General features: G+C 50.7%; 1 protein-coding gene across 2 annotated transcripts; it reads right to left on the minus strand.

Annotated features, from left to right (window-relative positions):
* Positions 1-14,240: 14,240 nt before the first annotated feature.
* TCN2 (transcobalamin 2) lies at positions 14,241-47,197 on the minus strand. 2 transcript variants are annotated; one of them, XM_043529585.1, is made up of 10 exons: positions 47,098-47,197; positions 44,793-44,861; positions 29,436-29,625; positions 28,741-28,898; positions 28,130-28,282; positions 27,705-27,880; positions 25,073-25,250; positions 24,593-24,788; positions 21,315-21,436; positions 14,241-15,069 (listed from the first exon to the last, which is right to left on the minus strand). In XM_043529585.1, exons 2-10 carry the CDS (start codon positions 44,857-44,859, stop codon positions 15,008-15,010), a joined length of 1,302 nt encoding a protein of 433 aa, XP_043385520.1. In that variant the 5' UTR covers positions 44,860-44,861; positions 47,098-47,197; the 3' UTR covers positions 14,241-15,007. The 2 variants fall into 2 exon arrangements, with proteins under 2 accessions (XP_043385520.1, XP_037734868.1); XM_037878940.2 differs by lacking the exons at positions 21,315-21,436; positions 47,098-47,197 and having other exon boundaries at positions 44,793-44,991.
* Positions 47,198-71,072: the final 23,875 nt, after the last annotated feature.

Here is a 71,072-nt window from a genome sequence, read left to right on the forward strand (position 1 = left end):
GCTCCCAATCTCAACAGACAATGGACCCAGGAGGTGGGGGCAGAGCTGGGAATAGAATGCAGGTCTCCTGGCTCCCAGTCCAGTGCACTATCCACTAGGTTTCATTGCTTCATGGAACACAGGAAGTGCCAGACTGGATCAGAGCTAGCACCAGCATCCTGTTGACAGTGGCCAGCATCATGTGCTGCAGAGGAAGGTGTCTGAGCCCCACCGTAGCAGATGGGGGATAATCTGCCAGACTGCCCCCACATTAGGTCTCACCTTGGCACATGCCCTGAAGCAGAAGATTTACTACCCCGCCCACAATGTAGCTCAGCAATAATGATGGTAACTCTGGATATTCTTGTGATCCCTATAAATCAGGGATGGGAAACGCAGGGCCACATCCAGCTTGCCAGAACATGTGATTTGATTGGCCTGCCAGAGGAGACAATGCCAGAATGAGGAAGGGGGTGAGCTGAGCAGCTCTTCCAGTTCGGAGCAGAGGATAGCGAAATGGGGTGAGAGGCGGCTCTTCCCACTGCCTGGTGGAGGAGAGGATGTTGCACCCTGGAACCTGCTGGAGCATGGGCAGGAGATGGCAGCTCCCTGGTTTCAGCAGGCCCACTCCAGGATGACCTTGGTGGGTTAACAAAGAGGGAAGCAGGTACTGGGGCAGGGGTGGTGTCTGGGGGCGTAGGCTCATCTCCATTCTGGGAGATTATGGAGCTGAATGTGGGCAGGCACGGGTGTGAGCCACAGCATGGAACGGAGGTTTCAGGGAAGAACTCGCTGTCCTGGCACATGTTCTTGCAGCACCCCAGGACAGCAAGGGCCGCTTCTTCCTTCACCAAAACAGCCTGCCAGAGGGGTTAGTGGATTTTGTGGCTCTCTACTACCCTAAAGTTGCCCATCCCTGATAGAAATGCCCAATCCTTTTTCAAAACTTGCTAAATTTGTGACCTCACTGATACCATGTGGCAGGGAATTCCACAATTTAACCACCCATTGTGTGAAAAAAGCATTCCCTTTGAATTTCCTACCTGTGACAGGGTCTTACCTCATCCACTGTTGGACTGACTGCCTCAGTTTCCCCACTCGGGCCAGCTCACTGTCTCACAGTTTGGTGGCCCCCTGGCTCCTGGCCCTTCCATCTCTCTAACTGGAGGTACTGATTCAAGTGCTTCTCAGTGATTTATCCCTCCACCCAAACCACAGAGTCTCAGGTAAACAAAAAGACCAACAAAACAGACATTCAGCAATTGTGTTGGCTCTTCCCTGTTATTGTTATTATGTATTTGTATTGCGGTGGTACCCAGGAGCCCTGCTCACAGACCAGGACCCCCTTGTGCTGGGTGCTGTACAGACACAGAGCGAAACGAAGGGCTACGCCCCAAGGAGCTCACAATCACAGTCAATCAGGGCCACCCCATATCCTCCCCCTCCCTGGGCGATAGCTCCTCTTCGAGCCCCCTCCTGGGCACAGTGGCCCATTTGCCCTCATGGCACAAGACAATACAAAGGGGATTTCCTCCCACCCTGGATACAAGTCCCAAGCTTGACCCTTAAGCAAGTGTGCCAGCTCCTGTCCACACCTACTTGCACTGCCCTGTGCAGACTACTTCCTTCTAGCGATACCCTTCCCTAGGGCCTCCAGATCCCCTCAGACACTGTTATGGGTCCTGCCTACCCCACTCGTCCCCCAGCTCTTTCCCTCTGAGACGGGGAACTGAGCAGGGGAGCTCCATCAGTCCCACCCCATGCCTCTTTGGAGAGATCTTCTCCAGGTCCTGGTCTTCCTCGTCCTCACCCCTTCCCTTCCCACTGAGCAGGCTCATTCTTCTAGGAAGCACCTGACCCAACCACTGGCCCAAGCCCAACACCAGGGATGCAGATAACTAGGCTCCCCTTAAAGGGTCAGACCACCCCCTAACACCTCACTGCAGTGTCATTGTTCTGCATGATGAAACAGGAAGAGAAGATCCTGCTCTCCCTGCTCTTTCCCATTTATTACTGGGGGGACTTACATTCTTCTGGAGGCTTTCACTTGCTTCATAAGAACATAAGAACAGCCATCTAGCCCAGTATCCTGTCTTCCCACAGTGGCCAATGCCAGGTGCCCCAGAGGGAACGAACAGAACATTCTATCTATCCCTTTCTTAATGATTCCCAACATTCTGTTTGATTTTTTGACTGCCAGGCCTGATGCTCTTGGTTTGAAATCAGAGTTCCCTCCTCCCAGGTGGGCGACCTGCCCCGGCCGATGAGCTCCACCTGCCCAAGAGAGGTACAGTGAATTACCCTGAGCGCTCTGCAGGACAGTAACAGAATGCAGGTCTCCTGAGTCCCACCCCAGGCCTCGCCACTATGCCACGCCACCTCCCCTCCAATGGAGTCATTTCCAGGGCCAAACTAAAGCAGGATTTGGCTTACAGGGCATTTCAGCATCTGCGGGAGGAAAACGCCTAGAGGAGACCAGCTGGGGGGTTGCATTTGTCCCACTCATGGCTCCTTGAGGTACAAAGAAGCCGTCACAAATCCAAAGCCTGAGGGTCCAGTTTGTGCCCAGCCCTGCAATGGTGCTCTGCTGAGTACTTACAATACAGGCCCAGGCAGAACAGGAATCCCAGGCTTTGTCTCTAGCCCATTGCTGACAAACCCACAGACGAAGGGAGCTTTTCATTGGATTTGGAGCAACAAAACCTTCTCCCTCAGAGACAAGACCCCAGCGTGTCCTGCCAGACACCATGCGTTGCCATCTCACACAAGGGGAGCAGTGACCCATTCGCTACAGCCCACCCCATGCAGTCTGTGACCAGAGCCCTGGAAGAGAAGCAGCTGAGTGCTTTGATGGTGCCTCATGTCCAGGGATTAGGGTACCCCAGCAATTCATATGTAAGGCGCAGGGCCAGCAGGACACACTGAACCCAGACCCTGGTGCTCCCACTGGCACCTGACAGAAGGGTCACATAAAAGCGAGGCCTGGACCCAGTTGGTGGTAAAAGGTGGGACCAGCGCCCCAGGCATCAAACCCAGCATTATGATGTCCAAAGTGCTGACCCCCGGCTCCCTGCCAAGGACTCAGTACTGACCGAGGTACTGTGCTGCACTCAGGTTTGCTGCCACCGCACCTGGTAGGGCCAAGGTCTGGAAATGTGACAACTGCATGCAAATGAGTCAATGCCCTGGTCTGCATATTGCAGAATATGCATTCTCTTGTTGGCACCCAGCTGCATATCTGTGATACAAAGGCACGATCCTACCTGTCAGTGCCATGGAGCAGGTGAGAGGGGGCCGCACCAAGAGAAATGGGGCTAGCTCTGTGCGCTAACCGAACAATGCACATGGAGCACGGAGGTCTGGGGAAGAAGACACAGGCAATTTCAAACAACATACCAGGCTGTCGGGAGCATGTGCAGTGGGGATAGGCATTGGCCCCAGAGCCTGCAGGGATCGGCTTTGCCCTCAGCCCTGGTAACCGCATTCCCCAGGCAAGCGCCCAGGGCCAGAGAGCCTCGTGGGGACACCGACCACTGCAGCATTCTGTGTCTGTACCCAAGGAGTGCCTGACCATCCTCATCTGTTCTCACTGTTCCCCGGCTGTGAACTGCATCCACCAATTCACTAAGCCAGCTGGCCCTCAGCATGGGGCTCCTGGCCCACTAGCGCTGCTCTGCTGGGTGGCACATGCTGTTCCTCAGTGCCAGGGCTGCCTGGCAAGTGGCGCTTTCCCTAGCCTGCTTTTCCTTGCTGCTTTTTCTTGTGACCAGCTTTCCCTGCAGTGCCAGGCCCCTGCCTCATCTCCGCCGGGGCTCACGACCCTCATGCTGTTGTGTTCATTTCCCTCTGGGCAGAAGATACGGCCCTGGGCATGCACCAGCCTTGGAGGGCGACTGTCCACTGGCACACTTCTGCGGCCAGCGCAGGGGCCTGTGCGTGGAGTTGTTCAAGGTAACAAAAGTCCAGCTCAGCCTGTCAGATAAAATTACTTAGGGAAGCCAGTACAAGCTGAAGACAAAGAGACTGAGACAAACTGGATTTGTTTAGGTTTAAGAGCTGTGATAAGGGGCTTCAAGGCTGCTGGAAAGGGCATGGGTTGGCATGGCAACAGGCTGAAAGCGCATAGAAACAGGTTACAGTTGAAATCAGGGAAATGTGTTCTGATTGGTTGTTAATGGAGTGAGGCTGCCCCGCCCCTTGGACACTGTTTGATTGGCATGAGGCTGCCCCGCCCCTTGGACACTGTTTATTTCGGGGGTCAGAGGGATCCCCAAGGGGGACATGAGGACTGAAAGGAGCGAGTTTCACCATCATGGCTGCCTCCCCACCATCCAGGTAGCCATCATGACTCTGTTAGGCCTTTGTCATCCTGATCCTGAGACACATCCAGGCCAGACTGGGCCAGAGAGAGCGAACCAACAGCATCGCGCTTTCTGCCGCCCAGACGGCACCTGAACTTTGAGACGCGGGTTCCCGCGCTCCCCTGCTTCCCTGGGTGTCCTTTTCCTTCCCCACCTCCATGCTTCCCTCTTTTGCCTCTGCCTGATTAGAATCAGGCATAGCCAGCCGAGACAGCGTCTTGTGCAACGCTGCTGTGAGCCCAGGCCAGGGAGGCAGCTACAGGCAGGTCTCTGAACAGCGAGATGCCAGTTCCAATTGCGGGGTCTCAGTGCCGCTGATCAGACCCCACGCTGGGCACGTGTGTCTCCAGCAGTGAGAGTCAGCACCAGTGACAGATGCTGCATTTCCTGTCTTCACTGTTCTTTTCTGTCCCCTTTTGCACTTGTGTCATTTCGTCTTCAAGGCAACAGGCTCAGATGCCAATAACAACAGCTCCAGTCCATCTTAACTAACTTTCTCTTCTGCCCCAAAGGATAGTTAACACCATCTAGACTGCAAAAACTCACAACAGCTAAAGGGAAAGAGAGTAACAGCTTTGGTTACAATAAAGGCCTTAATACTTTTCATTTCAAATGCTTGAATCAATTTTCCTTCTTTTTCCTGTCTATCTTCCCTTTTATAGAGCTCTTTCATGGTGGCTTTTACAATGGGAATTGCCAGTGATAACTTGTTACCAAACCGTGGACCACAATGAACTCTTTCATGCCGTAACAATGAACAAGAGTTTTTCTAACATCTTGTCCCTTGCTGGGCCTGAGACCTCCTGTTCTCAGCAAAGAGTGGACTGATAGAGGCTAGAAGAGGGATGGCTAGCACAGCGCATAGCCTCCCTCCAGGGGGAACATGGAAGTCTCCTTGGCCAAGGTGAAACACTGTCTGCTGGGACCCATCCCTATGCTAGTCCCACTGAGTAACCCTGGGCGCGGGGGCACGGCTGGCTTATACTGCAGTCAGCGCCTCCACCCCCAGGGTTACTCAGTGGGACCAATGTCTATTTAACAGCCACCCTCCCTTCATTTAGGGTACGTTCCCATGGCAGAAGAACAACTAATAGCGATTAACATCATCAAACCATTGACCGTAAGGTGGTGTGATGGGGTGTGCTCCCCACACTCACCCTGAAACGTAGGCCAGACTGGCCAATTAACCTATTAGGCTGCAAGCTGGCGGATATTTCGGGGGAGAGCAGAGTCCTAATTCAGAGAAGCTTACCTGTGAATGAACAGGCATGGCTTCTATAAAACTGGGGAGCTGGTAGCAGAAGGAGGGCTGCTGGGAAGAAAGCTGCAGTTACTCCTTTGGGACAAGGGAAAGAAAGAGCTTGAGACCCAAGAGGAAGGATTTGCCTAGCAAACCCAAAGGAAAGGGGTTTGGCTAGAGGGGTGGAGGGTGCGAGCCTGGGATAGGCAAGGTGGGAAGTAGTCCAGGGGAGTGGCAGGAAGGTTTGGAGTTGCTCAGCCCTTCGCTGTTGGAGATAGGGCCCTGACTTTGAAGACTGTCCAGAACCATTCATCCCAGTCACCGAGGCAGTGACTCAGCCAGGGCAGAGGACTAGGGTGACCAGATGTCCCATTTTTAAAGGGACAGTCCCATTTTTGGAGACTTTTTCTTATATAGGCGCCTATTACCCCTCACCCCCTGTCCCGTTTTTTCACAGTTGCTACCTGGTAACCCTACAGAGGACTTAAGGACTGCCTGGGATGCTGTGGAGACTTTGCTAGAACCTTAGAAGGCATGGACAATTGTGACTTAGGCAGAGGACTAAGCCATGAAGACAAGGTGCTGCAGCTCCTGAGGAGCAAGAGACAGGCTGCAGAGTGACGAAGCGAGACCACAGGCCAAGGAGCCGCAAGAAGAGGGTGTCAGGCTGAAAGATCTAATCCCCAGATTGGCTTTGAGGACGCAGGCGCCAACATTCCAAAGTGCCGGAGAGTGCTCGACCCCCGGCTCTGCCGCAGGCCCCGCCCTCACACCACCCCATTCCCCAAGGCCCCACTCCTGCCCCACCTCTTCCTGACCCTGCTCCACCCCTCCCCCACCTCTTTCCCCCCAGTTCCACCTCCTCCCCCGAGCGTGCCGTGTCCTCACTCCTCCGCCCTCCCTCCCAGCCTCCTGCACGCTGCAAAACAGCTGATTGTGGCAGGGAGGGAGGAGGAAGCGCTGATCTGCAGGGCCTGTGAGCAGGCAGGAGGCACTGGGGGGAGCTGATAAGGGGGCTGCCAGTGGGTGCTCAGCCCCCACCATTTTTTCCCCGTGGGTTCTCCAGCCTCAGAGCACCCACGGAGTCAGTGCCTATGCTTGAGGAGGCGCAATGAGCCCTGTGCCCGGTGGACCAGAACAGCTCTGTCCATTGCTCAGCAGGATCCAGGGGTGCAGCTTGTTGAATGGGAGAGGTATCATTTTCACATGTCTGTTCCTTTACTGGGTACCCGACTGACTGGAGACAAGGGTCACGTCTCGCACTGGGGAAGGGGAGAAAACAGGATAAAACCAGAGTAGAATCCCATGTCCCCAATCCCTTCGACTTGCTCCTCAAACCCTCCCCTTCCTGCCTCCACTTCTCCCTCTGCACAGGATCTCACCAATGTCTCCTAAGAGCAAACGGACAAAATACACTGTGACCTGCTCCCTGCTCTCCTACAATGCTAGTCTCCTTCTCCCCTCTCATGGACTCAGGAGTTCTTTGTCTGCTCTCCTCATCTAACCCCTCCACTTGCCCCATGACCCCATCGCATCCTCTCCCCTGATCTCCCACATGCCCGCTCTCATCCTCTGCTTTACTCGTCTCCGTAACCTCTCGCTCTCCTCCCTCATGATACAAACATGCTTTAGTCTCTCATCTTAAAAACCCATCTTGGCCTGGCTTCTCCAGCTACTGCCCCATCTCCTTTCATCTCTACACTCATTGAACAGGGTCTGCAATCCCTGCCTGGAGTTCCTCTCCTCCAATCTCATCCTAGACCCTCCCCCATCTGGCTTCTGCCCCTTGCACTCCACTGAAACTACTCTCACCAAAGTTTCTAATGACCTTCCTAGCCAAAGCTCAGACTCAGTCCTCCAGCCTCACCCTTCCTGATCTGTCAGCCAGCTTTGACACAGTCAGCCATGCTTTTCCTCTTGAAATAGTGTCCTCCCTTGGCTTCTGTGACTCTGTCCTCCCTGGTTCTCCTCCTGCCTCTCTAATCACTCCTGGAGGATCCTCCTCATCTCCTCTCCAGCTTTCTGTGCGGGTTCTACAGACTCTGTGTCACGGAGTCCCAGGGCGATGCTCTGGAACTGCTCCCTACGAAGCCAGTCAGGACTCTGGGGAAGTCTCCTTTCTGTGAGCAGACTGTCTGCAGGACACACAGCTCACCTGGCTTCCACCTTCCTGGGTCTGACCTCGGAGCATTCAGCATCCGCTGACCCTCTGTGCGTTTCCCACAGCGAGCCCGCCCAGGCGGACTCCTGGGGAAGCCAGAGGGTCCTGCACCCCAACTTCACAGTCAGACGCGATTCTCAGCCAGCCAGTAAAACATAAGTTTTATTAGACGACAGGAACATGGTCTAAAACAGAGCTTGTAGGTGCAGAGAACAGGACCCCTCAGCTGGGTCCATTTTGGGGGTGCAGTGAGCCAGACAACCACGTCTGCACTTCACTCCATGTCCTCAGCCAGCCCCAAACTGAAACTCTCTCCAGCCCCTCCTCCTCTGGGCTTTGTCCCTTTCCCGGGCCAGGAGGTCACCTGATTCCTTTGTTCTCCAACCCCTTTAGCTCTCACCTTGCAGTGGGGAAGGGCCAGGCCATCAGTTGCCAGGAAACAGGGTGTTGGCCATTCTCTGTGTCCAGACCCCTGCACACACCTGCCCTCTAGGGCTCTGCAACGATCATACACCCTTATCCCACCACCTAGATACTTAAGAACTGCATAGGGGAAACTGAGGCACCCCCACAATATTCAGACGAAACATTAAGAACAGTACTGCTTCGTCACACTCTGTCCTTGGCCCCCTTCTCCTCCCCCTCTGCACCGTACCTCTGGGTAATCTCATCACAAACACAAATTCAACAACCGTCCCTATGCTGACCACTCGCAGATCTACCTCTGCTCCAGGCTTGTCTCCTTCTGGCCAAACTAATCTCTCAGCCTCTCTGTGACATCTCATCAATATTTAGCTGTCAACTCAAGCTCAACATGGCTAAAACAGAGCTCTGAATCTCCCCCAAACCCCCTTGCCACCTTCTCTCTCCACCACTGGGAACACCACCATCATCCTACCTGTCACTCAGGCCCTGGGCCTCATCAACTCCAACCTCTCTCGAGGGCCTCAGATCCCGGGTAAGTCTAAATCTTCCTGATTTTTTCTGCAGAGCATCTGAGTTACGGCCTGTCAAGGTTCCCTCCTGTCATAACCATACAGCTAAGGGTAGCCTAGAATTCCTCCTTACCTGTAAGGGGTTAAAAAACTCAAATAACCTGGTTGACACCTGACCAAAAGGACCAATGGGGAAAGAATATATTTTCAAATCTTGGGTGGAGGGGAAGGCTTTGTTTGTGTGTGTTCTCTTGGGAAGCAGAGAAGCATCAGGTCAGAAAACTCCTTCTCCTATAACCCATCCTAAAAGTCTCTCCTATTACAAAAATTGTAAGGAAAAGCCAGGTAAGGCATGTTAGATTATCTTTTGTTTTGCTTGTGAATTTTTCCTTTGCTGGAGGGAGGCTTATTCTTGTTTTTTGTAACTTTGAAACTAAGCCTAGAGGAAGTTCTGCTGTGTTTTTGAATCTTTTGTTACCCTGTAAAGTTATTTTCCATCCTGATTTTACAGAGGTGATTTTTACCTTTTTTTAAAATAAAATCCTTCTGACTGATTTCTCTATTGTCCTAAGACCCACGGGGTTGGGTCTGTGATCACTTGTAACCAATTGGTTAGGATATTATTCTCAAGCCTCCGAAGGAAAGGGGGTGTAAGGGCTTGGGGGGATATTTTGGGGGAATAGGAACTCCAAGTGGTCCTTTCCCTGATTCTTTGTTAAATCACTTGGTGGTGACAGCGTACCCTCCAAGGGCAAAGAATTTGTGCCTTGGGGAAGTTTTAACCTAAGCTGGTAGAAATAAGTTTAGGGGGTCTTTCATGCGGGTCCCCACATGTGTACCCTAGAGTTCAGAGTGGGGGAGGGAACCCTGACACCTCCCCACTCTGAACTCTAGGGTACACATGTGGGGACCCGCATGAAAGACCCCCTAAGCTTATTTCTACCAGCTTAGGTTAAAAACTTCCCCAAGGTACAAATCCTTCCTTGTCCTTGGATGGGTACTGCTGTCACCACCAAGTGAGTTAGACAAAGTTTCAGGAAAAGGACCACTTGGAATTCCTGTTTCCCTAAAATATCCCCCCAAGCACCTTCACCCCCTTTCCTGGGGAGGCTTGAGAATAATCTACCCAACCAAATAGGTAAACCAGGTGAGCACAGACCAGACCCTTGGTTTTTAGGACACTAAAAAACAATCAGATTCTTAAAAAACAGAACTTTATTATAAAGAAAAAAAATGTCGAAGAAACATCTCTGTAAAATCAGGATGGAAAGTAATTTTACAGGGTAATAAGATTCAAAACACAGAGGATTCCCCTCTAGGCAAAACTTTAAAGTTACAAAAAACAGAGATAAACCTCCCTCTTAGCACAGGGAAAATTCACAAGCTAAAACAAAAGATACTCTAATGCATTTCCTTGCTATTACTTACTATTTCTGTAAGTTAGATGTATCATTCAGTAGGAGCTAGATTACTTGCTTGGTCTCTCTCTTTGTCTCAGAAAGCACACACACACAGAGACAAAGCAGAAACCTTTCCCCTCCACAGATTTGAAAGTATCTTCTCCCCTTATTGGTCCTTTTGGTCAGGTGCCAACCAGGTTATCTGAGCTTCTTAACCCTTTAGAGGTCAAAGTAAAAACCTTCCCCTTTATATTTATGACATGGCCTTTCTTCTGTAGTGCCTCAGCTAAAAGTCTGATCAAGGGCCTCATCATCCCGTGCCTCAATAACTGTAACATCCTCCTCTCTGGCACTGCCAAATGCAATCTTGCCCCGCTTATATCCGTTCAGAATGCAGCTGCAAAGATCATTCTTCTACCTTATTGCTTTGATCATGTCATTCCTTTCTTTGCATCCCTCCATTAGCTCCCCCTTCTCAAATGCATCAAACACAAGCAGCTTGTCTTCTCTTTCAGCGTCCACCCCACCTGTCAATTCTCATTTGCTATGAAACTGTCAATGCTCCTCTCCAGTCGGTCCGTGATACCAGCCTCCTTTGCCCACATTAAGTTTCTGAACAAGCATCTACAGACTTTCTCTCAGGCCACTGTTCATGCGTGGGAAGAGGTCCCCATAAACATCCACAAAACTACTCATTGTCTATCCCTTTCTGGGGTGCAATCCAGACCAGCAAGGGGCTGTGTCATCAGCTGCCCTGCAGCCGTGGGTGCCTCACAGTGCTTTGCTGCTGTAGATCCCAACCTGGGCCGTTCCCAACCAGCCTACCAGAAAGCAGGCCACACCCTGCGTGTCTGTGCGCTAGACAATCCTGATTCATCAGCTCTGAGCCCCGCAGTCTTTCTACAGCCCCACTCTGGCTTTCACTAGCCTGGCTAGTACTTGCAGGGTGACCCCAACACCCTCCCAGTCCCAATTTTCCCCAAATCATGTGCTCTGAAATGTCCAGCCCTCCCCTGGACAGTTAAGAGAAATAATATGGTTTATGTGTTCCTTTAAAGACACAAAACTCATTGCACCTGATTAACTTAATGGGGTAAATACACCCTTCCCTCTAAACACTGCACTGAGTTGGTTTATAGTAAAATAAATCTGTTGACAACAGGACATAGGGTAAGCGATGCCAAGTAACAGGAATAAAGTTAGGCAGGTTATAAGCAAATACAAGTGAAAACATGCATCTAAAATACTAAAACTTACTCTAGCAAGATACAGACATTGCTCAAGACTGTTTTTCTCACCCATCATTCTTCTTCCCAGCCATGGCTGACATTCTCTCAGTCAGGCCCTTCCACAAATGCACATGGTGCTGGCTTCCCTTGTCTTCCTAGGTGAAAGATCTTTTCCTGAGCAGGTTTCTCACCTATAGTCAGTTCCAGAGACTTCAGCCCCCACCTCTTGGTTGAAGGACCCATCTTCCCCAGCTTGCAAGCGCTCTGCTCCCTCGGCTCTGGTGATACCAAAGGTGGCTTCTTTCCTTGCCTAGATCTTCCAAAGCTCAATGACCTTGGTTCAAGAGGCAGGATGACCTCCCGCTGTTCTTCCCTTCCTGTGGGCTTCCCATCTCCCAGTGTGATTTCTAGGTAAATGGGGCTTCCATTGTTTTGATTCTATCAGGCTTAATTTATATAGGTGACAGATAAATAGCTCGCCCACGTCCTGTCTGGGAGGGAACTGTGCCTTCCTTTGTTTGCCCTCACACTTTAAAACAAATAAATGAATATCCATAATTCCTCCTAGTGTTAATACAGACCGTTCACAGTTATATTAATCACCATTATCTCAGAGGCTTTCAGCAAAGACCCCACTCTGTACACTTGTATAATACTGAAGCGAATACTCACCAACAACCACATACCACACAACAGAACCACTAACCCAGGAACCTATCCTTGCAACAAAGCCCGTTGCCAACTGTGCCCACATATCTATTCAGGGGACACCATCACAGGGCCTAACAACATCAGCCACACTATCAGAGGCTCGTTCACCTGCACATCCACCAATGTGATATATGCCATCATGTGCGAGCAATGCCCCTCTGCCATGTACATTGGTCAAACTGGACAGTCTCTACGTAAAAGAATAAATGGACACAAATCAGATGTTAAGAATTATAACATTCATAAACCAGTCGGAGAACACTTCAATCTCTCTGGTCACGCAATCACAGACATGAGGGTCGCTATCTTAAAGCAAAAAAACTTCAAATCCAGACTCCAGCGAGAAACTGCTGAATTGGAATTCATTTGCAAATTGGATACTATTAATTTGGGCTTGAATAGAGACTGGGAGTGGCTAAGTCATTATGCAAGGTAGCCTATCTCCCCTTGTTTTTTTCTTACAACCCCCCCCCCCCACAAGACGTTCTGGTTAAACTTGGATTTATGCTGGAAATGGCCCACCTTGATTGCTGTGCACATTGTAAGATGAGCTATTGCCAGCAGGAGAGTGAGTTTGTGTGTGTGGTTTTTGGAGGGGGGCGTGGGGGGGGGTGAGAAAACCTGGATTAGTGCTGGAAATGACCCACCTTGATTATCATGCGCATTATAAAGAGAGGTTTCAAAGAGGGATGGGCTATTACCAGCAGGAGAGTGAGTTTGTATGTGTGTGTGGGGGGGGGTGGGGAAGGGTGAGAAAACCTGGATTTGTGCTGGAAATGGCCCTACTTGATGATCACTTTAGATAAGCTGTTACCAGCAGGAGAGTGGGGTGGGAGGAAGTTTTGTTTCATGGTCTCTGTGTGTATATAATGTCTTCTGCAGTTTCCACGATATGCTATGCATCCGATGAAGTGAGCTGTAGCTCACGAAAGCTCATGCTCAAATAAACTGGTTAGTCTCTAAGGTGCCACAAGTACTCCTTTTCTTTTTACGAATACAGACTAACACGGCCTTTACTCTGAATACAGTCATATTGTGTCCAATCAGCTGGTTCAGTTGCTTATCACTTGAGGCTCAGCCTCTCTGTATAGCCCAGTGAACCTTTGCAGTGGATTCTTCTGAAAAGTAAATCCCAGACCAAGCTTCTCTCTTGCCAGATGTAGTGGGCATGCTGTCTTCCTCCTCCCCCCTCAGCTTGTTAGTGTGACTTTGCTTCACCCCTTGTTAGCTTGATGAGTCTGTTTACTACTTATATGTAAATTGAGGTAAACATATTTCTTTCTTTAGGCTAAACCTGCTTAACAACTCGCCCTGACCCATCTAGTTCACACACACTTTAGTTATAACTCCAGCATATATTCGTGTCTTAATACCCATCGTGTACATACACCATGCAAGAATATTAATGATCAGTGAATTATTAGTTTTCAAATGATAACTCACAAGGCATATTTTGTACAAGATTACTAGCATAGTAGTGCGAGCTGTGAAGACGTGTGCTTAGTGTCACACTGTCCTCCCTCCAGTCCTGCCTCAAAACTCTCCTTTAATGTGATGCCTATACAAATCTTGACACTAGTTAGGCTGCTGGTGTGCAGAGACCACTGCCCATCACCACCAGTATTGTCTTTGTTTCTTTGTACTCCCCTGTCCCTCTCCATCTGGTATCTCTTGTCTTATTCCTAGATTTTAAGCTCTCTGAGGCGGGACAGAGACGGTGTATTTTTGTTCTGTGTCCATATCGCACCTAGCACAATGAACATAAGAACGGCCATACTGGCTCAGACCAAAGGTCCATCCAGCCCAGTATCCTGTCTTCTGACAGTGGCCAATGCCAGGTGCTCCAGAAGGAATGAACAGAACAGGTAATCAAGTGATCCATCCACTGTCACCCATTCCCAGCTTCTGGCAAACAGAATAGGGTCCTGGTCCATGACTGGGGGACATAGGTACTACAACCATACAAATAATAGGTAAAAATCAAACTCGTGATTAGTCACCCAGGAGAACAGAATTGTCCATTGTTTGTTGGAAATGATGCAAACCCATAGGACAATGCCCAGACCCTGAAGGCAGCTCCGTGCTGAGGGCCCAGGCCTGGCTCAGAGACCCGGGTGCTCTGGGTAAGGGCCAAATAACAAACTGGAAGGCTAGGTTTGCAATCAAAGCTTTAATCATTTCAGATCCAAATGTCAGACTGAGGTAGAGTGGCTGCTTGGGGGCACCATCTCCCCTTAGCACAGGGCCTGGGTTCCCACCCACTGCTCTCCAGAAAGCAAAGATATCAGCCACATCCTCTCCTCATAGCAGCAGTTCTGTCGCTTCAGGAATTGGGGCGGGAGCAGGGAGGGGAGCCCTGGCCTGCGAGCGGGGCAGTGACTGCTATACAGAGGGATGCAGTCTAGAGAATCTCCAGGACCCCAGTCATACCAGGGCACTGGTACAGTGTGTGTGTGTGTGTGTGTGTGTGGGGTGGGGGGTAGGGGGGGCAAAGTGTGTCCAGCAGGAGGATGCAGACACCTCCTCCCACGTACTCATTGGGTGGCAGTTTAGACAGCCACAGCATAGCAAGGGTTAAAGCTGCATTAGAAAATCAAAATTATGATGCGCTGAGTTGTCATATTGGAGGTTTTTCATTCAAACCAAATCTGCTGCTCCCCACCCCCTGGCATGGTCAGTTTCCATCGAGTGGATGGTTGTGGGTGATCCACAGCAGAACAAGTTACCGGGGCAGGTGGGAATTTGCCCCTTTTGACAGACAGACACGCGCACACACACACACATCCTGCCAGAAGGGCCAGGGACTTGCATTATGGACTTCAGTCTGTGGGGGGGAAGATACCGCTCTGTGGGCACAGGGCTCACAGGTTGACAGATGCATGCTGTCCTTGCCAACTGAGACATCCTGCTTCTGGGGCAGAGAGAGATGCACACAGAGAGTTCACCGTGGATCGAGGTGGGGCAGGGAGCTGGAAGCAGACAGCAGGCGATCTACCACGGGCTAAACTTCAGGATGATGGACTCTCCATCCTGAGGCTGGTAATCAGAGATACCTACAAAAAAAGATAGCAGAGCACAAGTCAGAAGGAGCAGCCTGGGCACAGATTAAGGAACTCATGCAGCACAGCTGAATTAGGAGCAAGAGGCACTACCCCAGAGACAGTCGGCTTCCTCGGGGTTTGGTACCACTCCTCAGGCAGGAGGCACTGAGAATGATTTCCTGGGTGTTGGCTCATGTACTTGGAGGATCTGCCTAAGGTGCTTATCCACCCCATCACTGTAGTGTCTGAAATGTCACAATCTCTAAAGTATTTATGCTCACATCACCCTGCAAGGCAGAGCTGTGCTATTATCCCCATTGTACAGGTGAGGAACTGAGGCACAGAGCAAGTGAGTGACCAGCCCAAGAGAACTGAACCCTGGTCTCCTGAGTCCTAGCCTAGTGCTCTAACCATTGAACCATCCTTCTTGATGAGATGGAGCACAGAGTAGTAGCTGAGCCCCAGAGGGGCGACATCATGGAGTCACCATGGAAAAGAGGAGGGCCACCTCTGGGGGCATTGCCTCTACCATGGGAAGCAAGAGCTTGGCTGGCCAGCAGGGGTAAGATGGAAAGAGCCCGTGCAGGGGAAACCCGAATAGTTTGGCAGACAGTAGCCCAGGCGCGTCAGTCCGCACAACTTCTGCCACCCAGGAGAGGAAGCTCCAGGAGTTCCACAGGTTGACTGTGCATTGTGTGAAGAAATGCTGCCTTTTGTTTGTTTTAAACCTGCTGCCTATTGATTTCATTGGGTGACCCCTGGTCCTTGAGTTATGAGAAGGAGTAAATAACACTTCCTTATTTACTTTCTCCACACCAATCATGAATTTATAGACCTCTATCATATCGCCCCCTTAGTCATCTCTTTTCCAAGCTGAAAAATCCCTGTTTTATTGATCTCTCCTCATATAGCAGCCATTCCATACCCTTAATCATTTTTGTTCCCTTTTCTGAACATTTTAAAATATATCTTTTTTGAGATGGGGCAACCACATCTGCACACAGTATTCAAGATGTGGGCATACCATGGATTTATATAGAGGCAATATGATATTTTCTGTCTTATTATCTATCCCTTTCTTAATGATTCCCAACATTCTGTTGGCTTTTTTGACTGCTGCTGCACATTGAGTGAATGTTTTCAGAGAACTATCCACAATGACTCCCAGATCTCTTTCTTGAGTGGTAACAGCTAATTTAGACCCCATCATTTTATAGGTATAGTTGGGATTATGTTTTCCAATGTGCATTACTTTGCATTTATCAGCATTGAATTTCATCACCTCTCGCATACAGTGATCTTCTCCTGCTGTCACTCCTGCTTATCCCTGGGGTGAGAGGGCACCAGGCCCAGTTTCTTTACTTCTTTTTCTGCACTCTGTTGTTGGTCTCATTTAGGCCATGGGCTCAGACATATTAATCAGTCATTTAGTCCTTGATCAGTGGAAGCTTTGGGCTGGTCTTGGCCCTCTTGGCTCCCCAGAGGGGCTGCTATCCATGCCAAAGCGAGAGAAGGGCCCCAGCACCAGGAACCAGAAACAAATGTGTCTGCTAATTGGGAATAGAGAAGCCTGCAGCAAGAACAGGCCCAATTCCCCAGGGTCTTTTGGGACAGCACATAGGATCAGTCAATGAGCATCTCCCCAATGCAGCAGAGGTCACCATTTTTTGTTTAAAAAAATATTTCAAAGGAAAAATGGCCTTTTTTCAAAACAAACTTTTTTGTTTATTTTGTTTTTTGGCAAAATGCCCACCCTGAAACCCAGAAACTTGGGAGGGTTGCTTTTTTATTGGAAAAACTGGAAAATTTCCATGGATTTTTTTTTAACGTTAAAGGTGAGTAATTGCTTATGCACACCCTTGACCCCACCCTGACTTCTGCAATCAAACAGAGACACTGCAGGTGCCAGCACATGCTTGTCACTGTGTGTGAAGTTCTGAGTTCTAGTGGCACCGAGGCCATTACACTGTGAATGCAAAACAGCCCCAACTCCAGCAGCTGGCAGCATCAGATCGTGGCAACCTTACAGCTAGTCATTACCCCCGACCTTATCATGGCAGTCTGGGAACCTTAAAGGTATAAAACAGCGGTTCTCAACGTGTGAGTCACAACCCCAAAGTGGGTTGCGACCCCATTTTAATGGGGTTGCCATGGCAGGTGTTAGACTTGCTTGGCCCAAGCTCAAGCTCAACTGCCCGGGACCAAAGCCTAAGCCTGAGGGCTTCAGCCCTTGGTGGTGGGGCTCAGGGTTATAGGCCCCACCCCCTGCCTGAGGCTGAAGCCCTTGGGCTATGGCTTTGGCCCTCCAGCCAGGGGTGATGGGGCTTGGGGTTTGACTGTGCCCACCTCCCACCCTCCCTGCCCAAGGCGGGGTCAGGCTTGAGTCCCCTCTCTTGGGGTTATGTAGTAATTTTTGTTGTCCGAAAGGGGTCGCGATGCAATAATTTTGAGAACCGCTGGTGTGAAACATTTAAACATTTCACTGTGCTAATGACACATCCCAAACCAGCCGAAGCTGACAGAACCCTTCGGGATGCTGGGTTTATTTTCATAGAAAAGCTGTTGTGCAACCTCTTATATCACGTAGAACACCAGGAAGTGCGAGTGAAGCCACACAAATTCTCTGGGCTGCGACACAACCTGAACAGCACACTTCTGTGGGTCCCAGCTCGCCAGGCCCCTGGCTCTGTGTATTCGGAGGGGTGTGACCACACTTAGCCTTACACTTCACACACTCACATTCCCTGTACAGTACCCTCCAGCCTGCTCATATTGCTCCTACCCGGTTCTATTCCCCTTCCAATCGCAACCTGCCCCCCGATCTCTCCCATCACACTACGGATGTGCTGAGCATGGGGGGCGGCGTCCTGGCTAAATTCATTCTGCTTGTTTCCTGAATGGGAAATGTGGACACTGGCTGTTTCCCTTGGGATTTCCACAAAGGACCATGCCCCTGGGCTTAGCCGAATGTGCAGCGCTACTGCTCCAGCAAAGACACGGCGAGTGCATTTCCCAGAGTGCCTTAGGGAAGGCCTCTCTTTGGACTGAGGTCTCAGTCAGCAGGCAGGCTTCTCTGGAGCACTGGGCTTCATCTGGGCAGGAGGCAGTGAGCTACTGCTGAGTCCACAGCCACGCTGAAGCTAACGGCTAGCCAGTCTTGGCAATAGGGTGACTAGACGTCCCGATTTTATCGGGACAGTCCTGATTTTAGGGGACTTGTCCAGCGTCCTGACCTTACATCGATATTGGGATAGCTCCCGGCGCTCGCCCGCCGGCAGGAGCACCACGTGTGCATGGGCAGGGCTTGCAGGCGCTGGGAGTGGGCAGAGAGCCCTCCGTCCCCACACCCGACCCGACCCGACCTGGCCCGCGACCTTAGGAGCCAGAGGGACCTGCCTGCCGGATGCTTCGCGGGATGGGAGCCACCCCAGTTAAGCACCGCCGGGACTCCCCACCTCGCCTCCTGGCAGGTCCCTCTGGCTCTTAGGATGGGGGGGCTCTGTGGGCTGCTCCCGCCTGCAAGCCCCGCTCCGCGGCTCTGGCAGCTCCCACTGGCACTTTTCCCGGGCAATGGGAGCCACGGAGCTCGCGCTTGTGGCGGGCGCAGCACATGGTGAGTCTGGAGACCCCCCCCTCTCTGATCTCACCCTAGGAGCCAGAGACCGCCCAGCAGGGCTGGTGAGTGCAGCCAGGGAAGGGGGCAGGGTGTGATGGTGAGTGTCTGGGAGGTGTGTGTGGGGGAGATGCTGGGCTGTGAGGGTGTGGAGGGCGCTGGGCAGTGGGGGAGGTTTATGTGTTTTGGGGTGCTAGACAGTGGGGGCCTATTGGTGGGTGCTGGGAAGTGGGGGAGATCTGTGTGTGTCAGGGCACTGGGCAGTGGGGGTCTGTGTGGGGCATTGTGAATTTGTGGTGGTGGGGCTGTGGGGAAGGGCACTGGGAGGGAGGAAGGGATGGAGGGGAAATCTGTGTGCATTGGGAAACTAGCGAGTGGGCGGTTCTGTGTGGGGTGCTGGGCAGCAGTGGTGGGGCTGTGGGCGGGGGGGCACTGGGTGGGGCGTGTGTGTGCACAGCACTGTGCATTTGTGGTGGAAGGCTTGTAGGGGGGCCCTGGGCATAGTGGATCCAGGGGCGCTGGGCAGGGGAGCTGTGTGGCGCATCGTGGGCCCACCCCCAACAGGAAGGGACACGCTGGTAGCACAGGGCCAGGCGGACCAGTGTGCCCTGGCTCCGGTCGGGGCTGTGCACCTGTCTCTGTCTCTTCCCCCCCACACCCTCACTCATCCAATGTGTCCTGATATTTCTCTCTTGCGATCTGGTTACCCTACTCGGCAATGAGGCTAGCTGGGCTCTAGGATTGGCAAGTGGGGCCCATGCCGATTAGGACCTTAGTCCCCCAGTTACAGGGACTGCGGGCAGCAGCTGCCTCCCTCTTCCCACTGTAGGGCAGAGGCCTTATACGATGCTTGCTGGGTGGGAGGTCTGCGGGGCTCGACCCTGTGTCTGCGGGATGGCCGATATCTCCGTGCCACTACCCAGCAGCTATGATAGAGCCCTCACAGCAGGCCAGACTGCCAGCTTCTTTTCTGGCCTTTGATTGGTCCGGGTCCCCCCGATAAGCCCAGGAGGAGTTCCAGGAAGTGTCATGCAACAAGGTGGGCTCCCCTGCCAGCGGTAGTGACAGACCTGCCCCTTGGCTCTGACTCCTGCTCTGGTTTCTAACATCAGCTCTGACCTTTGGTGCTGTTCCTGGATGCTGACCACCCTGCTCCAACCACTAGGCCTGACTGCCCGAGCCCTAGTCATGACACCAGGGCCCTCAAGGGCACCCATGTGCTCCTTTATCTTCTCCCAGGCCCTTCCTGTGCCACTGGCCTAGAGGGATCTGGCCCACCTTGCTGAGATGCAGTCAGCCTATTTAGGTTCCCTTAAGAAGTATTATTGCGTCTCAAGCCACCTGCATAGCTACCTGTCCCTACACGCCCAGTCTGCTTCATGTCTGCCCCTGGGCTATAAGTCACTGGTGATGTCAGGCACTATATACGGGATGGGTGGGCTTAAGGAGCCCCCTGAAAAGAGCCAATGGTGTGCTCTGTAACTGTCTTCAGTGGTGCAGCCCAGGGATCGCTGCGAGTGGGATTTGTGGATGATGCATGAGCTAGAATGGAATCCACCTCCCTCCCCAGTGCCGGGTGCTGCAGTGCTAACGGCAGTCACAAAGCAGCCTCATGCATCTCTAAGTGGGCTGGTCTGGCTGGGACACAGGGCAGGTCTAGCTTGCAATCCAAGGTGTGACAGCAGCTCAGGCAGACCTGTCCGTGCTAGTTTTACCTGCACTACCATTGCTACAAACAGGCAGTGTAGATGCGGCGGCATGGGCTTCAGCACAGACTCTCTAAGCCAGCCTGGGTCCCTGGGCACCTACTCACAGTGCTGCTGCCCAGGGCACTGCATCGACACGGCTCTGTGCAGCGATGCTGCCACGGCTACGCCTACCTGAGCTGCAGACAGCACAGACCTACCCACACACCGGCTAGGTTCCCCATGGCCTGGCACCTCATGTAGCCCTACAACAGCTGTGCACAAAGCCACCAAACCAGATGGCTCAACTTGCCTCCAGCAGCAGCTGTGCAGAGGGGTAGGTGGCAGCACAAGGTGCTGGACAGTGGGACATCAGACCCACAGGTAGCAGCTCTGCCAAGCAAGAGGGTACCACTTTAAAGCCACATTTTAGGCTAGAACTGCACTTTATCACTGCGATCCCTTTGGCAGCTGCACATAATGCCTCCACAGGCTTTATTCACCATCTGGAGATATGGGACCAAACCCAGCCCTGGGGGATGCAGCTCTCACTGAAGTAATGGGAATTGCACCCACTTACACCAGCCTGAATTTGGCCCCTAGGGTTTGGGTGATGCATGGAAAAGCCTTTCCTGAAGCAGGTCTATCCCTGGAAGAATCCTGAGGCCTGGGAAGAGGGGTGGAACCAGGCCAGCAGGTCCATTTCTTACAACACTCTCCCTTTCCATGCCCAAAGCTTTACCCCCTGCCAGGAATTCATTGCCCTTCATAGCCATGTGAGCAAACAGCCCCTGCCTGTGTTCTTTAGAGCAGCTTTTGGTGCATCGCAGCAGCAGCAGCTAGACAGAATATTCCAGGCGTGCCTGGGGGGGCTGCAAAGGGTACTGAGAGGGCCCCAAGCACACACTGACCACATGAGGTGCCAGGCTGCACTGTTTTCCACATGCTATTTCCCTCACCTTTCTGAAGACTGGTGTCTGGGGCCTGGAGGAGCTGCCAGTATCTCCGCTCTCCCTTGCTGGCTTTCACCCCCATCACTGCAGTTAACAATGGCCCATGCAGGGTGTTCTGGGTTTCAAACCTAGAGTTAGAGGGGAAGGAGAAGAGGGGACGTGACCTCCAGGCAGAGCAGAGAACAGGTTGTTTCCACTTTGGTTCCACTCAGGCAGCAGCAGCAGCGTGTCCCCACATCAGGGCCCTTGCTCAAGGACTGATGGGTTAGGAGCACAGTCCTGACCACACATAGCTGCACCTGGAGCCAAACCTCCTGTCACAGGGAAGTGCTGTGTGTAGCCCCCACCTATACTAACTAGCTGCCTTCCCACTGGTGGGATAAAAGACCAACAAGCAGCGCTGCAGACAGGCTCCTGCAGGAGATCCTGGGCCAGAGAATGGAGCTGGAAGGGAACTTGACACACCAGCCAGGGGAGAGACTTGTTGGGGATCCCTGGGGTGCTGGCAGCAGCAGAAGCCTCTGAGGCAGAGGCCTTAGGAGGCATCACATAGAATCATAGAATCATAAAATATCAGGGTTGGAAGGGAACTCAGGAGGTCATCTAGTCCAACCCCCTGCCCAGAGCAGGACCAATCCCCAACTAAATCATCCCAGCCAGGGCTCTGTCAAGCCTGACCTTAAAAACTTCTATGTAAGGGGATTCCACCACCTCCCTAGGTAACGCATTCCAGTGTTTCACCACCCTCCTAGTGAAAAAGTTTTTCCTAATATCCAACATAAACCGCCCCCACTGCAACTTGAGACCATTACTGCTTGTTCTGTCATTTGCTACCACTGAGAACAGTCTAGATCCATCCTCTTTGGAACCCCCTTTCAGGTAGTTGAAAGCAGCTATCAAATCCCCCCTCATTCTTCTCTTCCACAGACTAAACAATCCCAGTTCCCTCAGCCTCTCCTCATAAGTCATGTGTTCCAGTTCCCTAATCATTTTTGTTGCCCTCCGCAGGACGTTTTCCAATTTTTTCACATCCTTCTTGTAGTGTGGGGCCCAAAACTGGACACAATACTCCAGATGAGGCCTCCCCAATGCCGAATAGAGGGGAACGATCACGTCCCTCGATCTGCTGGCAATGCCCCTACTTATACAGCCCAAAATGCCATTGGCCTTCTTGACAACAAGGGCACACTGTTGACTTATATCCAGCTTCTCATCCACTGTAACCCCTAGGTCCTTTTCCGCAGAACTGCCGCCTAGCCATTCGGTCCCTAGTCTGTAGACGTGCATGGGATTCTTCCATCGTAAGTGCAGGACTCTGCACTTGTCCTTGTTGAACCTCATCAGATTTCTTTTGGCCCAACCCTCTAATTTGTCTAGGGTCCTCTGTATCCTATTCCTATCCTCCAGCGTATCTACCTCTCCTCCCAGTTTAGTGTCATCTGCAAACTTGCTGAGGGTGCAATCCACGCCATCCTCCAGATCATTAATTAAGATATTGAATAAAACCGGCCCGCGGACTGACCCTTGGGGCACTCCACTTGATCCTGGCTGCCAACTAGACATGGAGCCATTGATCACTACCCGTTGAGCCTGACAATCTAGCCAGCTTTCTCTCCTCCTTATAGTCTATTTATCCATCCCATACTTCTTTAACTTGCTGGCAAGAATACTGTGGGAGACAGTGTCAAAAGCTTTGCTAAATTCAAGGAATAACACGTCCACTGCTTTCCCGTCATCCACAGAGCCAGCAATTGGATTAGTCAGGCATAACTTGCCCTTGGTGAATCCATGCTGACTGTTCCTGATCACTTTCCTCTCCTCTAAGTGCTTCAGAATTGATTCCTTGAGGACCTGCTCCATGATTTTTCCAGGGACTGAGGTGAGGCTGACTGGTTTGTAGTTCCCAGGATCTTCCTTCTTCCCTTTTTGAAAGATGGGCACTACATTAGCCTTTTTCCAGTCTTCCGGGACTTCCCCCAATCGCCATGAGTTTTCAAAGATAATGGCCAATGGCTCTGCAATCACATCTGCCAATTCCTTCAGCACTCTCGGATGCAATGCATACGGCCCCATGGAGTTCTGCACGTCCAGCTTTTCTAAATAGTCCCAAACCACTTCTTTCTCCACAGAGGGCTGGTCACCTCCTCCCCATGCTGTGCTGCCCAGTGCAGCAGTCTGGGAGCTGACCTTGTTCATGAAGACAGAGGCAAAAAAAGCATTGAGTACATTAGCTTTTTCCACGTCCTCTGTCACTAGTTGCCTCCCTCATTCAGTAAGGGGCCCACACTTTCCTTGACTTTCTTCTTGTTGCTAACATACCTGAAGAAACCCTTCTTGTTACTCTTAACATCTCTTGCTAGCTTCAACTCCAAGTGTGATTTGGCCTTCCTGATTTCACTCCTGCATCCCCGAGCAATATTTTTATACTCTTCCCTGGTCATTTGTCCAATCTTCCACTTCTTGTAAGCTTCTTACAAGATGGCAGGGCCTGATTCACCCGTCTGGACTGATGTTGCACTGAGTTTATGTGAACAATAAATCCCACCCTTGGAGAAGGGAATGAAATGCTGACACTGGAGGAAGCTTCCCCAATGTGCTGGCTGGTGAGCTGGTCTGCTGGCTAGCACAAGAGTGGGGAAACTGAGGCAGATGCCAGGTTTGGGGAGACCCTGTTAATCTCCCTTTAGGATCATCCCACTTGTACAGACCTTCCCCACATACCCAGTAGATCCCTGCAGAAACTACAGCCTATTCGAACACAGAGGGGTTGTTTCATAGTGACGGATGTCCCAGAACTGTCATAAGAATCTGACACCTGGTAACTGTCTGGAATCCCTGAGGGAGCCTGGAAAACCCAGACCAGGTCCAGGAGTAGGACGGGACACTCGTGTTGTTACTGAACTAACGGCATGTTGCACCGAAAGGTCTCACGGCACTTCACGGCAGGTTGGTGGGTGTGATCATCCCCATGTTACGGGGTGGGGTGGGGCGGGGAGAACTGAGGCACAGAGAGGGGCAGCAACTTATCCAAGGACATGCAGTGAATGAGTGTCAGAGCCAGGAACAGAACCCAGGAGCTCTGCCTTACAGGCTTGGGCCCGGGGCCACTCTTCCTAGCATTAGTTCTGGGGCTGTGCAGGCAGATTCCCTGCTAGCATTGTGGGTGGGCATGCCCTGGACTGCCTCCCCCGCAGTTTAGGAGGCAGCGCGCTCCTCTTTCCAGGCCTGCCCTGCAGCCAGGCCTCCCCATCAGTCTGTTCCCAGCACAAGCAGGAGGTTCTCACGTGAACTGCCCAGGGCCCTGCTCTGCAGCAGTTCTCAGCACGTCCAGGAGGGAGGACCCAGAGGGCATCTGGATGGAGTGGTTGTACAGTGTCTCAGGGCTCGGAGGGTTCTCCACAGCCAGCTGAACGGTGATCATCTTGGTCCCCAGAATTACTGTCCTGGATCCCGGGCACGTGGTGTCTAGCTCCAAAGTGTCTGAGAAAGAGGGAGAGGCTGTCAGAAGCACCAATAGTCATGCAGACCCCTGTGGGGAGCCCTAGCATGACAACTTGCTGTCCTAGTCCTCCCTCCTTCTCGGGGCATGTTTGCTGGGCTCCTGGGATTTTTCCACCCTAGCCTTTCCTCAAAGGCCCCCATTGCAGTGACTGTAACTCCAGGCTCCCCCCTTCCCTTCCTCTTGGTGGGATCTGCCACTAGGCATGGGACCCAGGGCCCCCAAACCCTGCCCCTCCGTCTAGCATCCCTGTCCTTCCTGTTACCTTGCTCTGCCCGGCACTCCATGGTGGCGATGTCCAGGTAGCTCTTGCCATTCAGCACGGGCAGCAGCTGGGACATGATCATGGGGTTCTGGAAGTGACCCTGTTCCAGGCTCCCCAGCAGGGCATCCATGCCTTTGGGAAACTCTGGCTTCTTGCTCATCCCGGTGGCAATCAAGAGCTAACATGAAGGGTTCAAAGGAAGGGAGAAAAGCCTCATTACAAACATCTGACCCCCCTGCTTCAAAGCCAACTGCAGGGGAAAGTGAACCATCTGGTGGGCAGGATGAGGTCCAGCTGCCACAGAGCCCCTCCCTCTGCACTCTTTATTCAACCCTGGCACAGGACTCGGTGCTGCAGGAGAAACGGTCCCACACATGGCACTCCCTGCAAGGCAGCTACTTTCCTTCATGCAAGTTGGGTGGGCCGACACCTGCTCAGTTTGCTCCCACCAGGGCAGAATGTGGGGCCAGGATAAAATGGAGCATACTGCTGTAAGAGGAAGGGAAGGGTAGTAACACCTGCAGGGGTGAGGTGTCAGCAGCCTGACACAGCTTAATATGTGGGGGCAGATAGTTGGGGGCCTGGGGTGGTGTTGTCCCTGGGGTCAGTGACTGGCCCACATGCGCCAAACACGCTTACAGCTAAATAACGCTGCTGATCATTAAGGTTATGATTTAGTCAAGGGTATTTTTAGTAAAAGTCATGGACAGGTCACGGGCAATAAACAAAAATTCACAGCCCATGACCTCTCCATGACTTGTGCTATAAATACCCCGACTAAATCTTAGCTGGCGGCCAGCGGGGGGGGAGGGGGGCAGGCACTGCTCTGGATGGGGAGGCTGGGGGCCCACTGCTGGGTGGGGGGCTCAGGGGTCAGAGGCAGCAGCACCAGCTGCAGCTGCTCCCACAGCCCCTAGGATCACTGTTCAGGCGGTCCCCAGGGCCAGCTGCACTGGCTGCTGCTCAGGTGGTCCCTGGGGCCAGCTGCTTGGGCAGCCCTGGATTCTGCTACACCAGCCACTGCAGAGGTCACAGAGGTTGCGGAAAGTCATGGAATCCATGATTTCTGCAACCTCTGTGAAAGACGCAGAGCCCTACCCATCATCATTCTGAGGAGTGCTTTCCATTAAAGAAGCAATGCCAAATAATGTTGGCCTGGCACTCAGAAAAGATTCAGATAAATCAGGTTTTCAATTTCACCCCTTCTCACCCTATGTTAGAAACTCAGAGAGGCTGGCCATGCGCTAGTGCAGGAGAACCAGGAACCACAACCAACCAACTAGTTCTTCTATCTGAGCTGAGCCAAGTACAAAAAGCAAATGAACGGATGAGACATAAAACCAAGGCCCTTTCTACTTGTGGCCCTCACGCATTGACTGGCACTTTTTCTCAGAGTGGAAGCTGTTAACTCCAGTGTCTTCAAATTCCAACATGGGATCATTCTTCCCCCTCCAGGATCAGCTGAAATTGTTCTTAATTTCCTATCCTAAGTGACTGTGCAGTGATGATGGACATTGCTAAAGCGCAGCTGCCTTCCACCCCAGAGGTGGCTGCCTTCCAGCAAGGAGTGAGGCTAAGAGATCTCAGAAACCTAGCTAGCCTGGTGATAAAGACTGGATTTGATTTGCTGACCTCTGTCAGTTTTATGGTACTAAATCAGGCAAGGACATTGGGAAAAAAACCTACCTCAGCCAGATGCTGGTGTAGATCAGGAATAACTCCACTGAAGCAGAACATCAGTGTGAAATCTGACCCAGGCCCTATGTTTTTAAATGGACAATGTCCCTTTAAGCCAGATTGTATTCTGTAGGGTAAGAAGATGGGGGCAGGGCAGAGGTCATGCTGATGGACAAGCATGTGACCTGGAGTATGTCTACACTGCACACTGAGCCCAGGCTCTGACTCAGGTTTGAGCCCAAGCTCCCCCTGCATCCACACACAAACCAGTCTGACTTTAGTCAGCAAGTGCTCAGGGTCCAGGTCCTAGAATGTTGCTGAGAGGTGGGTCAGCACCCGAGTCCTGCTGCAACTTGGGTCCAACCCCTGTCACTTTGCAGTGTGGATGGACCTCAAGCCATAGACACCAGTCAGAAGGTCCGTGTAGTGCAGCATGGACGTATTAGTACAGCTGAGATCCAAGTCCAGCAACAGTAAACCCAAGTTCACAAAGCCGGGTGGACGTTCAAGCATGGACTTGGAAACACCAAGGGTACAGCTACACAGCCTGCCTCAGAGCCTGGGTCAGCTGACTTGGGCTTGCAGGATATGCGCTACAGGGCTGACAATAGCTGTGTAGGCGTGCAGCTCAGGCTGGAGCCCGGGCTCTCAGACCCAACCCCCTTGCCAGGTTTCAGAGCTCGGGTTCCAGTGCAACCAAACGTCCATGCTGCCTGCAGGGTGAGCCAAGTCAGCTGACCCAGGCTCTGAGACTCGGTGCCTCAGTCCTTCTTTGCAGTGTGGATGACCCACAGGCTTCGTGTGCAGTGCAGACGTATCCTCAGAGGGCTCCCCCAGAAGAAGGGGCTACGCTACGGTGGCATCTCCCCTCCATGCCACCCTGGGAAGCTGGCAATGCTGGGATCCTGCAAACCATGCAGGAGGAGGATGTGCTCCAGAGACCCGCTCTGCCCACCTGCATGGCCAGTGGGCTACTGAAGATGTTGCCAAAGGTGCCCTTGGTGGTCTGAGCCTGGAGAATACTGCCCGTCACTCTCTGGATAGCCAGGCTGATTGCTGCCACTAGCGTGAGCTCGTTGAGCTTGGCCTGCTTCAGGCAGGCGAAGGCCAAGCCTGCCATGGCCTTCGTGTCTGTGTGAGGAAGAGCAGGAGAAGGGGTTACAAGGAGAACCACCCCTGCCCAAGTTACTTCAGTGGAGCTATGGCCCTGTGTGGCTGGAGTGCAGAGCTGAGAATGGGAGAACCCAAACCCCTCTCGGGGGGAGCTGACTTGCATGTACCTCCCAAGGGAGATGCAAGGGCTGTGCTGTCTCCAGCCATGGCAGGAAGGCCGGCGAGCCTGGGGAGCTGGCACGGAGGACCATTCCGACACGTACGTACCCATGGAGAGCTTGACGCCATGCATGAAATTCTCAGCATCGAGGAGCTTCTGGATCACATGGGGGTCAATCTTCTTGCCATGGACACACAGGGCCAAGACCCCCAGGCTGTACTGGTAATAACTGGTGATGGGGCGGCCATTCCCTTTGAAAGCTGTGAGCAGGAGAAAGGAATCAGGAGGAAGAAAGCAGCTTGTGCTCCCCTCCCCCCAGCACAAGCCATCCTTCCCCCTCCATGCCCCAGGACTCTGCACCAGGGACTCTCCTCATCGCACCCCATTGGATGGAACCAACACAGCAAGCTTGTAATCCAAGCCACTGCCCCCCTTCAACCCCGCACTCAGTGCATACAGAGTTGAGGGTGGGGGTGAGAATTGGATGGACAGATGCTTCCTGGTGTTCTCAGCATGACTCTTTGTTATGAATGGCCCAGGAGGGGTACTGCTGCTGGGTCTGAGCTGTGAGCAGAGAATGAGGGTTCCACTGACAGCCATTCTCTGGCAGGGACACTGAGCTAGGAAGCAGCCCAGAGATGCTGCATGCCACCCCAGGCAGCTTCCTGCCACGCTCTGCAGTAACCCTCGGTGCTAGCCCCGAGCAGCACCCTCTTACCTATCTGCTCCTTCTCCTTGTGCAGATGGTACTTCAGCTGGGTCACCAGCTGCCTCCCCTGGTGCGTGTCGATGTTCTGGCAGGCAGCCCGCAGTGCTAGGAGGTACAGAGCCAGGCGGCCCATGTTGGGCTGCTTCTGCTGACCACCTGCTACAGAGCTGAGGTGACAACACAAGCCAAATACTCACCACATGGCTCCTCCTTCCCACATGTGTCCCCCGCCGTCCCCTCCCCCCACCGGCTGAGGGGAACTGCGTCCCCAGGGGCAGCAAACACCAGCTCTGGGACAGCTCTGAAGATCCTTAGCAGAGTTTGGGGCCTGATTGACCATAACCTTGTGCTTTTGTGTACCTGACAGGAACCTGTAAATGCATCCAGCCCCACGCCAGCTGTAAATCAGCAGAGAGCTATGCCTACCCTCATACTGTCCGGGTACCTCCCCTGGCACATCAATGCAGCCGGGGCACTGGATCCTGGGGCAAGCCTGGGAGGTCAACACACACAAGTGAGCAGAAAGCCAGCCCCTTTGAGAGGAGTCCATGACAGGAAGAAGATAGGCTTTGTGGAGGGCAGGGGAAAAGCTTGTTCATCTGGGATGCCTTTGCCCCAGGGTGCTCCTGCAAGTGGCAAGATACAGAGGGGCCCTGCTCCTTGCGCCACTCCTGATGGTGGGATTTGGGCTCCATTGGCCGTACCTGCTGGTGCTGGGCTGGAAGACATTCTTCAGCCTCTTGAGGTACTGGGCTTCTTTCTTCAGGCTGTGGTCAGCAGAAAGACGAAGGGCCACATACACACTGGGGTTCACCTCCTCTGATAGATCCTGGCTGAGTCTCAAGAGCTCCATGTTCAGGTGTTTGATCAGAGCAGAATTTCCCCTGGGGATTGCTTGGATAAAAACAAAGGAAGGAAGAATGGAAGGAGAGAATGAATGCCATGGAACAGAGAGTAAAAGGTAGGCAGCTGTGTGAGAAAAACAGCAAGTCTGTAACACTCAGAGAGTATCATCCGTAGATCTCAAATCGCTTCACAAAGCAAAGTCCCCCTTTAGGAAACTGAGGCACAGAGAAGGGGAAATGACTTGTCTGAAGTCCCACAACAAATCATACAGAGCCAGGAAGAATCAGAGAATCATAGAATATCAGGGTTGGAAGGGACCTCAGGAGGTCATCTAGTCCAACCCCCTGCTCAAAGCAGGACCAATCCCCAACTAAATCATCCCAGCCAGGGCTTTGTCAAGCCTGACCTTAAAGAGAACTGAGGTCTCCCAGCAAGGAGACCAGTGCCTGTCCATTGCTTCCCATATACCATGATTAATAAAAACAGCCTTATAGGAGATGAGATGTTGCTATATTTTCCATTAGATGCAATTTGGATAATGTGACACAAGGCCAGAAAGGGTTAAGCAGCTCATAGGCTAAATGATCCTAATTTAACCTTTAGAGACATGTTTAAAAAGTATGTAAATGGTATTTAGGGCCATTTCACGTTAAATAGACTAGCGCTTTGAAATGCAAACCTGTATGGTTAGAGAATTAGAGGTAATACTAATTGTATGTGTTTACTTATATCTTGTTAGATGTTAACCATGTAAACAGATGGTTCAGGTCTGTTACTATATCTATTGATTCAGAGATCAAAAGGGAATATTAGCATTTAGATGAAACCTGAATGTAATAATTTCATTGTCTATATTTCTCTTTGAAGTTTGTAGTAAACTGTCTATGCATGGCTTAATGGATAATTACCTTATGCTGATGAATGCAACTAGTTACCTATGTATACATAGGAAATAGGTAATTCTATTTCTAAGCAACTATTCTTCACCCAAGGAATATCTGCGGTCAAGAGACTATCATAGCCTGCCAGTGGTCTATAAAAGAATGCTTGGGCCCTGATCCTGTTACCTCAGATCTACTTAAGTTTCATCAGGGGAAGTTTGAGTTGTAAGTCTGTGGTCTTCAGTTCCATTCTGGATTGCCCTAATGTTGGATATTGGACATTGGACTATAACCTGATGAACTGATTCTGGAACAAACTCTTTGCAACTCGAAAACTCACCATCTCTACTATAAAACTGACTTATGAACTTTATTCATATCTGTATGTGTAATGATCTTTTAACCTATATTCTCTCTCTCTCTCTCTCTCTCTCTCTCTCTTCTTTTTTAATAAATTTTAGTTTAGTTAAGAAGAACTGGCTGTCAGCGTATATTTGAGTGTCTCACTCCAGAGATTCACTGCGTGAGAGCTCAAGGCTGGGTTGCTTTAAGAGAACTGTGTTTTGGAAATCTAAATCTCGTGTCCTTGCGCCGCAGGGCAGGGGCGAGCTCCTCACACCGCCCCATGAACCTGACTTTCCTCATCCAAAAGTTCTGCAGCCACCGCTCTTCATCCCAGACGTGCCTGACGATGTGATCCCACCGCTCAGTGCTTGTTTCCCGAGCCCAAAACCGGAGTTCCCCGGTGGTGAGCATGTCCGTGAATGCCACAAGCCAACTCGTGTCATATGTGTTACTCGAGTCGATATCATCGGCGCAGTCCTCACTGTCACTTTGGATCATAAGGAATAACTCAAGTGACAAACGTGACGTGCTGGCGAGACTCGTCAGCAGGCTCCTCAGCAGTTCGGGCTCCATTCCCGCAGACCGAAAGGGAAGATAGAGCGCGCAGTACAAAAAACGTTGAAAGATGGCGCCAAATGTGGACGGAAGCACAGGGATTGCTGGGATACAAACCGCTGCATCACGGGGCGTTGGGACAGGACCCAGAATGCTCCCCCCATCCCCTACCCACAAGCCAGAGCGCCAGAATGGGAAGAGGTGCTCTGTGGGATAGCTGCCCATAATGCACCACTCCCAATGCCGCTGCAAGTGTGCAAATGTGGCCACACCAGTGCGCTTGTTGCGGTCAGTGTGGACAGACTGCAGCGCTTTCCCTACTGCGCTCTCCGAGGGCGGGTTTAACTCAAAGCACTGTACATCTGCAAGTGTAGCCCTGCCCTAAGATCGCTCGTGTAGCTGCTCTATGCCGATGGGAGAGAACGCTGCCGCTGACATTACAAAACCACCTAAAGGAGTGGTGGTAGCAGGACCATCCTTAGGATTTATGGGGCCCTACATAGTATTATTAAACTGGTGCCCGTATGCCCAAAGGCAGCCCGGGCTTGCAGCCTTGCGGGGGGGAGGTGCGGAGGGATGAGGCAGCAAAGGGTATCGAGCCTAACGGCGGCGGAGAGTCACAGTTCCCCGCAGAGACCCCCGTACCCTCTCCCTCAGGCAGGATGCGCAGCGCTGACGCATTTGGCTCTGTGAATACGGCCCCTGCCTAAGGGGACTGCAGCGCCCACTGGCTGTGCGGGAGCCGGCCCACTCTCACCTGCTGTCATGGGCAGTGGCTGAAGCTCCCCAGCCCACCTCTTCGGCCAGTGGCCACACCTATACTCCACTCCTGCTCCGCCCCAGGCCCTGCCCCACTCTGCCCAGGCCCTGCCCTCTCCCCACTGTCTCCCTCCTCTCTTCACTCCCCATCCCTGCTCACCCTCTTCCAGCCAAATCCCTGAACCCAAATGAAGCAAATGACATTTGAAAAAACCACTCTTCTGCAATTTCTTTCTAAAGAAAATGGAGCATGTTTTCTACAGCATGCCAGATGGCGAAGACTGGACATGCAGAAGATACCCAATTAAAAGCACTAAACTTGGGAATAAAAAATGTCAGTCACAGGTTTTTTGATATGCCCTGAAGTTTGTCCGAGATTTATTTGCAAAAACTTTGTAGTAAGGGCAAGTCAGCTGTCCTGCTGAATATAACATTAAATATTATGGAATACATGATGCAGCTCTTCTCTCTTTTACATTTTCTTAATCAGTATTTCTAAGCTGATTTTATATTTTAAATGTACTCTTAAACCTTCATAGAATCATAGAATCATAGAATATCAGGGTTGGAAGGGACCTCTGGAGGTCATCTAGTCCAACCCCCTGCCCAGAGCAGGACCAATCCCCAACTAAATCATCCCAGCCAGGGCTCTGTCAAGCCTGACCTTAAAAACTTCTATGTAAGGGGATTCCACCACCTCCCTAGGTAACGCATTCCAGTGTTTCACCACCCTCCTAGTGAAAAAGTTTTTCCTAATATCCAACATAAACCGCCCCCACTGCAACTTGAGACTATTACTCCTCGTTCTGTCATCAGCTACCACTGAGAACAGTCTAGATCCATCCTCTTTGGAACCCCCTTTCAGGTAGTTGAAAGCAGCTATCAAATCCCTCCCCCCTCGTTCTTCTCTGCTGCAGACTAAACAATCCCAGTTCCCTCAGCCTCTCCTCATAAGTCATGTGCTCCAGCCCCCTAATCATTTTTGTTACCCTCCACTGGACGTTTTCCAATTTTTTCACATCCTTCTTGTAGTGTGGGGCCCAAAACTGGACACAGTACTCACCAGTGTCGAATAGAGGGGAACGATCACGTCCCTCGATCTGCTGGCTATGCCCCTACTTATACATCCCAAAATGCCATTGGCCTTCTTGGCAACAAGGGCACACTGTTGACTTATATCCAGCTTCTCGTCCACTGTAACCCCTAGGTCCTTTTCTCTGAACTGCTGCCGAGCCATTCGGTCCCTAGTCTGTAGCGGTGCATTGGATTCTTCCGTCCTAAGTGCAGGACTCTGCACTTGTCCTTGTTGAACCTCATCAGATTTCTTTTGGCTTAATCCTCTAATTTGTCGAGGACCCTCTGTATCCTATCCCTACCCTCCAGCGTATAGAATCATAGAATTTCAGGGTTGGAAGGGACCTCAGGAGGTCACCTAGTCCAACCCCCTGCTCAAAGCAGGACCAATCCCCAATTTTTGCCTCAGATCCTAAATGGCCCCCATCAAGGATTGAACTCACAAACCTGGGTTTAGCAGGCCAATGCTCAAACCACTATCCCTCTCCTCCCAGTTTAGTGTCATCTGCAAACTTACTGAGGGTGCAATCCACACCATCCTCCAGATCATTAATGAAGATATTGAACAAAACCGGCCCAAGGACCGACCCTTGGGGCACTCCACTTGATACCGGCTGCCAACTAGACATGAAGCCATTGATCACTACCTGTTGAGCCTGACAATCTAGCCAGCTTTCTATCCACCTTATAGTCCATTCATCCAACCCATACTTCTTTAACTTGCTGGCAAGAATACTGTGGGAGACCATGTCAAAAGCTTTGCTAAAGTCAAGGAACAACACGTCCACTGCTTTCCCCTCATCCACAGAGCCAGTTATCTCGTCATAGAAGGAATTAGATTAGTCAGGCATGACTTGCCCTTGGTGAATCCATGCTGACTGTTCCTGATTACTTTCCTCTCCTCTAAGTGCTTCAGAATTGATTCAGAAAGTAATCATTCCAGATTACTACCTATTTAACTCATTTGTAACAAAGACATTATTTTAAATTAATCAGTCACAGAGGTTTAGTGTGTTCATAACAATGTTCATTGCTTTTAGAAAAAGGGAACCCTAATTTACTTTGTGTGATCTCCATAACAATAGATGTGTTTATGAAATTTCACCAACTTTAAAAAATATGTTTCCAAAGATTTTAGGCATAACAAAGGATTTTACCTCTTACTATGGTACTGATTTTGCTGGAGGGTTCTCTTGAAACTAATTCATCAAATAGTCAGAAGTAAAGAAAGGGAAACTCATTTGTCCCTATCTGGAAGGAAAGGGGTGTTGTCCCTCTAAGGCAGAGGTGGGTAAACTATGGCCCGTGGGCCACATCCGGCCACATCCGGCCCACGGGACCCTCCCGCCGGCCCCTGAGCTCCTGGCTCAGGAGGCTCGCCCCCCGGCCCCCCCCCGCTGTTCCCCCGCAGCTTCAGCTCACCATGCTGCCGGCACAATGCTCTGGGTGGCAGGGGGGGCGAGCTCTTGGGGCAGCGCAGCTGCAGAGCCCAGCCTGACCCAGTCTCTGGGCTGCGCTGTGCGTGGCTGGCTCCAGCCACCGGTGCTCCAGGCAGTGCGGTAAGGGGACAGGGAGTGGGGAGGTTGCATAGAGGGCAGGGGAGTTTGGTGTAGTGGTCAGGGGGTGGGGGTGTGGATAGAGGTCGGTGTGGTCAGAGGGCGGGGAACAGGGGGGTTGAATGGGGGCAGCGGTCCTGGGGGGGGCAGTCAGGAAGGAGTGGGGTTTGGATGGGACGGCGGGGGGCAGTCAGGGGCAGGAGTTCTGGGGGAAGTCAGGGAGAAGGGGTTGTTGGATGGGGCAGAGGTCCCAGGGGGGGCAGTCAGGAATGAGAGGAGGGATTGGATGGGGCAGCGGGGGGCAGTCAGGGGCTGGAGTTCCGGGGGCGGTGAGGGGACAGGGAGCAGGGGAGGTGGATGGGACAGGGGTCCCAGGGAGGCCGTCAGGGGGCCAGAAGCGGGGGGAGGTGGATGGGGGCTGGGCCACGCTCCCTTCCCCTAACCGGCCCTCCATACAATTTCCAAAACCCGATGTGGCCCTCAGGCCAAAACGTTTGCCCGCCCCTGCTCTAAGGGCTCTCTTCAACAGGGAGGTGAAGGGAGAAAGGGATGGACGGAAAGGACAGGAAGACTTTGGAAGCAAGTTTTTTGTACCACAGTAATTAAAATTAAAATGTGTATTTTTGATAAGGGTGGTCTTTTGAAGGATTTATTTAAAAAACTATATATCTGAAGATCCAAGCATTTAAGGCTAAAGATGAATACTCAGATTGTGCAGCTAAAAATCTATGTAAGGATTTTTTAGAGATGTGATTTTATAATCTTCAGCAAAAAGAAAAGGAGGACTTGTGGCACCTTAGAGACTAACCAATTTATTTGAGCATAAGCTTTCGTGAGCTACAGCTCACTTCATCGGATGCATACTGTGGAAAGTGTAAAAGATCTTTTATACACACAAAGCATGAAAAAATACCTCCCCCCACCCCACTCTCCTGCTAGCAATAGCTTATCTAAAGTGATCACTCTCCTTACAATGTGTATGATAATCAAGGTGGGCCATTTCCAGCACAAATCCAGGGTTTAACAAGATTTGTGCTGGAAATGGCCCACCTTGATTATCATACACATTGTAAGGAGAGTGGTCACTTTAGATAAGCTATTGCTAGCAGGAGAGTGGGTTTGTGTGTGGGGGGGTGGGGGTGAGAAAACCTGGATTTGTGCTGGAAATGGATAGAGGTAGTAAGAGGCAGAAGGGTGGACACTACACTACGAAATTAGGTCAAATTTATAGAAGTCGGTTTTTTAGAAATCGATTTTATACAGTCAATTGTGTGTGTCCCCACTTAAGACCATTAAGTCATAGAATCATAGAATATCAGGGTTGGAAGGGACCTCAGGAGGTCATCTAGTCCAACCCCCTGCTCAAAGCAGGACCAATCCCCAATTAAATCATCCCAGCCAGGGCTTTGTCAAGCCTGACCTTAAAAACTTCTAAGGAAGGAGATTCTACCGCCTCCCTAGGGAACGCATTCCAGTGTTTCACCACCCTCTTGGTGAAAAAGTTTTTCCTAATATCCAACCTAAACCTCCCCCACTGCAACTTGAGACCATTACTCCTTGTCCTGTCCTCTTCTACCACTGAGAATAGTCTAGAACCATCCTCTTTGGAACCACCTCTCAGGTAGTTGAAAGCAGCTATCAAATCCCCCCTCATTCTTCTCTTCTGCAGACTAAACAATCCCAGTTCCCTCAGCCTCTCCTCATGAGTCATGTGTTCCAGACCCCTAATCATTTTTGTTGCCCTTCGCTGGACTCTCTCCAATTTTTCCACATCCTTCTTGTAGTGCGGGGCCCAAAACTGGACACAGTACTCCAGATGAGGCTTCACCAATGTCGAATAGAGGGGAACGATCACGTCCCTCGATCTGCTGGCTATGCCCCTACTTATACATCCCAAAATGCCATTGGCCTTCTTGGCAACAAGGGCACACTGTTGACTCATATCCAGCTTCTCGTCCACTGTCACCCCTAGGTCCTTTTCCGCAGAACTGCTGCCGAGCCATTCGGTCCCTAGTCTGTAGCGGTGCATAGAATTCTTCTGTCCTAAGTGCAGGACCCTGCACTTATCCTTGTTGAACCTCATCAGATTTCTTTTGGCCCAATCCTCCAATTTGTCTAGGTCCCTCTGTATCCTATCTCTGCCCTCCAGTGTATCTACCATCCTCCTAGTTTAGTATCATCCACAAATTTGCTGAGGGTGCAATCCACACCATCCTCCAGATCATTTATGAAGATATTGAACAAAACCGGCCCAAGGACCGACCCTTGGGGCACTCCACTTGATACTGGCTGCCAACTAGACATGGAGCCATTGATCACTACCCGTTGAGCCCGACAATCTAGCCAACTTTCTATCCACCTTATAGTGCATTCATACAGCCCATACTTCTTTAACTTGCTGACAAGAATACTGTGGGAGACCGTGTCAAAAGCTTTGCTAAAGTCAAGAAACAATACATCCACTGCTTTCCCTTCATCCACAGAACCAGTAATCTCATCATAAAAGGCGACTAGATTAGTCAGGCATGACCTTCCCTTGGTGAATCCATGCTGACTGTTCCTGATCACTTTCCTCTCGTGTAAGTGCTTCAGGATTGATTCCTTGAGGACCTGCTCCATGCTCCAAGTCGGTGGAGTGTGTCCACAGTACTGAGGCTGGTGTCAACTTCGAGAGCATGGCACTGTGGGTAGCTATCTCACAGTTCCCGCAGTCTCTGCTGCCCATTGGAATTCTGAGTTGAGATCCCAATGCCTGATGGGGCAAAAAACATTGTCGTGGGTGGTTCTGGGTACATGTCATCAGCCCCCCCCCCCCCCCCCCGTGAAAGCAACGGCAGACAATCATTTCACGCCTTTTTTCCTGGGTTACCTGTGCAGACGCCATACCACGGCAAGCATGGAGCCCGCTCAGCTCACCGTCACCGTACGTCTCCTAGGTGCAGCAGCTCATTGCCTTGTGGCAGCAGATGGTGCATTACGACTGGTAGCCGTCCTCATTGTCTCCTGGGTGCTCTTGGCCGGCTTTGGTGAGGTCTGTCAGAGGTGCCTGGACATAAATGGGAGTGACTCAGGTCATTCTCTTCTTTAAGTTTTGTCTAATGGAGAATCAGTCCTGCCTGGAACATCGGTAGAGGGATAGCTCAGTGGTTTGAGCATTGGCCTGCTAAACCCAGGGTTGTGAGTTCAATCCTTGAGGGGGCCATTCTGCCTCAGGCTGCTCTCCCAGGCAGCAGCACTATGAGCACCCAGGAGATGACAATGGCTACCAGTCATATCGCACCGTCTGCTGCCAGCCTGCCCCTTGCTTCCCCCCTCCCTCCATGAAGGCAAAACCTGACAATTGTTTCGTGCCTTTTTCCAAGCGGGCGCCATACTGCTGTCAGCATCGTCATCCACCCGCCGCTTCCGCTGCCACTCTGCTCTCCTGCAGACGCCATACCACGGCACGCATGGCGCCCGCTCCGATCACCGCGGCAGTTATGACCATTCTAAACACCACGCGCGTTATCCAGCACTATATGCAGAACCAGAACCAGAACCTGCAAAAGCAGGCGAGGAGGCGACGGCAGCACGGTGAGGAGAGTGATGAGGACACGGACACAGACTTCTCTTAAAGTACAGGCCCCGGCAATGTGGACATCATGGTGGTAATGGGGCAGGTTCATGTTGAGGAACACCGATTCTGGGCCTGGGAAACAAGCACAGACTGGTGGAACCGCATAGTATTGCAGGTCTGAGATGATTCCCAATGGCTGCGAAACTTTCGCATGCGTAAGGGCACTTTCATGGAACTTTGTAACTTGCTTTCCCCTGCCCTGAAGCACCAGAATACCAAGATGAGAGCAGCCCTCACAGTTCACGAGTGGCGATGGCCCTGTGGAAGCTTGCAACGCCAGACAGCTACCAGTCAGTCGGGAATCAATTTGGCATGGGCAAATCTACTGTGGGGGCTGCTGTGATCCAAGTAGCCCACGCAATCAAAGTTCTGCTGATATCAAGGGTAGTGACGCTGGGAAATGTGCAGGTCACAGCGGATGGCTTTGCTGCAATGGGATTCCCTAACTGTGGTGGGGCCATAGACGGAACCCATATCCCTATCTTGGCACCGGAGCACCAAGCCGGCGAGTACATAAACCGCAAGGGGTACTTTTCAATAGTGCTGCAAGCACTGGTGGATCACAAGGGACGTTTCACCAACATCAACGTGGGATGGCCGGGAAAGGTACATGACGCTCACATCTTCAGGAACTCTGGTCTGTTTCAAAAGCTGCAGCAAGGGACTTTCTTCCTAGACCAGAAAATAACCATTGGGGATGTTGAAATGCCTACAGTTATCCTTGGGGACCCAGCCTACCCCTTAATGCCATGGCTCATGAAGCCATACACAGGCAGCCTGGACAGTAGTCAGGAGCTGTTCAACTATAGGCTGAGCAAGTGCAGAATGGTGGTAGAATGTGCATGTGGACGTTTAAAAGCCTGCTGGTGCAGTTTACTGACTCGGTTAGACCTCAGCGAAACCAATATTCCCATTGTTATTACTGCTTGCTGTGCGCTCCACAATCTCTGTGAGAGTAAGGGGAGACGTTTATGGCAGGGTGGGAGGTTGAGGCAAATCGCCTGGCTGCTGATTACGCGCAGGCAGACGCCAGGGCGGTTAGAAGAGCACAGGAGGGCGCGGTGCGCATCAGAGAAGCTTTGAAAACCAGTTTCATGACTGGCCAGGCTACGGTGTGAAAGTTCTGTTTGTTTCTCCTTGATGAAAACCCGCCCCCTTGGTTCACTCTACTTCCCTGTAAGCTAACCACCCTCCCCTCCCCCCTTCGATCACTGCTTGCAGAGGCAATAAAGACATTGTTGCTTCAAATTCATGCATTCTTTTTTAATTCATCACACAAATAGGGGGATAACTGCCAAGGTAGCCCAGGAGGGGTGGGGGAGGAGGGAAGGACAAGGCCACACTGCACTTTAAAACTTATTGAATGCCAGCTTTCTGTTGCTTGGGTAGTCCTCTGGCATGGAGTGGTTGGGTGCCCGGAGGCCCCCCCACCGCGTTCTTGGGTGTCTGGGTGAGGAGGCTATGGAACTTGGGGAGGAGGGCGGTTGGTTACACAGGGGCTATAGCGGCAGTCTGTGCTCATGCTGCCTTTCCTGCACCTCAGCCATACGCCAGAGCATATCAGTTTGATCCACCAGTAGCCTCAGCATTGACTCCTGCCTTCTGTCAGCAAGCAGATGCCACCTATCATCTTCAACCCGCCACTTATTATCTTCAACCCACCACCTGTCCTCGTGTTCATATTGCGCTTTCCTGGACTGTAACACAGTCTGCCTCCACTCATTCTGCTGGGCTCTTTCAGTGTGGGAGGACTGCATGAGCTCAGAGAACATTTCATCGCAAGTGCGTTTTTTTCGCCTTCTAATCTTTGCTAGCCTCTGGGAAGGAGATGATGGGGGAGCGTTGAAACATTTGCAGCTGCAGGAGGAAAAAAAAGGGAGAGTAGTAGTTAAAAAGACACATTTTAGAGAACAATGGGTAAACTCTTTCAGGGTGAACCTTGCTGTTAACATTACATAGCACATGTGCATTCGGTACAAGGTCACATTTTGCCTCTTACATTGAGGGTCTGCCGGTTTGGTGTGAGATATCACACACGCAGGGCTGGCGGGCAACAGAATTCGGCTTGCAGACAGCCATGGTAAGCCACAGTCTTTTGGCTTCTTTAACCTTCATAACATGTGGGAATGGTTTCAAACAGCAGCGCCCGCATTTCCCATAGCAAACAGCCATTGGGTTGGCCATTTAAAATGGGCTGGCAATTTAAAAGGCAGGGCTGCGATTTTCGAGTTAACATGCCGCACAAACCCAACTAACCCCCCCCACACAACTAATTCTCTGGGATGATCGCTTCACCCCTCCCCCCACCGCGTGTCTAACAGCGGAGAAGATTTCTGTTTAGCCACAGACAAACAACCCAGCAGGAACGGCCATCTCTGAATATCCCCTTAATAAAATTACTCTATTTCAACCAGGTGACCATGAATGATATCACTCTCCTGAGGATAACACAAAGAGATAAAGAACGGATGTTGCCTGAATGCCAGAAAACACTGCCATGCTTTGTTATGCAATGACTCCAGACTACATGCTACTGGCCTGGCGTGGTAAAGTGTCCTACCATGGAGGACGGAATAAGGCTGCCCTCCCCAGAAACCTTTTGCAAAGGCTTTGGGAGTACATCCAGGAGAGCTTTATGGAGATGTCCCTGGAGGATTTCCACTACATCCCCAGACATGTTAACAGACTTTTCCAGTAGCTGTGCTGGCTGCAAATTAATCATTGAACACACTTGCTTTTAAACCATGTATTATATTTACAAAGGTACACTCACCAGAGGTCCCTTCTATGCCTGGTGGGTCCTGGAGCCCACCTTGGGTGGGTTCGGGGGGTACTGGCTCCAGGTCCAGGGTGAGAAACAGTTCCTGGCTCTCAGGGAAAATGGTTTCTCCGCTTGCTTGCTGTGCACTATCTTCAACCTCCTCCTCCTCCTCATCTTCCTCGTCCCCAAAACGTGCATCCCTGTTGCGTGATAATCCATTGATGGAGTCAAAGCACAGGGGTGGGGTAGTGGTGGCTGCACACCCTAGAATGGCATGCAGCTCATCAGAGAAGAGGCATGTCTGGGGCTCTGACCCCGAGTGGCCATTTGCCTCTCTGTTTTTTTGGTAGGCTTGCCTGAGTTCCTTATGTTTCATGCGGCACTGTTGCGGGTCCCTGTTATAGTCTCTGTCCTTCATGTCCTTGGAGTTTTTTTCAAATGTTTGGGCATTTCATCTTTTGGAATGGAGTTCTGATAGCATGGATTCGTCTCCCCATACAGCGGTCAGATCCTGTACCTCCCATTCGGTCCATCCTGGAGCTCTTTTGCGATTCTGGGACTCCATCATAGTCACCTCTGCTGATGAGATCTGCACTCACCTGCAGCTTGCCACGCTGGCCAAACAGGAAATGAGATTCAAAAGTTCGCGGGCCTTTTCCTGTCTACCTGGCCAGTGCATCTGAGCTGAGAGTGCTGTCCAGAGCGGTCACCATGAAGCACTCTGGGATAGCTCCCAGAGGTCAATACTGTCAAATTGTGACCACACTGCCCCAAATTCGATCCGGCAAGGTCGATTTCAGCGCTAATCCCCTTGTCGGGGGAGGAGTACAGAAATTGTTTTTAAGAGCCCTTTAAATTGAAGTAAATAGATTCATCGTGTGGACGGGTGCAGGGTTAAATCGCTCTAACGCTGCTAAATTTGACCTAAACTCGTAGTGTAGACCAGGGCTAAGACCCAGGGGTGCCCCAAATTTTCGTGCCCTATGCAGCTTCGTATGCTGCGTATGCTTAAGGACGGCCCTGGGAGGTAGCTGTGTCATCGGGAGAAGCCCTCTTGTCAGCATAGCGCTGCCTACACCAGGAGTTAGGTCAGTGCACCTGTGTCGCTCAAGGTGTGGATTTTCGTAATTATACCAACACTAGTTTTCAGCATAGACCAGGACTAAGCTTTCATGTAAATGTAACCCAGGCTCATACAATAGGGCTCTCTCTAGTGGCTGAGCCACAGAGAGATTTAAGAGCCTGTGACAGCATTCACACTCACAGATCTGGGTTTAGCACAGGCAAGATGCATTCATGCCTCTAGCTCTGGAGGGTGCTGGTTCAGTCCCTGCTAACACTAACCCCCTAAGGGTTGTGTTTTTTACGTACAAATATTAAGAGTTTAGTCCTTAGGCTGGAATCCAACATTCTGGGTTCAAACTTTTCAAATTCAGAATTTTGCCCTTACCTTAAATTTGAGGCCAAACTCATGGATGGCCTGGAAGGGATGGAGTACAGATGCATGGTGCTTTATACAGTCTATGTTAAATCTCATTTAGTAAGCCAGCCTCGCTAACAGCCCATCTCCTGCAGGTGCTGGAGGCTGTTAACATGAGAGGGAAGGAAACGATGGTTTACTGACAGGGCAACTGTATCCAAACTGGTTGCCCCCCTCTGGTCTGGGTTGGGAAGGTCAGTTGCTTTGGTTTCAGCGGGGCTGGAAGGTGCTTTCGGGGAGAACAAGAAGATAGGTTCCCTCATAAAGAGATGCAGCAGCAGCTCTGGCTGCACATGGGGCTTTCCTGGGACACACAGAGCTGAGATGGACGACTTTGCCGTGGCTGAATCTGATCAGCACTTTCTGTGCTATGTCACATTCTTCAGGGATCTCCAGCAAAGTCTTGGAACTAAAGCCTTGGGTCTACTTGACACAGATTCCTGCAATACCCATCTAGGGGAGCCTTATTTCTCTAGTGCCTCTCTTCAGTAGCTGGCGAGAGAGCAGTCTTGTTTTAGACAGCCTGATTTGAGCCTTGGAAAGCAGGAATTGGGGTTCCTCCCAGAGAGACTCTGACCTTGGGGCAGCAGGGAGAGAAGCCAGCAGTCATGGCCCATGCACAATTAAAAGAATAACTGAAGGGCTGAATGCACCTAAGGAATGTGCCTGCTACGTGACCTCATGGGTATGAAACTAGCATGTTACTAATCTAGAGGACCGTATGGCTGAGCGGACTGGGAAGGAGATATGGAGTCTTTCGACTCTAAGCCACCCCTTGGAATCTGGTCCCAAGTGAGCAATGACAAAGTTGGTTCCATCTGGCTGGTGGTCTGCATGAAATACATTGGGAGTCTTGGACAACTCTGTAGGGGACAGGTGTCCTCACCCCCAGGGGGGGTATCGTAACTGGCACTACTAGGCACCTTGGCTGGCACTCTCAGCAGAGGGGCCAAGGATCAAGAAGACATCGAAACCAAAGGTGAAACCCTGGCCCCTGTTCAGTAACAAAACCCACAATGACTTCTGTGGGGCCAGGCTTTCACCCTACATTCCACTAGAGGAAGGAGGTCCCTCCAGGTCAGTATTTAGGCACTCGGAAGGGGGAGACATCCATCGCCACTGCCCATGCTGCATCTGCTCTGGGCACAGATAGAGACGGGTGGTCTCCAGGGACCTAAGAGCATTAAATTAACTTTAAAAAACGTAGGGTGTGGGAAGCGGGAGAGCAGTGCACTGGGATGCCGGCTCTCTCCCAATTCAACAGAAGCTGTTGTTCACACCAAGAGCAGAGCTTGCTCCTACAGGCGGCCTTAACGTTAGCTATAAAATGCCCTGCACTCCAGTGAAAAAGGAATGCAACACTGAGCTTATCGTCTGCACCTTTTCTATCCAGGGCCGTAAACAGTGCCCATTGCCATGGTGTCTGAAGGCCTTTCACCTCTTACAGCTCAGAAGAAAACCGTCAACACTCCAAGAAATGGAGAGGAAATAAAATCCAAGCGAGCCAGACACAAGCTGAAACAAGTATAACAAGTATAACTTTCCTTTCATATGCAATATTCCCCCAGGCCTGCAAGACATGCAGGAACCTTGGGCTGCTCACAGGCAGAGCTGGGCTCTCTCAGGGAGTTCAAGCTCGTTCTTAGCCAAGAGAAAAACACCTAGCATTTATACAATGCTTTCCATCCTGAAGAATCCCAGAAGATGCAAATCATGCCACCCACTAGTGAAAAGCAGCCACCTCTGGAGAGGAAGGCACAAGGCAGCATCTACTTCCCAGCATACAGCAAAGCTACACAACAGTTTAAAGCAGGACGTGATGAATCCTGGCTTAAAACCACAAGGGGATTTGGTCAGGAGGATATCAGGGCTAACACCCTTGATCTCAACAAAACCGCCTGGACTCTTCAACGCTCACGAACAGTCGGGAGCTCTGTTATGTCACAGGACTTCCTAGCACCATGCTGGGGCATTGCTTCAGTACTGACTTACAGGGTAGAGCACCCCCTACTGCAGCACCAGTACTCAGCAGTGGTTTATTTTTAATGGGAAGAAAGGTGCCTCCATCTACCCTGTGGGGTCTGCATGTGTTAATCGATGCACGCATGGGAGTGGAAGTGGGGAGAAACAGCGAGGTGCCTTTAAAAGTCCCTCCTGGTACAAGTGTGTAGAAAGCTTCTGTACTCACCACAGAGCTGGACCGGGAGGGCCAAGACATGGAGGATGAGAAGGAGCTGCAACACCCTGGGCCCCATATCTGCAGTAGCAGGGAAGGGAGTGGGGAGAGGTGGTGATCAGAGCCCTGACAGGGAGACCACACACTGATCTGCAGAGCCTGGTGGCTGCCGTGCTGAGCCGATTCCTGTGAGGTCACTGATTAAACCAGGGAAGTGTCGCAACAGGATCCTCTGCTCCGGTTCAGGGGCTAAGTCAGCAGAAAGAGAAAGGACTTTGTCTGAGTGTGAAATGAAGAGAAACCCAGAGAGCCAAAGCTGCAAGGAGCTAGGAGCAGAGATAAGGAGGCTCAGCTGATTTTCTTTCCTGCTTCTTTTTGCGCCCTCCTGGTCATCCGCCCTCAGGGGCAGTCTCCTGTCCTCATACAGATAGTATCTTGGGCGTCTTAACCAGGCAGGCTGGGGCTCTCAGCCCCTTCTCCTGAGTAAACAGCCGCAGAACAGTGCAGGGTCTGACAGCCCTGACAAACGAGTCAGTTTCATGCTGGTGTAATCCACCAACTCCAGGGGAGTTACCCCTGATTTACACAAGTGTGAGGGGAGAGTCTGGCCTGCTGAATGCCTGTGACCTGCTAGAGAAGCTCTGGGTGCTGGGTATGAGGGACACGGAGCTGGGGAGAGGGAAAGAGCCACTCAAACCATTTTCATGTCCCAGAGCTAGAAAACTGCTGCATGCCAATGAGGCCCCCCGCTCTGAATGGGCTGGGACAGTGACCTGGAAAGAGCATCAGCAACAAGCAAAAATGGCTGGATCAACATGGCCACCAACAGCACCGGGGTTATGCACATGCTAAGGCAGGGGCGGACAAACTTTTTGGCCTGAGGGCCACATCGGGTTTCGGAAATTGCATGGAGGGCTGGTTAGGGGAGGCTGTGCCAAGCTGTGCCCCAGCCCCCTATCCGCCCCCACTTGCTTCTCGCCCGCTGCCTCCCCCCCCCCCCCCCAGACTCCTGCCCCATCCAACCCTCCCTGTTCCCTGATAGCCCCCCCAGGACCCTTGCCCCATCCACCCCACCCCCCACTCCCTGTCCCCTGATCGCCCCGGAACCCCCGCCCCTGACTGCCTCCCACCGCCCCATCCAACCCCCCTCCTTCCTGACTGCCCCCCCGGGACCCCTGCCCCCATTCAACCCCCCCGTTCCCTGCCCCCTGACCGCCCCGACCCCATCCACACCCCCGCCCCCTGACCGCCACCCCGAACTCCTCTGCTCCCTATCCCGCCCCCCGCTCCCTGCCCCCGACCGCGCCGCACAGAGCACGGGCGGCTGGTTCGGGCACAGAGCACGGGCGGCTGGTTCGGGCACAGAGCACGGGCGCAGGGTAGTAAATTGCTCTCCGTAACTGCTGCCTAGCACAGTCCCACGCGAAGCAGGCAAACGTTGGGGGGGGGGGGGGGGATGGCCAGGAAGAAACAGTGGATTGACGGGTGTCAGCACAAATCCCACTGTAGCAGTTATCCCTGTTGTGTCCTGCTCTGGTCTGTCTGCCCGCTAGGAGCTGCTGCATGGGTTTCTCGCCTGCTTTTGCAGCCTGTAACAGCACAATTGCCCGTAAAGGGGGGCTCGGATGTATTCTCAAAGGGCTGGCCTGCTGCATGGAGTCTCCAGGGCTCCCCCAAACTCACAGGATCTGGGACACTCTCCTTGTAGGGAAGCCAGGTCCCCTTCCAGTTCTGTGGGCCAGAAAATTCCTGCTCCAGATGCTATGCTGCCCCAGAGACTTGGAGATCTTCAACGTCTAGAGCTCCCTACTATTCTCCTGCTGCGGGTTTCCCTACAAGATGGGACAAGAGAGCCCCAACCACTAGTGCCAATGAGAGCGGTGCATGGAACCAGCCAGACAACATTTCATCCCCTCTGCTGGGTTTCATCCTGCAGAACAAAACCAGAGACGTGCTAAGTGTTTAACAAGGGCATGTGCACTGCAAACACCAGCCCAGAGCAGACCGCGGCTCTTTAGGACCCAGAGAGGGACAGAAATCTGCCTGTCTCGCTACTAAACAAGACGAGCAGGGGACACAAGTTCCACCCGATAACAGGATCACCCCTGAAAGTCCTGGCTGCCTGGAGCTTTGACTAAGACCTAGCGTCTTTTGACCTGGAGCTGGTCTGCGAGCCTGAGTGGCTCTAAAACTAGTTGCAATAATAGTCCCCGTTGTGTTTGGGGGTCTTCCTGCCCTGGAATGCTTCCACCTTAGGATTTTGGACAGGGGGACCCAACGCCAGCTGTTACAGAGGGAGGCTGGTTTACGTCCTTACCCCGCTTCCTTGCCCTGTTGACTGGCTGCTGCACAGAGGGGTCCCGGAGGCAGAACAGAGGCAGGCCCAGGCATTGTTTGTCACTCGTTTGTCTCTTGTGGTCATGGACCTCTCCTCCGCTAGTTCAGCTGCTGAAGTCCCCTGTTTGCTTCAGACACAGAAACTCCCCAGCCGGCAGAACCGGCAAGAGATTTTAGGGGCACAGAGTGCCGGAAAGACCCGGGGCGAGCCCCGCACCCTCAAAGGAGCAGAACGCGGCGAGGGAGGGCTTGCGTTCTCTATATGGCTTTGACAGCACCATGCGTATACTAACAAACACAAAGGCTTTGTTTAAGTTTGGTACATATGTATTGTGCTGTTAAATTGGTCAGGAGTCCTCAAGAGGGGAGGGGGCGGGATGGACGGTGTTTAAACAGTATTTTTGATTCGGTTTCTCCCCATTGGTCTGAATTATACAAAACAGTCATATTGCACCACATCAAGTCCAGATCATTGGAGGAATGCCCCTGCTTGCCCTGACCAGCGGGTGTCTGGATTCTGGTGTCAGCCCAGTTCTGCAGCCTGACGGGAATCAGGTGTTGTCCCCAGTGTACACAGAATTCTTCTTTGCAGCCAAACTAGTCTAACATGCATTTTGCTAACTGGAGCAGCAAAAAAAAAAGAAAACAAATGCCTCATTTTCCAGCTTTGTGGGCGAGAGAACTATAAGTGAAGATTATACTGAGGACCTTAAACCAGCTGCCTCAGGAATCTGCCAAGAACTTTGCTGAAAATATGTTCCCCATCTTAGCAACAGAGCTAAGACTTATCACACATCTGCCCATCTTTATTCGAATGAAGCTCCTTCTGATCTGACAGCTCAGGCATTGTCAGTTTTATCAAGAACAATTTCCAAACTTGGAATCTAATCCTGTAAACCCTTAATCATTTGATCCATCCCATTGAAGACATTGGGACTATTTGCATGTCTATGGACCACCTTTGTGGTAAGAGTTTCAGGAGTCTGTTTTGTTCCCATAAAGGAAGTTGAATCTCCCATTGAAATGCAATGTTTGGATACAATATCATAATGAAGTTTAAGATACAGATCTACTTAAAATTTGTCTTTTAATAAGTCATATGTATGCTGAAATGGCTCCTCACCCAACTCCCATGTTCTATATAAACTGACTGAAATGCTACATATTTTGGGGGAAGTGAGTAGTTAAGCATGTTGATGTTTGTATATACAAACACTCATTTCATCACTGTACTGGAAAATATATCTGAACATAATTTTTTATGGAATTTGAAGAAAGTTTAACAGCCCCAATTATTTTCTGTGTTAATCACTGTGAACCTGAAAAAATTACATGCCTTCTAAGAGAAAAGAATCAGTCCACACTTACTGAAAAAAAAATTCCTTCCAGCTGGTGTTCAGGAGAGTGCTACAAGACACATACATAACCTCATGAGCAGAGGGCGGAGAGGATACCTTCCCACATTATGACCAGCAAAATAATAATAATTAATAATAAAATCTCAAAGAGGCAGAGGTTCACAGATTTGCAAGCCTAAAAACCTGTATTATGCTTTAAAGCACCTCAGCACATACCAGGTTTATGAATATTAAAAAGTTAACTGCAAAGGAACACTGAAGCGCATTAACTTGAATGTGTGCCAGCTAGTATGCCCTCACTGGCTAAAGGTGCAGTCACACCTGAACAGCTAAAAATTAACCTTGCCTTTTTAAGCTAAATGGAGTCATGTCACTGGCTCCATCTCTGTTGTTACATAACAGATAACAAAACTCCAGTGGGGCATGGTGCTGGCACATAGGGTCTCTGGTACGTGGTGTGATTTTTCAGAATCTCTTTTGGGAATAGTCATGTAAGTGAAATAGCTGGTACTTATGATAATGCTATTTCTATGCATGTATATTCATCTTGGTATCTGAAGTTATGAATATTAGCTATGTTTACTACATGTTTGCTCCTGTGGTAATGCCCACAAGGTATTTAGCCAGCACATGACCAGCGGAGGGCAACAAAAATGATTAGGGGGCTGGAGCACATGACTTATGAGGAGAGGCTGAGGGAACTGGGGTTATTTAGTCTGCGGAAGAGAAGAATGAGGGGGGATCTGATAACTGCTTTCAACTACCTGAAAGGGGGTTCCAAAGAGGATGGATCTAGACTGTTCTCAGTGGTAGCAGATGACAGAACAAGCCTCAAGTTGCAGTAGGGGAGGTCTAGGTTGGATATTAGGAAAAACATGTTCACTGGGAGGGTGGTGAAGCACGGGAATGCGTTACCTAGGGAGGTGGTGGAATCTCCTTCTGTCATAAATATAAAGGGAAGGGTAACCGCTTTTCTGTATACAGTGTTATAAAATCCCTCCTGGCCAGAGGCAAAGTCCTTTTACCTGTAAAGGGTTAAGAAGCTCAGGTAACCTGGCTGGCACCTGACCCAAAATGACCAGTGAGGGGACAAGATACTTTCAAATCTGGAGGGGGGGAAAGGCTTTTGTCTGTCTGTGTGATACCTTTGCCGGAAACAGATCAAGGATGCAAGCCCTCCAACTCCTGTAAAGTTAGTAAGTAATCTAGCTAGAACATGCATCAAGGATGCAAGCCCTCCAACTCCTGTAAAGTTAGTAAGTAATCTAGCTAGAACATGCATTAGGTTTTCTTTAAAAAGAAAAGGAGTACTAGTGGCACCTTAGAGACTAACCAATTTATTTGAGCATAAGCTTTCGTGAGCTACAGCTCACTACATCGGATGCAACTTTTTTTGTTTTGGCTTGTAAAATTCACTCCGCCGGAGGGAATGTGTATTCCTGTTTTTGTGTCTTTTTGTAACTTAAGGTTTTGCCTGGAGGGATTCTCTATGTTTTGAATCTGACGGCCTGTAAGATTATCTTCCATTCTGATTTTACAGAGTTGTTCTCTTATCTTTTTTTTTTGTTCTTCTAATAAAGTTCTGTTTTTTAAGCATCTGATTGGGTTTTTAGAGTCTTAAAAATCCAATGCTGGTTTGTGCTCATCTTGTTTATTCTCAAGCCTCCCCAGAAAAGGGGGTGTAAGGGCTTGGGGGGATATTTTGGGGAAATAGGAACTCCAAGTGGTCCTTTCCCTGATTCTTTGTTAAATCACTTGGTGGTGGCAGCCTTTACCTAATCCAAGGGCAAAAACTTTGTGACTTGGGGAAGTTTTTAACCTAAGCTGGTAAAAATAAGCTTAGGGGGTCTTTCATGCGGGTCCCCACATCTGTACCCTAGAGTTCAGAGTGGGGAAGAAACCCTGACATAGTGGCAGAGGGGTGGGATCATTTTGAACCAGAGATCTTTTTGAACCAGAGATCATTTTGAAACAGAAGCACACACATGAAGAGGCTGGGTTTTTTAACTGAAAGCAGCTAGAGATTTTTCTGTCTCTTTGCCTGGAGGCAGAGGTGTTAGTTTTTTTTAACAAAAGGATTTATCTGTAGGCTGGGAACAGCTATCAGAGGCAAAGGTATCAAGTTATAGCACAGTGAATTTAGAATTCACAAGCAGGTTTTTTTTTTCTTTCTAACTCTCGGGTATAGCTAGGTTAAAAACAGAGGGGCTAGGATGACAGAAAGCAATGTCCAACAGAAACTGGATTTAGCCAGACTGGAAGCAGAAGAGAAAGAAAAGGAACACCAGAGACTGGTCGAATTAAAATGACTCAATATAGAGGCAGCAAAAGAGGCAGAAAAAGCCAGGGCAAAGACAGAGAAGGCTGCCCAAGAGGCTGCCCACAGGAGAGCTATGGAGGCAAAAGAAAAAGAAATGGAGGAGAGGGAAAAAGAGAGGAAGCATGCACTGGAGATAGAGAAGGCAAGGGCTCGGCAGAATATACCGAATAACCCTAACAATCCTTCCCCAACAATCCACAAATGGGAGCGACTATGTCCACAGTATGATGAGTCCAGTGATATTGCTGAATATTTTCTCACCTTTGAGAGACTGTGCACGCTCCATAAAATTCCTGATGCTCACAAGATGACCACATTGGTGGCAAAATTGAGTGGAAGAGCTCTGGACATATTCAACAAGATGCCTACTGATGAGGCTTCTGACTATGATAAATTCAAGGATTTGGTTTTAAAACAATTTCAAGTTACACCTGAAACTTACAGAGTAAAATTTTGAACCCTTAAGAGAGGGCCTGGACTAGGTAATGTGGCTTATGTAAACCAGATAAAGGATCTGTTAGCTAAATGGGTCAAAGGAAGGGGTGTCACTGGCTTTGAAGGAGTGTGTGATTTGATGACTCAGGAACAATTCCTGAATATGTCTGATGATGTCACATAAAACAGTGTTTATGGGATAAAAAAAGGGATTCAGCAGAAAATCTTGCTTCTTATGCTGATCAATAGAAGCAGTCCCAGACCGCCATAGAGGCGGGGCAAACCAGAACAAAACAGGTGGAGGGAGGAGAGAGGAACAACCCTGGTCACAGTTTGAGCGGATACCAGAAGGGACACCCTCAGACCACACCCTACTACCGGGGGCAGTCCAAGGCCCCAACTTCACCCCAAGGAAAACCCCAGACACCTTGTCGTCCCACCACACCATTCTCCAGCAATTCACCTCGCCCCAGTGACCAGTCAGCTGGGTGATGTTTTAAATGTAACCAGCCGGGGCATGTAAAGGCGAACTGCCCCAAGAACCTCAACAGATTACAGTTCATTGCACTGGGGTCACACCAAAGGTCCTCAGGCCCAGATGCCTCCCACATACCCTCAGAGCGGAGGGAAACTGGGAGTGTGGGTGGGAAGAAGGTTACAGCATGGAGGGACACCGGAGCACAAATGTCGGCTATCCACCAATCCTTAGTGAATCCCAAATTCATCGACCCAGGGGTCCAAGTGACAATTCAACCCTTCAAGTCCAACTCTTTTGACTTCCCTACAGCCAAGTTGCCTGTCCAGTATAAGGGCTGATCAGAAACGTGGACTTTTGCAGTCTATGATGATTATCCCATCCCCATGCTGCTGGGGGAAGACTTGGCCAGTCATGTGAAGCTAGCCAAGAGGGTGGGAATGGTCACTTGCAGCCAGGCTAAGCAAGCTGTCACACCTAGCTCTGTTCCAGAGACTTCTACTAGGGCCCAGTCAGAGGTGATGGAACTAGACCCCATGCCAACGTCTGCAACAGCAGTAGTGGATCCAGTCACAGAGACCCAGACAGAGCCAGTCCCAAAACTGGAACCGGTGAAACAACCAGCACCAGAACCATTGCCAGCACTGAATCTAGTGCTTGCAACCCCAATCCCAGGGGGCCCCACCGAACCTGCAATGGCCTCAGCAGATAACCCTACACAAGAGGCTCAGCCGGAGCCTGAATCCCAACATAGTACACCAGCGGAGAGCGGTTCACAGTCAACGGAAACAGCCCCATCACCTGCATCGCTTCCAGACGGACCAAGCCCAGGTCCACAATCCAATGAGGAACTGATGTCTCCAGCATCAAGGGAACAGTTCCAGACCAAACAGGAAGCAGATAAAATCCTCCAGAGAGCTTGGATGGCAGCACGGAGCAACCCACCGCCTCTCAGCTCTTCTAATCGATCCAGGTTTGTTGTAGAAAGAGGACTTTTATACAAGGAAACTCTTTCTGGTGGACACCAGGAAGACTGACATCCTCAGAGACAGTTGGTAGTTCCAACTAAGTAACAGGTAAAGCTCTTAAGCTTCGCCCACAATCATCCTAATGGCCATGCTGGGGTGAACAGAACCAAAGACCATTTGGGAAAGTTGTTCCACTGGGAGGGAATGGGCAAGGATGTTTCTACCTATGTCCAGTCTTCTGAGGTGTGCCAAAGAGTGGAAAAACCCCAAGACCAGGTCAAAGCCCCTCTCCAGCCACTCCCCATCATTGAGGTTCCATTTCAGCAAGTAGCTGTGGATATTCTGGGTCCTTCCCAGGGGAAAGCAGGACATACTGACTTTCATGGATTTTGCCACCCAATGGCCGGAAGCAGTAGCTCTAAGCAACACCAGGGCTAAAAGTGTGTGCCAGGCACTAGCAGACATTTTTGCCCGGGTAGGTTGGCCCTCTGACATCCTTACAGATGCAGGAACTAATTTCCTGGCAGGAACCATGGAAAGCCGTTGGGAAGCTCATGGGGTGAATCACTTGGTTGCCACCCCTTACCACCACCAAACAAATGGCATGGTGGAGAAGTTTAATGGAACTCTGGGGGACATGGTATGTAAATTTGTAAATGAGCACTCCAGTGATTGGGACCTAATGTTGCAGCAGCTGCTCTTTGCCTACAGAGCTGTACCACATCCCAATTTAGGGTTTTCACCATTTGAACTTATATATGGTCACAAGGTTAAGGGGCCATCACAGTTGTTGAAGCAGCAATGGGAGGGGTTTACACCTTCTCCAGGAACTAACATTCTGGACTTTGTAACCAACCTACAAAACACCCTCTGAACCTCTTTAGCCCTTGCTAAAGAAAACCTCCAGGATGCTCAGAAAGAGCAAAAAGCCTGGTATGATAAACATGCCGGAGAGCTTTCCTTCAAAGTAGGGGACCAGGTCATGGTCTTAAAGGCGCTCCAGGCCCATAAAATGGAAGCATTGTGGGAAGGGCCATTCACAGTCCAAGAGCGCCTGGGAGCTGTTAATTATCTCATAGCATTCCCCACCTTCAACCAAAAGCCTAAGGTGTACCATATTAATACTCTAAAGCTCTTTTATTCCAGAGAATTAAAGGTTTGTCAGTTTACAGCCCAGGGAGGAGATGACGCTGAATGGACTAAAGGTGTCTACTACGACGGGAAAAGTGCTGGTGGTGTGGAAGAGGTGAACCTCTCCATGACCCTTGGGTGTATGCAGCGACAGCAGATCAAGGAGCTGTGCACTAGCTATGCGCCGATGTTCTCAGCCACCCCAGGATTGACTGAACGGGCATACCACTCCATTGACACAGGTAATGCTCACCCAATTAGAGCCCAACCTTACCTGGTATCTCCTCAAGCTAAAACTGCTATAGAACAGGAGATCAAGGATATGTTACAGATGGGTGTAATCCACCCCTCTGGAAGTGGATGGGCATCTCCAGTGGTTCTAGTTCCCAAACCAGATGGGGAGATACGTTTTTGCATGGACTACCATAAGCTAAATGCTATAACTCACCCAGATAACTATCCAATGCCACGCACAGATGAACTATTGGAGAAACTGGGAAGGCCCCAGTTCATCTCTACCTTGGACTTAACCAAGGGGTACTGGCAGGTACCGCTAGATGAATCCGCCAAGGAAAGGTCAGCCTTCATCACACATGTCGGGCTGTAAGAATTTAATGTGCTCCCTTTCGGGGTGCGAAATGCACCCGCCGCCTTCCAAAAACTTGTAGATGGTCTCCTAGCAGGACTGGGAGAATATGCAGTCACCTACCTTGACGATGTGGCCATATTTTCGGATTCCTGGCAGAACACCTGGAACATCTACAAAAAGTCTTTGAGTGAATAAGGGAGGCAGGACTAACTGTTAAGGCTAAGAAGGGTCAAATAGGCCTAAACAGAGTGACTTACCTTGGACACCAGGTGGGTCAAGGAACTATCAACCCCCTACAGGCCAAAGTGGATGCTATCCAAAAGTGGCCTGTCCCAAAGTCAAAGAAACAGGTCCAATCCTTCTTAGGCTTGGCTCGATATTACAGGTGATTTGTACCGCAATACAGCCAAATCGCCACCCCACTGACAGACCTAACCAAAAAGAAACAGCCAAATGCCGTTCAGTGGACTGAAGAGTGTCAGAGGGCCTTAAACCAGCTTAAAGCGACACTCGTGTCTGACCCCGTGCTAAGGGCCCCAGACTTTGACAAACTGTTCCACACCACAGATGCGTCCGAGCGTGGTGTGGGAGCAGTCTTAATGCAGGAATGACCGAATTAAGAATTCCATCCTGTCGTGTTTCTCAGCAAGAAGCTGTCTGAGAGCGAAAGCCACTGGTCAATCAGTGAAAAAGAATGTTATGCCATTGTCTACACTCTGGAAAAGCTATACCCATACGTTTGGGGACGGCATTTCCACCTGCAAACCGACCATGCTGTGCTACAGTGGCTTCATACCGCCAAGGGAAATAACAAAAAATCTTATTCGGTGGAGTTTAGCTCTCCAAGATTTTGATTTCGACATACAACACATTTCAGGAGCTTCTAACAATGTGGCTGAGGCACTCTCCCATGAAAGTTTCCCAGAATCAACTGGTTAAAATCGTCCTTGAGATGTGGAAAATATTGTTAGTCTTTATAGAGTTAGTAGTATATTTAGAGATGCATGTGTCTTATTAACTCTGTTTTCTCCTAGAGCTCCAGGAAGAAATCACAGCCAGTGTTTCACCCTATCTGTGATTTGGGGGGCATGTCATAAATATAAAGGGAAGGGTAACCACCTTTCTGTATACAGTGCTATAAAATCCCTCCTGGCCAAAGGAAAAATCCTTTCACCTGTAAAGGGTTAAGAAGCTAAGGTAACCTCGCTGGCACCTGACCCAAAATGACCAATGAGGTGACAAGATACTTTCTAATCTGGAAGTGAGGGGAAAAGGCTTTTGTCTGACTGTGTGATACCTTTGTCGGAACAGATCAAGGATGCAAGCCCTCCAACTCCTGTAAAGTTAGTAAGTAATCTAACTAGAAAATGCATTAGGTTTTCTTTGTTTTGGCTTGTAAATTTGCTGTGCTGGAGGGAATGTGTATTCCTGTTTTTGTGTCTTTTTGTAATTTAAGATTTTGCCTAATTCTCTATGTTTTGAATCTGACTGCCTGTGAGATTATCTTCCATTCTGATCTTACAGAATTGTTCTCTTATCTTTTTTTTGTTCTTCTAATAAAGTTCTCTTTTTTAAGAATCTGATTGGGTTTTTAGGGTCTTAAAAATCCAAGGCTGGTTTGTGCTCATCTTGTTTATTCTCAAGCCTCCCCAGAAAAGGGGGTGTAAGGGCTTGGGGAGATATTTTGGGGGAAGACGTCTCCAAGTGGGCTCTTCCTGGATTCTTTGTTAAATCGCTTGGTGGTGGCAGCATACTGTTCAAGAACAAGGCAAAGTTTGTGCCTTGGGGAAGTTTTTAACCTAAGCCACTAAAAATAAGCTTAGGGGGTCTTTCATGCAGGTCCCCACACCTGTACCCCAAAATTCAGAGTGGGGAAGGAACCCTTGACAAAAGCCCATTCAAGGATGTGAGTCCCACTGAGCCACAGAGAGGGAAGCAACTTGCCCAAAGTCCCACAGGTCAATAGGAAAACCAGCAATGGAACCCAGGCGTCCTGACTCCCAATTCCCTGGTCCAGACACTACAGCAAACTCAGAGCACCCTCCCTCTCAAAGGCAGGGGGACTGGACATGAGGGCTTGGTTGTAATTGCTAGCTGTGGGAGGGAGTTGCAGCAGTGGTTAGTGAAGGGGCCTGGAAATAAGGACTGCTGGGTCCCATTCCTGGCTCTGACATGTGGGGTGATCCTGAGCCAGTAGCTTCCCCTCCCAAGGCCTGTTTCCCATCAGTAGGGTTGGGGTCCCAGTCCCCACAGCCCAGGGGGGTGGGAGGCTTCATGCAGGTGTGTAAAGTGGCATGATGGCAGGAGCTGGGAGGCGCTGTCACCCACACTCGAGGGCAGTGTACTGCACCCCCTGCTGCAGGCCGAGTTTCTCCGTCCCATGGCAATAAGACAGACTCTTGTTTTCACAGCCAGTCGATCGCCCAGTGTCATCACCCTGCCTGCTGCCTGGGCAGGGTAACTGCAGTTCACCACCCTCTCCAGCCTGCCTTGGGCTTGGGGAGTGAGGAGGAGGGTGAGGGGCAGCTGGCGACAGTGAACATCCACCATCCATTGCTCCATCACCTACAGCAAGTGAGTGGCATTAGGTTTCCTCTGTGGCTTCCCCTGTCTGTCTGCGGAGAGGCTGAAACAGGGGGAGAGAATCTCTCCCAAAGGAGTTTGGATTTGCAAACAGCCCCCTCACTCTCAGACTGGGCAGGGGCTTCTCCAGAGCCATCTCTAGTGTGTTTGGAAATGTCCCAGCCATGGGGCTCCCATCCATTTCCTTGTGAGAGACTGTTCTCCAGGCTGACAGTCTCTAAGCTGGGCCAGACCCTGTGAGCTGCTGAGCATGGAAATCAGTGGGAAACAAGGATGCCCTGGGCTTCCTATGCCTTGGAACTTTTTGAGTTTGAGGTGGGGAATGGTTCCCAGGAGAAGTCCGGACTCCTGGATTCTGTTCCTTCTCTTGCCTGGGCAGGAGTGTGTACTGGGACGGCATGAGGGGGCTGCTTGTCCAAAGTGGTGGATGGTCTTTGTGACTGACCTACTGCTCTAAAAGGAGGAGATTTCCTGGGCATTGCAGCACCAGGGATGATGAGGGGCAACCTTGGGAGCAGATCATGCAATGAACTCCCTGCACCGCTGTGTGGGGAGGAGGAGCTGCTCTGGCTGGGGCAGGGACGGGGAGGGACCAAAAAGGCCCATTAGTGAGAGGCTGCCTTGACCCCAGACTCACGTCTGCTCCCCGCTCAGTTCCAGGATGGCCAGGCTCCTGAGGGTGTTCAGGAAGAAGACTCTCCAGGTGGCCCCAGAGCCTGAGGGAAGCAGCCGCCATCTTCCCCAGGAGCAGAGCGGCCCCTCCGTCCCTGCTGGCGGGGAAGCAGCTCCCGGCCAAGCCAGGAGGTGGAAGTGCCCATCCTTCTGGCGAAGGAAACCCACTCCCGGCGCAGGCACCGAGGCGGGAGAGGCACCAGCCAGGCCCAAATGGAGCTGGTCCAGGATGCGGCAGGGCAGGTGGGACCCAGCCCCAGGAGCCCAGCCCTGATTCCCAGCAGGAGGCATCACCCTGCCCAGTTACTGAAGACCTTTCAGCATCCCCAGGCAGGAGGTGGAGGATCCCTGTCCCAGCACCAGCAGCTCGGTCCGCTCCCCATGGGACAGCAGCAGCGCCTGGGACTCAGGCAGCAGCGAGGCTGATGGGTGCCGCTGCTTTGTTCCAGGTGAGGAGCCGGGCTGGGTTCAGGAAGGGGTGAGGACGGGGCTGTGAACACCCTGGGCCCAGGCACTCTACCAGTGCTATGGGGGGTGGGTCCCCAACCCAGATGTCTGGCCTGAGTCACGCGAACCCAACTGTCATCATCAGCAGCCACACAGCTGCCCCTGCAGCAAGGGAACCTGGGGGTGGGGGCAGCAGGAGCTGCTGCCACTTGGGTCCCTGAGACTCCGGGGGGAGGCAGCTCCCAGGGAGTCCAGCACAGTGTGGGGGGCTCTCTGCTAGGGGCTCCTGAAGCTGTTGGGGGCCGATGGCACGTCACTGAGAGGGGGGAGTGTGGGGCCTGCCCTGCTTTGGGTCCCTGAGGGAGGTAGGGGGGACATTTCCCTGAGTGCCAGCAGGAGGACCCCCAGGGACTCAGAGGATGAGGAGGAGGAATGGGTGGACACTGTCACAGAGGAAGCTGCTCTCAAGGACATCCAAGAGCAGCTCTAGGGCAGAGAAAAGGTACAAACATTCCCCAGCTGGACTGGAACCTAAATTGTCCTGCCCCTTCCCAGCATCCCCATCCCCTGCACAGGGTCTTGTCTCTTGTGATCAACCACCCCTAATAGGGACCTTTCTCCTCCATGATCTGGAAGAGAGGTCCCTGGTTAACAGGCTCTCTCTCCCCTAACCCCACTCCTGGTGGGTGCAGGATGAGGCCCAGCAGCTCAGGTTCCTGCCCACCATTCACCCTGTGTGTCTCGCTGCACAGCAGAGAGGGCAGGACACACTGGAGCCGCCCTGCTCCAAGGCGGCTGTGGTGGAGAGGACTGTGGTGAGTGAGACACGGCGCCTGGTGGCTGGAGGAAGGAGAGAAACATGGGACAGGCAGGGGTCTCCCCAGGCCAAAGGGTGAGGCTGAGTGGGGCTGGAGGTGGCAGCAGCGGGTAGGGATTGCTGGGACTGAGGATTGGGCAATTGGGAGAAATTCTGAGATTGGTTACTAGTGGGCAGTGAGGGAATCGTGGGGCTGGAGGGGCAGCTGAGGCTGGGGGGCAAGGAATCACATGGTCCCAGCTTGGTAGTCGGGATGGGGTTGGATGGGGGCAGTTCTGACAGGGAGGAGGGAAGAAGGCGAGTGGGACTGAGCTGGGCAGGAATCCTGGGAGGGGGCCAAGTTTGATGCACAGGAAGGAATCGGAGGAGAAGGAGACAGATGGGGGTATCCTGCTGGCCATGTGGGGCACTGGGTGTGTAATCTCTGTACTGGGAAGTGTCGGTTGGGCCCGAATTGCACACGCTCCTTTGTCTCCTTCGGGTCTCACAGGAGCTCATTGAGGAGCTGCCTGACAACTCTCCACCCGGCGGTGTCCTCGCCAACTCCCTGATCGCTGTGGGAAACCTCAGGTACCGAGACCCTCCCGCCTGGCTCCCCTAACCCCGGTGCTGCTCAGGCCCAGGGTTGGGAGTCACTGCTCCTCCCACTCCCCGGTCACCTCCCAAGGGTGGTTCCTCTGGCAGAGGTGGCAGGGAAGGTTCACTCTCTCCTGGCTGGGCTGTTCTTTTCACTCCAGTAACATTATGGGGGCCTTGGGGAGAGGCTCACTCCCAGGGTCAGATACAGGAGGGGCAGTAGGGTCCAGGGAACAGGCGCTATTCCCTGCCAGGAGCAGGAGTGGCCTCTGGTCCCTGCTTCTGTGATTTGCTGGAGCTCCAGATATAGGGCAGAGATAAGGGTGGGCAGAGATGGAACAAGCTGCAGGGTTGGATCTTTTCCTGCAGGGGGATGATGTAACCCCTTCATGGGGAAAACTTTCCTTCCTTCTTTCCACATGCCATGTTTTGCCCAGCAGCCCGGCTTCCATCCATAGCAGCTTAGCTGTTTCATACTCTGCTGCCTACAAGGCCCTCCGCAGAGACCCCTCTTCCCATCCTGACATGGATCGAAGAGCCTGCTGTCATACTGCCATGAATCCTTGCTAATTGCCTGCAGTAGGATGTGAATGAGAGAAGCCAGGTTATGTGTCTGGAGGTCTCACCAGTGCTTCCCAGAGACCCCTCTTCCCATCCTTTGGCAGGTGTAGCCTCAGTTTCCCTAACAGTGACCCATGGCTCTCCCTTGCCTTGCAGGCTCTGCAGAAGGTCTTGCCAGAGCTTCTGGGTGCCATGCTGGGGAACCTGCTGGTAGAGTCTCCAGCCACAGACAGGCTCCACTACATCTTAGAGGTGAGCCTGAGGAGAAGGGACAGGGGTCAATTTTACCTTAACTCTTAGGAGGACTGGTAAGGAGAGACTGGAAGATCCATTTTCTGGTCTGTCCTCCTAGCTGGGCCCCCAGTGGGCCATACTTGGTCAGGGCAGTTGGTGCAATGCAGTGTCAGGGCCTTCCTCCTTGAAGGACAGAGGAAGGAGCTGGGACTTCAAGCCAGAGCTCTGGCTCTGTTGAGCACTAACCACAGGGCCTCTGGCTGGCTTGGAGAGTGAGAGTCTGAACCCCTCCTGTGAGATCCAGGAGATGGTCCTCTGAGAAGAGGCACAGGCTCCTTCCTAGAGAAACAGGAGGACCCCAGGCAATCAGCCCTTCTCTCCGATGTGCCCTGAGATTCCTGGGGGAATTGCGCTCGCAGTCACTCCCTTCATCCAACCGAAGACTTGAGAGCCAAGGAGGGGTGAGGGGTCTGTCTCCTTCCTGGTGAGCTGTTCAGGAATCAGGAGTTCTGGGATGGAACCAGCCCCGACACCAAACATTGTCCCAATCTAGAGAGACTCTGACAATTTGTGACCTGCAGGATACAAGCATCATCCTGGGTGCAACAATCCCCTTCTAAAGCTCTGTGATCAATGACTCAGATATTCCCTTCTGCGCACAATGTCTCAGCCCCCTGGAAATGGGGAGGGGCTCATTTGCACAGCACATGCCCCTGCCCATTGATCCTGACCTGCACAGCACATCAACTTCTGGATTGTATCCAGGGTGTCCCAGAAGAGAGCCAGGGCCATTAGGAGCATCACAGTCCTGCTCAGATTCACTATCACCCTCTCTGAGTTTGATGTAAGTGACCTCTGACCACGCTCCAGCCCCAGCTCCAACCAGGTTCGTGTCTGGTCTTGGGTCCCTTCTTAGAATCCTGGAGCAGCTCTAGGCTCCCTTGTCGGCAGAGAAGATGAAGGGTCTAGTTCTAGCTTCTCTCCCCCAGCATGTCCTGCAGAGGGGCTGAGGGGAAAGAGAATCCTGGCCCAGGGGGGACTGGGAGCTGACAGGAAAATGCTGATGGAGTCCCCTCTCCTCTCCCTTCCATTAGAACTCAGCAGAGTTCCCTAGTATGGGTCACCATGTGCAACAGCTGGGTCTGTTCGTTAATGACCCAGCCAAGGACATCAGCTGGCAGGCCAGGGAGGGGATTTACTGTCTCTACCAGTTGCTGCTGCACCAGAGGGGTAAGGAACTCAGCTGGGAAATGGGACCCAATAGGAGACTGAGACAGACTGCAGCTGGGTAATGGGACCCCAGCCAATTTCTCTGACTGACCCCAGCTGGAGGACAAGTCTCTCTCTATCTTGTTATCTGTTCTTCTCCACCCCTGCAATTCTACTGGGCCAGGGATGCAGCGAGGACTCTGCCCACTGTGCAGCCAGCAATGGGGTTCATAGAATCATAGAATATCAGAGTTGGAAGGGACCTCAGGAGGTCATCTAGTCCAACCCCCTGCCCAGAGCAGGACCAATCCCCAACTAAATCATCCCAGCCAGGGCTTTGTCAAGCCTGACCTTAAAAACTTCTATGGAAGGGGATTCCACCACCTCCCTAGGTAACGCATTCCAGTGTTTCACCACCCTCCTAGTAAAAAAGTTTTTCCTAATATACAACCTAAATCTCCCCCACTGCAACTTGAGACCATTACTCCTCGTTCTGTCATCTGTTATCACTGAGAATAGTCTAGATCCATCCTCTTTGGATCCACCTTTCAGGTAGTTAAAAGCAGCTATCAAATCCCCCCTCATTCTTCTCTTCCGTAGACTAAACAATCCCAGTTCCCTCAGCCTCTCCTCATAAGTCATGTGTTCCAGTCCCCTAATCATTTTTGTTGCTCTTCGCTGGACTCTCTCCAATTTTTCCACATCCTTCTTGTAGTGTGGGGCCGAAAACTGGACACAGTACTCCAGACGAGGCCTCACCAATGTCGCATAGAGGGGAACAATCACGTCCCTCGATCTGCTGGCAATGCCCCTACATATACATCCCAAAATGCCATTGGCCTTCTTGGCAAAAAGGGCACACTGTTGACTCATATCCAGCTTCTCATCCACTGTAACCCCTAGGTCCTTTTCTCTGAACTGCTGCTGAGCCATTCGGTCCCTAGTCTGTAGCGGTGCATGGGATTCTTCCGTCCTAAGTGCAGCCCCAAGCTGGCAGGGAAAACGGGCTCAGAGGTAGTCTAGGCACATCAGGTGGCAGTCCCAAAGGGGTTTCTGTGATCCAACCCGTCACAGAATCATGTACCTCCCCCTAAAGAGACAGACTTCAGTGGTGATAAAACCCAGCTGGGCTATGGTGACAGTGTAAATAAGAAACAGTCAGCATTATCTCCTGTAAATGTAAACAAACTTGTTTGTCTTAGCCCTGGTCTACACTAGGACTTTAGGTCAAATTTAGCAGCGTTAAATCGATGTAAACCTGCACCCGTCCACACGATGAAGCCCTTTATTTCGACTTAAAGGGCTCTTAAAATCGATTTCCTTACTCCACCCCTGACAAGTGGATTAGCGCTTAAATCGGCCTTGCCGGGTTGAATTTGGGGTACTGTGGATACAATTCGACAGTATTGGCCTCCGGGAGCTATCCCAGAGTGTTCCATTGTGACTGCTCTGGACAGCACTCTCAACTCAGATGCACGATTGTTTGCCGTTGCTCTGACGCAGGGAGGGGCAACTGACGACACGGCTTACAGGGTTGGCTTACAGGGAGTTAAAATCAACAAAGGGGGTGGCTTTACATCAAGGAGTATTTCAGGCAGGACTTCACGGAGGGTTCCAATAAGAAATGGTGCACCTAAGTTATTGTTCTTATTGGAACAAGCAGGTTGGTCTGGCCTCTGATTGATACATGGCTAGATTTACCTCGCTGCACCTTCTCTGTGAGTGACTGCAGTGTGACCTAGAGGAATGAGTCCCGTAGACGGGGGGCGGGGTTTTGCAAATGAGTACAAAACAAATCTGGTCTATTTCTTGTTTTGATCCACTCCATCTATCTTTTCCATCTTTGGCTGGCAGCAGACGGTGCAGAAGGACTGCATGCCATCCACATCTCATGGCTGCTCGGCAGAAGATGGTACAATAGGACTGCTAGCCATCCTCATCTCTTGCCTGCCCAGCAGAAGATGATGCAATAGGACTGCTAGCAATCCGTATCACCTGCCTGCTCACCATAAGATGGTTCAATAGGACTGACTGCAGGACTAAAGAGAATGACCTGATCAAGTCACTCCAAATTTAGTCCCTGCACCCATGTCTGCCCAGGCGCTCCTGATCGACCTCACACAGGCGACCAGGAGCACCTCGGACATGACGATGACGGCTACCAGTCCTATTGCACCGTCTGCTGCCACAAGGCAAGGGGTTGCTGCTGCTGTGTAGCAATGCAGTACCGCGTCTGCCAGCACCCAGGAGACATACGGTGACAGTGAGCTGAGCAGGCTCCATGCTTGCCGTGGTATGGCGTCTGCACAGGTAACTCAGGAAAAAAGGCGCGAAACGATTGTCTGCCCTTGCTTTCATGGAGGGAGGGAGGGAACAGGGGCCTGACGATATGTACCCAGAACCACCCGCGACAATATTTTAGCCCCATCAGGCATTGGGATCTCAACCCAGAATTCCAATGGGCAGCGGAGACTGCGGGAACTGTGGGATAGCTACCCACAGTGCAATGCTCCGGTAGTCGACTCTAGCCTCGGTACTGTGGAAGCACTCCGCCGAGTTAATGCACTTAATGCACTTAGAGCATTTTCTGTGGGGACACACACACTCGAATATATAAAACCGATTTCTAAAAAACCGATTTCTATAAATTCGACCTAATTTCGTAGTGTAGACATACCCTTAGCAAGTGGCTGAACAAGAAGTAGGACTGAGTGGACTTGTAGGCTCTAAAGTTTTACATTGTTTTGTTTTTGAATGTAGTTATGTAACAAAAAAATCTACATTTGTAAGTTACACTTTCACGATAAAGAAATTGCACTACAGTACTTGTATGAGGTGAATTGAAAAATAGTATTTCTTTTGTTTATCATGTTTACAGTGCAAATATTTGTAATAAAAAAGAATAATATAAAGTGAGCACTGTACACTTTGTATTCTGTGTCATAATAGAAATCAATATATTTGAAAATGTAGAAAAACATCCAAAATATTTAATACATTTCAGTTGGTATTCTATTAACAGTGCAATTAATCACAATACATTTTTTTAATCATAGTTAATTTTTTTGAGTTAATCGCGTGAGTTAACTGTGATTAATCAACAGCCCTAGTGATCTTACATAAATATAATCTGTGGGCTCAACAGCGCCCTCTGTATGCTATTCCAGGGATAAGTGGTGAGGCACGAGTCGTTCGCTGTGGGGAGAAGGGTAGTCTAAAATTCATAACTTTGCAATGCTTGGATAGAAGGAGATAGAGATGAATAGACATCAATTCATGATCCCTCCCATGTCTTTTGTTTGTGAGTGTGGGTGGAGACTGTGACCCCTGCCAGCCCTCAGAGGTGGGTCAGTAGTACCCACATTACTAGGGACACAGGGATGGAAAGTGACTGGCTGCAAGGTCACCCACAATGTCACTGACAGAGGCAGGTTTGAAGCATGGTACTGTGTAGTGGGGTGGCTACCCTGCGCCTAAAATAAGAGGAGTGAAAGCAGCAAAGCTAGGCTGATTGAGGACGCAGCCACAGCTGTGGACAGCTCAGTCAGGGCCCAGCTGGCCCTTATAAGTGGGCTGGGGACCAGAAGTTGAAGAAGTCTCACTTTAGCCCGGGAGTGGGAAGGGCTAGCTGCCTGAGAGTGAGGTACCTGAAGCAGAGCAGTGCTGGGGAAGGGCAAAGGGAGCTGGGGAGCTCCAGCCTGGTGAACCCCTAGGTTGCAGGCCTTGGTGAAGGCCTACAAAAGGTACTGGGGCTGCAGAGAGGCAGCCCGGGGATAGGCAAAGGCAGCAGGTCCTAACCCCTTGCCAGTGATGAGTGGTTTACAGACTGCAATCTGCCCCAGTGAGTGGGGCCTAGATGATGACTGGCAGTAGCCACTGAGGCAAGGTGGGGATAGAGGGCTGGGGGTTCCCCTGGGAGGGGAGACCCAGAGAGTGGAGGTACTGCTGGGGCACAACTCCGAGGTAAAGGGGCACCGGGGTCCGGGAGGGACATGGGGCCAGCAGCAGGCGAGCTACTGGCCTGCAGAGGGCGCTCCAGAGCTGGTGAAAAGCTAATTCCAAAGACGACCAGCAGGAGGCACCGCACCAGTGAGTCATCACTTCACGACATACTGATACCAGTCCAGCTCCAACCACTAGACCACACCCACTTCCAAAGCCAGAGAACCCAGAAGCCCTGACTCTGACAGCCAAATGACAAGACCAAACTCCCTCCCATTCAGGAAGCCATAGAAGGGACTGGCTGCTGAGTCCCCCTTTAAGTTCCCACTATCAGAGCCCATTGCTAGTGGGTGCTAAGTGACTGACCAGGAAACTTCTCTGAGAGACTCCTAGGTGTTGCCAGCCAGGTTGCACTTTTTATGTTGGGCTGGAGGTTTCACCATGTAGGTGGCAGCAGCTGCAGCACCTGGAGTCCCCATGGGCCAAACACTGGAGTCCTGACACCCCAGGCTAACCTCCCACTGCTCTGTGTGACTTTGGAAAATTAGCTGCTGGTGCCATGCGCATAGACAGAGAACTCTGCTATTGACATGTGGCTGAGCAATGGCAAATCCAGCTCTGTACAATGAAGTGAAAAATGTAAGTGAAAAAGCAAAGCTGGGGAATCTGCAGAACTGCTGCAATGAATGACCACAGCAGGAGAGAGAAGATGGAAACCCAAGGCTGCTGGTGGCAGTAGTGAGGAAAAGCAGCTGGGCAGCTAGGAGATTATAAACAAACATGAAATGAACACCGAGGGCTTTTTTCTGTGTGGCAAAGGGTTTAAAAGGTGTCTCTTTATTATCAAACTAAACTTTCCCCCCAATATTCCATCTGCACTGGGCAAGCTTCAGCTCATGGGTGAGCAGAACCTTCCCTGCAACTGATGCAGGGCAAGTCATTTAAGCCAAACTTTTCATTGGTGGTCACTAATTTTGTGTTCCTCATATTTTGGGACTCTGACTGAAGTGGGAATTTTCTGTAATATTTTTATGAAGCCTATGAGTGCCTCAGTTTTCCCTCTGCTGCATTGTTACCTAGTGGAAGGGGGAGATGTCTGTTTGCTCCCTGGGCAGGCTAACTCACAAGTGTGAATGGTGCTTAGCTGTCTGGGGTCTTAAGTCCCATATCAATGGAGCTCTTGAGAAGACAATGGCAAATCCTATTTCCCAGACACAGACTCCTAGCAACCAAGAACCCAGAGAAAAATGGTCTTTCCCACCTCTCAGCAGGGACACTGAGCCATATCTCCCCAGCTCCGGAACAAAGGACTGAGGAGGGTGAGGTGGAAGTGGGGAGCAGTCAGAGGCATACCTGAACTGGGACAAAGGGAGGTCAGAGGAACAGGTCTGTGGGCTTTGTGCTGACTGGGATGCTGTAACTTTCTTTTCTCTATGCTATCCAAGACTTCCTATGCTGTGTTTCAGTTAACTAATAAACTCTTCTGTTTTACAACGTTGGCTGAGCGTCACTGCAAATGCTGACCAAGGAGGTGTGGTACTCCCTAAGATCGTACAAGTCTCCTTCAGGGGTCTGTCTCAGTGGGACTCGCTCGGAGCTCCTGGTGGGAAGCAGGGGTGCTGACAGCCCAGAGGTCCAGCCTAATGAGGTGGTGAAGCCGTGTGGCTTACCTTAGAGAAGAGTGAGACTTCCAGGGAGTCTGGCCTGCTGAAGGGGTCCTCCCAGAGACTGTTCCAAAGCTGGGGCCATAGCACCAATCCTGTGGAGCCGTGACACTGACTTTCTCATTTGCAGAAGTGCCAAGCATTCACTGCTGCAGCTGAAGTTAATGGGAGCTCTACTTTGCACATATAACATATTTGGTAATGCTACCTACCGTGAAAAATTAGGTCCTAGGTGGTTCAAAGTTTGCATTTAAAATGAGTGGATATTTTTTACATTAGTCTCCCTGGCCCTCAATTTCCCATTATAAAATGGGGATAATAGATTCATTAAAGTTTTTTAAGCACTTAGATACTATAATGATTTCCATAGACAAGCCTAGACTGCAGTAAATCTGTGTTCAAGACAAGGTTTAATAGTGTGCAGTAAATACAGCGTGGAGCCACATACTGAATAATGGAAATAAAATAAAATATTGAATTGTTGCTTGTTAATTTAGCACCATCCATTCTGTTCACTGAATGAACAAGAGATCCTACTGGGGCAAAAATATTTGAGTATTTTTCAGGACAGGTGCAGGTTGTGCCACAGTTCCCCACAACTACTCTTGTGGCTTTATCATAGGCTAGAGTTGCCAATTTTGGTTGGATGTATTCCTGGTGGTTTCATCACATGACATACTCTTTAATTAAAGATTAATCTTTAATTCCTGGAGACTCCAGGCCAATTCTGGAGGGTTGGCAACCCTAGTCAATACCAGGCTGCGGCTCCGAGGCCCCGCCCCCCAGCCGGAGCCAAGTCGGGGAGCCATGTGAGCAGCTGTGGGGAGCCTGGGTCCCTCCACCTGCCCTGGGCAGAGGGTCTGGGGGGCGGGGACATGGGAAGGGGGCTGCTTTCAGCTCCCCCCATTCCGGATGAGGTGGGTGGTAGGCTCCCCAGCCCCACTCCAGCTTGGCCAGGGGCAGGGCCTCGGGGGGGAAGAGGAGGGACGTTCCCCCCCCACACACACTTTTGGGAAGGCTCTGACACCCTTGGTTTTAGAGTGCTTGAGTTTGGAACCTCACTAGTCTTTTAAAGTAGTTTCGTTTGTAATTAACATTGTACATCCACCATAAAATGAATACACTGCTACATATCTATTTAATAAATTAATTATAACTAAGGCTATGATCTAGTCATGGAGGTCGTGGAAATCACGGAATCTGTGACTTCCAGCGACCTTCGTGACTTCAGTGGTGGGGAGCCACAGGCGGTGGGGGAAGCCTGAGCTCCCAGCCACTCTTGGCAGCGAGGGAACCCCGAGCTCCCTGGTGGTTGTGGCAGAACTCTTGACAGGCCCTCTCAGAGGTCCAGAGAGGCCCTGGCCACTTCCAGCTTTTGAGGCCCATAGCCATAATAAAAATAAAAAATGATGACACCTGAAAACAAAATAAGGCAGCCAAAAAAAAAAAAAAAAAAAGAGTGAGATCTAATTTGAATATTTTTTTATTTAACAAATGCTTTTCTAGCCCTTTTCTCTGCAAATGCACTAATTATTGAGGAAAAAATCTCTCTTTTGTGCATAGTGAATATTAAGCATGGTGAGCCCATTCAAATGCTCTTGTCTCATAGTTGAATGGTGATAGTTCTTTACCTGCTTCAACATGTTGAAGGTGCGTTCACCTGAAGCCACTGATGCAGGCAAACTGACAAAAATCCACAATGCAATTGTGATATTAGGAAACACCCCAAGAGTCCAAGTTCGAGTATTTCTTAAAGCAATTCGTTTGGCTTGCAATCCAATTTAAAGTTCGTGGAATATATTCATTTGAGGAAGATGACTTCATCACTGAGATCTTTTGAGATTTCTTTGTTGTACTGTTGCTGAAATTGTTCAGATGCAGAAAGTAGATCTTCATTATTCAGCCTGGTAAACTGCCAAAGAAACCCAAAAAGGGTAAAAATTAGTCGCAGTGCCTCAAATCGATGTGTAAGACCTGATTGAATAGAGTCAATCACGACAAGGAAGACATTGACCCTATAATGCTGCTTGGCATCAGATTCAGTAGGTAAGTTGCAATCAGTGGAGAATTCAGATGAAATGCCAATATTCTGTGCTACTAATTTGGACTCAGTCAGGATCGCATCCCATTGTTCACAAATCTGTTGAATGTCATTGATAAGACTTTCAGTGTTATCTCTCTCAACATCAAGGGTAGAATTGCATGCTTCAATTACCAGATTAGTTTGGTGGATCATTGTAAACAGCTTTATCCACAAAAAGAAAAGGAGTACTTGTGGCACCTTAGAGACTAACCAATTTATTTGAGCATAAGCTTTCGTGAGCTACAGCTCACTTGATGACATCAGAATGCATTCAAATTTGGACATGTGCCTCTGAACAGACTGATTTCAGAGTAGCAGCCGTGTTAGTCTGTATCTTCAAAAAGAACAGGAGTACTTGTGGCACCTTAGAGACTAACAAATATATTTGAGCATAAGGGCTGTAGCCCATGAAAGCTTATGCTCAAATAAATTGGTTATTCCCTAAGATGCCACAAGTCCTCTTGAATAGACTGAAGTTCAGTTCGAGCCTGTGCAGTGAGATTGAGAGATTCAGGCTCATTTAAAGCCTTTCTCACTGAATTCAAATGCTGCGCAACTGGCTGAACACCATCAATCCCTGCAGACCATCTAGTTTTGGACATCCCCTGCAGTGAAACAGGAAGAGATTGCTTCAGAATTTTCCACCGTTGTGGGCTGCTACTGAAGAGATTGTTCATTTGCTGAACAGTTCCAAAGTAAGTAATTGGCTCCTTGCATGATTCAGCACAGTCAACACCTACCAGGTTCAGCGTGTGGTTTCCACAGCTGGAGAAAATACAGTTTGAACTATGCTCAAGCAGAACTGCTTGTCCACCTGCAGACTAAATAACCCCAGTTCCCTCAGCCTCTCCTCGTAAGTCATGTGCCCCAGTCCCCTAATCATTTTCGTTGCTCTCCGCTGGACTCTCTCCAATTTGTCCACATCCCTTCTGTAGTGGGGGGACCAAAGCTGGACGCAGTACTCCAGGTGTGGCCTCACTGGTGCCAAATAGAGGGGAATAATCTCTTCCCTCGGTCTGCTGGCAATGCTCCTAATAATACAGCCGAAAATGCCGTTGGCCTTCCTGGCAACAGGGGCACGCTGCTGACTCATATCCAGCTTCAAGAGCTGTGCAACAACACACTGCCTGGGTCATTCCTGGGGTTTGAACCTGGGATCCTGAACGGGGAAATCATGATCTCGATCACTTAAACTAACACAGTAACTCTGTTATCTGGGTGCAGTAATAGGCTCTTATCCCCTTATGTAGGCCAGCAAACTTTATGAGTGGACACGGGAAAGACTGTGCCAATCCATGACACCACCTAGCCCACTATGGTCTTGGTCTCACTTGAGGCCCCTACATTTTGTGTAATACAAAAAACAAAACAAAAAAACAATGATAACAAATATGTTTTCTCTTTCGGTATGTGTACTTGATAAAATTTATTGTATGTTTGATTTTTGGTGGGGTTTGTTTTTTTTAAGATACTGGGAATTTTGGCCCAAATTCTGCCCTCTGTGACCTGCAGGTAACTACATTGGCCTAAACAAGATTGTACAAAGGAGAATGAAGGCAGAACTTTGGGCCAGCACATTCAAAGTTTTCAACTTTCACCCTTGTAAGACCTGGTACAGATCCCACCAAGCTTAGTAGAAGCCACATGAACGTATCAAAGGTCAGAATCTGGCTCTGTGAATGAGAAAGAAATAACCAATTAAGGCTTCTCATTGTGTAAGACACTAACATTCAAAATTGCAGTACTTGTATAGCACAAAGATCCTGATGTACAATTGATTCCTTTATGGATATGATTTAAAATTAATTCATTCTTCAGACTCATTCCCATTATTGCCAGCAAACCAGTGATATGGAATTACTTACTTCTAAGCCATATGGTCTTTCCAGAA

The sequence above is a fragment of the Chelonia mydas genome, chromosome 15 (genome assembly GCF_015237465.2).
Source record: "Chelonia mydas isolate rCheMyd1 chromosome 15, rCheMyd1.pri.v2, whole genome shotgun sequence".
Classification (NCBI taxonomy): Eukaryota; Metazoa; Chordata; order Testudines; family Cheloniidae; genus Chelonia; species Chelonia mydas.

What these genes read in the sequence shown, in the direction of transcription:
- TCN2 (XM_043529585.1), bottom strand. Translation starts at nt 44,859, where the DNA reads ATGGGGCCCAGGGTGTTGCAGCTCCTTCTCATCCTCCATGTCTTGGCC. An exon ending in CAAGGAGAAGGAGCAGATAG is followed by an intron (nt 28,283 to 28,740) that starts GTAAGAGGGTGC and finishes TCCTGCTCACAG; the next exon opens with CTTTCAAAGGGAATGGCCGC. An exon ending in AGACACCAGTCTTCAGAAAG is followed by an intron (nt 15,070 to 21,314) that starts GTGAGGGAAATA and finishes CTTTTTTTGTAG; the next exon opens with GTATCTCTGATTACCAGCCT.